Source organism: Hypomesus nipponensis, chromosome 22, assembly GCF_054491055.1.
Source record: "Hypomesus nipponensis isolate SF chromosome 22, ASM5449105v1, whole genome shotgun sequence".
Classification (NCBI taxonomy): domain Eukaryota; kingdom Metazoa; phylum Chordata; class Actinopteri; order Osmeriformes; family Osmeridae; genus Hypomesus; species Hypomesus nipponensis.
Genome location: NC_140382.1, coordinates 18729168 through 18799707, shown reverse-complemented (window position 1 = coordinate 18799707; position 70540 = coordinate 18729168). Strand labels below are relative to the sequence as shown.

General features: G+C 50.2%; 3 protein-coding genes and 2 long non-coding RNA genes across 8 annotated transcripts in view; all 5 read right to left on the bottom strand.

Annotated features, from left to right (window-relative positions):
• whrna (whirlin a) overlaps nt 1-530 on the bottom strand; it is a 66037-nt gene extending 65507 nt beyond the window's left edge. For all 3 annotated transcript variants that reach the window (XM_084686962.1, XM_084686963.1, XM_084686964.1), the window contains exon 1: nt 1-530. This exon is cut by the window's left edge and continues 1122 nt beyond it. The gene's annotated coding sequence lies outside the window, so the exon portion shown is untranslated.
• A 9555-nt stretch (nt 531-10085) lies between these two features.
• On the bottom strand, nt 10086-17224 carry man1b1a (mannosidase, alpha, class 1B, member 1a). Of its 2 annotated transcripts, none has more exons than XM_084687741.1 (14): nt 16798-17224; nt 16230-16382; nt 15270-15378; nt 14821-15098; nt 14373-14524; nt 14047-14162; nt 13776-13967; nt 13212-13360; nt 12455-12643; nt 11909-12099; nt 11697-11817; nt 11186-11380; nt 10619-10750; nt 10086-10305 (listed from the first exon to the last, which is right to left on the bottom strand). In XM_084687741.1, exons 2-14 carry the CDS (start codon nt 16329-16331, stop codon nt 10099-10101), a joined length of 2133 nt encoding a protein of 710 aa, XP_084543867.1. In that variant the 5' UTR covers nt 16332-16382; nt 16798-17224; the 3' UTR covers nt 10086-10098. The 2 variants fall into 2 exon arrangements, with proteins under 2 accessions (XP_084543867.1, XP_084543868.1); XM_084687742.1 differs by having other exon boundaries at nt 14373-14521.
• Nucleotides 17225-17475: 251 nt separating this feature from the next.
• On the bottom strand, nt 17476-28491 carry LOC146237047 (uncharacterized). The gene is made up of 23 exons (XM_084687295.1): nt 28449-28491; nt 28033-28086; nt 27624-27677; nt 27434-27487; nt 27034-27141; nt 26807-26860; nt 26499-26552; nt 25783-25836; nt 25553-25606; nt 25223-25276; nt 25065-25118; nt 24317-24370; nt 23867-23920; nt 23698-23751; nt 23402-23455; nt 22079-22096; nt 21733-21786; nt 21482-21544; nt 21153-21318; nt 20569-20678; nt 19951-20031; nt 19395-19577; nt 17476-19248 (listed from the first exon to the last, which is right to left on the bottom strand). The coding sequence occupies exons 1-23, from the start codon at nt 28485-28487 to the stop codon at nt 19099-19101; spliced, it is 1674 nt and encodes a 557-aa protein (XP_084543421.1). The 5' UTR covers nt 28488-28491; the 3' UTR covers nt 17476-19098.
• A 9288-nt stretch (nt 28492-37779) lies between these two features.
• On the bottom strand, nt 37780-38518 carry LOC146237046 (uncharacterized). The gene is made up of 4 exons (XR_014740868.1): nt 38470-38518; nt 38226-38333; nt 38068-38121; nt 37780-37833 (listed from the first exon to the last, which is right to left on the bottom strand). It is a non-coding gene; the product is annotated as an uncharacterized LOC146237046 (long non-coding RNA).
• Nucleotides 38519-42106: 3588 nt separating this feature from the next.
• Nucleotides 42107-43215, bottom strand: LOC146237045 (uncharacterized). Its single transcript, XR_014740901.1, has 3 exons — nt 43107-43215; nt 42775-42828; nt 42107-42152 (listed from the first exon to the last, which is right to left on the bottom strand). It is a non-coding gene; the product is annotated as an uncharacterized LOC146237045 (long non-coding RNA).
• Between the last annotated feature and the right edge of the window lie 27325 nt (nt 43216-70540).

The following is a 70540-nucleotide window of genomic DNA, read 5'->3' as shown; positions in this document are numbered from 1 at the left end:
GCATTAAAAAAAAAAAACTCACAACCCTGTTAATACTGCCAGATCAGCGATGGCGACAAAAGCGATGTCTGTGTCATTAGCTGCGGTCTTGTTTTCCTGTATAAAGAGGTCAGGTAGTCCCCGAGCTGTCTCCGGTGTCCGCCGCTATCACATCACAAACGGACGCAAGAAAAGAGCGCATGATGAAATAGTCCCACAAAATTCGTGAACTTCCATCACACAGAGCAGCGCACGGTAGAAGAGAACGCACGCTTCCTGATGTCCTTGAAATAAGTTCGTTTGGCTAGTGCTTCTATTTGTGACTGAAGTTCATAGCCTTCTGGAGTTGGCTTAAAATGCACCAAGCTCGAGGTTAAAGTGTCCCAAATAACTTGTAGACATCCAGGTCTGTCTTAAAATCGAGTATAAAATTAGCCTACACATAAATGTCTGTGACCTGGCGTCAAAGTTGCTTGTTGTCTCCTGCGTTGACCTAGACCTTTTCAGGTCTCTCTCTCTTCGAGGGCTTACCGTGCAGATAAAAGCGGCTGTGCCTCGCTCAAGACCGTTGCTTACCAGGAAATGACGCAGCCATGTGGAGCGAATACGTTGCCTGGTAACCAATAACACACAGCTCATGGAGGTCGAGCGAGTCTCGAGGGACTTAGCCTATAGCTGTATGATCGTGTTTTGTGTAATTAGGAGTCTATTATGTAAAGTTTGTAAACTATCCATGCACACGCAGACGAATATGTCATTGTTTTATTAGTAGTGAGAAGTGAAATTAATCTGCATGTTAAATACAATCATTAAAGCTTATGTAAAATACATCCTTGATAAAGTTAATAAATCCGTCCCTGAAATATATTTTATTATAACACTTTTAAATTGAGATTAATATTTCAAATACTGAGGGGGGATATATCTAGCCAGACTTGCTCACAGTTGGCTAGAGTTAATAGTGAGTGAGTAAAATAAAGTTAATCTGATTGTTTGTGTGTGCGTGTGTGTTTGATACAAGAATAACACGGGATTAACCAACTCCATGTTTGGCTTGACCAGTTTAACTGGAGGATGTAGCTTGAGCGTGAGCACTGACGGGGTGAGAGAACAAACACGGCACCGAAGCCTATTCTCTGTACACTACATTTTATCTAAAAAAAGAACCACCATTTGAGACAGCATAGAGTCAAATATAGTGCTCCCTGGACGGTTATTCTAGATGTTTCGATTATTTTCAAAGCTTCTGTGCAGGATAAAGGATATCAAGTCCCTGTCTCCGGAGGGCTGAGTTGGTAAAAGAGATAGATAGATAGATAGATAGATAGATAGATAGATAGATAGATAGATAGATAGATAGATAGATAGATATAGTGATTGATGGGTGTAATTAAAGGAGCGATAGGGGTGATAACTTCGGTAAAGCGTATAAACACTACAGCACGAAGCATCCGGAAGCTGACTGAAACTGAGCGAATACTCTACATTCCACGACAATAAGCACAGCGAAAAGCCAGGCAATAAATTCGGGCCCTTTTCCTCACAGCACCAGCAGAGCTAATGGCTCTGGCTATCAGCTGGATTTTCAATTTATACAGGAGACTGCGGCTCTTCGTTGTGATGTGGGGAACAGACGAATCCATACCCTTATAGTTCATCCTGACAATTACAGCTGTAATTTATGGTCGTGTGAGCACACACACAACTGTGAGGTGCAAAATACGACCCCACTGGTAGGTATGGTGTGCGCGTGCGTGAGAGAGTTGAACGACAGAAAGATAGAGAAAAATAGGCTATATCCAGTTGTTTGTCAATGAGAGAGAGAGAGAGAGAGAGAGAGAGAGAGAGAGAGAGACTTAAGGGAAATGAAGAGGAAGGGGCCGAGAGAAAGCGGAGCAGCCAGAAAGAGATCTCGCATCGACATTCTGACACCTTCAAACTGTCACTTGTAGCCTACCGGAGTAGACTGAGAATGAGGTGAGGCACCAAGGAGGGGCTTAAGTGGTTTATACAATAGGTTTAGCAGCACATGACTCAGGAGTAAATCACTGCCGGTGTGCACATGACCTGTTTGTCTCTACTCTTGCTGTATGATTGTGTCCAGCCTGGCTGCAACTCTCTGTGTGTCACTGTCTGTCTCTGAAGGAGGGGAGCCCTCACTGATCGGCTCATCCCAAGGTTTTGTTGTTGTTGTTCAAACCATTCTCTCTTTATTTTCGTGGAAATTTTCCTTGGGGGTTCAGGTTGGTTTATGTGCAGTTCTATAGGTGTAGGCCTATGTCAAACCCTCTGTGACCTTAAATCCAAAAATGCTTGTACAAATAAAATTGGATTTGAAACAATGTGCCTGTCCTGCCATTAGGGTTTCATTTCTGTAATGGGTACGAGATCAAGCCATAAATAACGAATTTTATTGTATAAAATGCCACAGGGTGGCTAGCTGTGCAAATTTAACGAGTAATTAAACTAAAATAATGAATCGACAAAAGCTTAAAGACCAAAATGAGTTCAAATAGCTGAACGGGCAGTTAAAATGGGAGATAGAGTTCTACAGTGATTTAAAACTAAGTCTATCCTCCATTTTTACTTTCCCAGGAGAGGTAATATCATTTGCATTCCATAGCATGCTAAATTAAAAGATAGGCATCTGCTGAGTTCTATAGCGAAAGTTCTACCCCCCCCCCCCCCCCCCCTCCACCCAACACTGTGGGGATTTGCAACCCTGTTAGGCTTTAGATAACAGGTGGTTTACTACAGGTGGTTTACTCCAGTTTGTGGATACCATTCCAGTGTGGAGTGGAGATAGAATACGGGGCTGTCACGCTATCTTCAGGTTGAAATTTATTGGCGTTCCCTGCCTGTCGGACGTTTAGATCCAGATAACTGTCTGTCAGACAGGCACAGCAGCACACAGCCGATCTCCTACATGGTCAGACTGTAGCTGGGTTGATTCCACTCCAATCAAGCGAGACATCTTTTTAACACTAACAGCTGCTTTGCGTTCTGTAATGTTGTTTCATCCAAGATGTGAAGGTAGGTTTCACCATCTTATCTTACAAGTCAATGTCTACAAGCAGAATGGAAGTAACCCCCACAGGAACTGGGATTAGCTCTGTGGTTATAGCATTTGACTTCAGATCAAGGTTCAAATCACCCACCCCTGCTTCCCCATACGTCTGCTTGGATAGGTGTCTGCTAAATGAACACATTATTATTGATCACGATGGAGCTTTGTGGAATGACTAGAATAACTCCAAGAACTAACGACAACCAGATGAGTTACTCTGCAGAATTCCTCTCCTTATACTGTCGCTGCTGTCTGTAAACATGTCTTTGTAATGAAAAGGGTTATTCTGCCTCATTCTCCAGACTAAGTATCTAATTTTCCAGGTGAGCAGCTCCCAAGTGGCGTAGTCTTCTCAGTTCACATCCAAGAGGAGACCAGAATGACGAACCGTTCGTAAATATCTACAAAAAAGGTATAACTCCACTGGGTTCTGTGGGTAGAGGCCGATAAATCATTGATTTACGCCCAGACGAATTGCAAGTGAGTGGACAGTACGAAGCAGGTAGACTGTTTTCACTCCAAGGCAGACACACACACACACACACACACACACACCCAACCTAACGAGAAGCGAGATCCTGTGCCATTTTCTCATTATGACTCGGCTGTTCCTCTCCACTGACAGGCTTCCTATTAATCCTACAGCTCCAGGAGGGAGTCGTGAAAACCCCTCCTGGAGCTCATCTCTCCACAGAGGACGTCTGACTGGCTCCCAGACCGCCTCCACAGGCCGTGTGTCTGGACCCAAACACGGCCGCAGGGATGCTGCTTTGGCCCCGTCGCCTCCAGGCTGCCCAAGCTGCTTTCGTCTCTGGTTTCCTGTCCAGTTTCCTGTCCTTTCTTCCCTCTCTGCTTGTCTTCTTTAATCTCCCATCTGAGGGACTCCAGCGGGCCCCCCGCGGGCCCCCCGCGGGCCTGCGCCTGTCAGTCCTCTGATGGATCACCCTGCTGGTCGCCCCGGTGGGAACCAAGGTCTCTGCTCAGAAGGGTTTAAGACCTCCGAGCCTGAGGAGCCCTCGCCCCGCATCATCCCACACCAGGGACGGGCTGAAGGGGAAGAGGAGGAGGAGGGGAAGAGGGGGGAGGGGAGACAGTTAGAGGAGGAGTAAGAAAAGAAGAAAGAGGAGGAGGAGGAGGGGAACAGGAGGAGGAGGAGAAGAGGGGATACAGTTAGAGGAGGAGTAAGAAGAGAAGAAAGAGGAGGAGGAGAAGGGGAAGAGGGAGGACAAGGCAAAAAGAGAAGAATGGAGGAAATCAAAGGTTGGCATCTGAACTTTGATGGTCAAAGTTATATAAAATAGTCAAATATATCTACACTGTAATATGCTGAGATAACTCAGAAAATCTTCCTGATCCATATTTTTCAGGCAAGGGCTGATGGTAGCTGGAGGGCTGTGTTTCAAACCTCCAGACTACTCCAAGTGAACCACAGAGCGAGAGAAATTGAGGAGAAAGAGGAGAACAAGACAGAGAGAGCATAAAAGAGAGAGAGACTAATACAGAAGTCGGACGCTGGCTTGTCCCATGAGCCCACCCCCAGTCCACCACTCAAAGATACAATCTCTCAAGTTATTACTCTTTGACAAGTCCCAATAATCTGAATCTCCAAGACCTCAGTTTAGCCATAAGGGTGGGGCTTTCCCTATGCTGTGACGCCGAAAGCCAGTCCAATACCTGTTAAGTGTTCCAATTGAGTCCACGGCGGTTCCCATGGCTGCTTCTCCCAGGGTGGTTCAGCCCCCTTCTTGGTCTCTGTGGTTGGTAGAGACTATAGACAGACAGACAGACGGACGGACGGATGGATAGGAAAAAAGAGGGATAGAGATATAGATGGATAGACAGACAGATCTACCCACTTAAACCTCTTTAAAACAGAATAAAGGATAAAATGAGCTGATTTCACAGCGTCCACATGCCACAAATAAAGGGTTAACTTGTCCAACTGCACCAGGAAATTGCACCAGACTGGAAATCACTTGAGTGGTTTCACATTGGCAGAGGAGCTGTGGGGCTGGGGCCTCGTAGCCATCCTAGCGAGGCAGCAAAGTGCTCCTGTGAGCGTGCTACTCTAAACAGACTCCCATGCTGCAAGCCGGGAGATAAAGGCAGACAGAGAGATGTTCAGGACGGCATTCTCTCCACAGACAGGTCGAACCACCCTGCTGTACGCCAGCAGAACTGCTCCCCTGGAACAGCTCTGCTCTGAAACAAAAGGGCTGAATACTTGGAAATGATGGGACACCAGCCCTTTGCTCTGTACTTTGTCGTCCCCAAACCCAACACCACCCCCTGTCCTCCCCTGACCCAGACACATCCCCCCTGTCCTCCCCTGACCCAGACACATCCCCCCTGTCCTCCCCTGACCCAGACACATCCCCCCTGTCCTCCCCTGACCCAGACACATCCCCCCTGTCCTCCCCTGACCCAGACACATCCCCCCTGTCCTCCCCTGACCCAGACACATCCCCCCTGTCCTCCCCTGACCCAGACACATCCCCCCTGTCCTCCCCTGACCCACACACATCCCCCCTGTCCTCCCCTGACCCAGACACATCCCCCCTGTCCTCCCCTGACCCAGACACATCCCCCCTGTCCTCCCCTGACCCAGACACATCCCCCCTGTCCTCCCCTGACCCAGACACATCCCCCCTGTCCTCCCCTGACCAAGACACATCCCCCCTGTCCTCCCCTGACCCAGACACATCCCCCCTGTCCTCCCCTGACCCAGACACATCCCCCCTGTCCTCCCCTGACCCAGACACATCCCCCCTGTCCTCCCCTGACCCAGACACATCCCCCCTGTCCTCCCCTGACCCAGACACATCCCCCCTGTCCTCCCCTGACCCAGACACATCCCCCCTGTCCTCCCCTGACCCAGACACATCCCCCCTGTCCTCCCCTGACCCAGACACATCCCCCCTGTCCTCCCCTGACCCAGACACATCCCCCCTGTCCTCCCCTGACCCAGACACATCCCCCCTGTCCTCCCCTGACCCAGACACATCCCCCCTGTCCTCCCCTGACCCAGACACATCCCCCCTGTCCTCCCCTGACCCAGACACATCCCCCCTGTCCTCCCCTGACCCACACACATCCCCCCTGTCCTCCCCTGACCCAGACACATCCCCCCTGTCCTCCCCTGACCCAGACACATCCCCCCTGTCCTCCCCTGACCCAGACACATCCCCCCTGTCCTCCCCTGACCCAGACACATCCCCCCTGTCCTCCCCTGACCCAGACACATCCCCCCTGTCCTCCCCTGACCCAGACACATCCCCCCTGTCCTCCCCTGACCCAGACACATCCCCCCTGTCCTCCCCTGACCCAGACACATCCCCCCTGTCCTCCCCTGAAGAACTGATAAAAATGAACCTGTGTGGCTAAATCTGGCACATAATGGACTCCTAAGTCCTTTCTTAAATAAACATTAACATAGTTCAAGGAACTTCTTTCTCTACTTCACAGAGGACTTTGAAGAGCATACCTTACTGCCCACAGCACTTGTGTGCAGTCGTATCACGTTGTCTGTCTGCGTCCGCTCTTCTGTTTGTTTCCCCCTCCCTCAGACTGGACGTCAGGCAGAACACAGACGTACAGCACTGTGTTGTGAAGGCAGACAGGTCGCAGAGGTTCCTGTCTGCAAGCCACAAGCTGTCCAATCTCCTTAGGCGTAAGAGTTGAACCGAATCCACGACCAATCCCAGACGGTAGCTGACAGCGAAGGCACCAATGACAGATGATGTTCTAAAGGTTGTTAGTTCCACAAGGCTCCTAATCCCAGGGGAACAAAGTCTGAACAGATCAGAAGATGTGTCGATCTTCTCGAAACTCATACGTCCATCAGACGAGAGAAACATATCTGACATAAATATAGGCCTACCGGTAGGCTACATTTAAATAAAAAAAACAGCTACCACCATTTTGTTTCTGCTGCCCCCTGGTGAGCAGAGAAAGTATGCAATTAATCATGCGCAAAATCTGAGCGATTATGTACAGATCAAGGTTCACTAATGATTACTAACATTCAAATTGAAGGAAGGATACACCACATTAATAGTAATTCAAATTGCATTAGCAGAGATTCCATGTGTGGGTTGGATAACTGCTGAGTAAATTAACACATTTCTACTTGAATGTTTGACCTGATTTACTGAGAAGTGATAGTCATGTTAGTCTGGACTAGGACCTACAGTAATTAGTCAATTTCCTGGAGCGCTAACCACACGAGTCAGTAAAATAATTCCCCGACCAGTGATTGGGACTGATTAACATGCAGCCTGACTTCCGATGGGCTAATCGATTTCCATTAACATGACAGAAAACACAGAATAATCTACATGGGGATTGGGGAAAAGCCAACAAGGTAGATCAATGACTACGTTTAAAATCTTTATTGTTGATTTACATGGCAGGATGATTGACATTATACTCGCACGGAGTTTCATAGAAGCGACATCTTACTTACAAAAAGCAGCATGAACATTATACAGGGCATGGTATTCCAAAGTCTTACAAAAGTCTTTGAAAGCTGCAAGGAATCAACAAAGTCCTCCATTTTCACCACAAGCCAAATCCGATAAACTAATCAATGCCTTCAGGTAATCTTGGTGCTTAATTGTCTGGGGAAAATGGATACGCGTTCTCTAAATTGTTCAACTCAGCGCAAGAAAACAAACGGTAGGATATTGATCGTTTCTGTGGCACTTTGTTGACAGGGTCACATTAGGACTTTCTACGAACCGAAGGCTTCACTGAAGAAAAAACCAAACATTGAAATGTAGGCTATATTGTGCAGTGGCTAATACCTTTTAAATGTGGCTAATTTAGTGTGAGCATTATCACCTCCAATAGTAATTAATTTCTGTCCAGCATGCGTCTTCATTAGTGCGAGGCCTATACTTCATTTCATTCTTACAAAGGAACCAAAGGATCGTATGCTCGTGGTTAAGCTTCCATAAAGGCAAGAAGTTGAATCCGACAAGTTACAGTAGCCTATATCCTGTTCTGTTAAACCGAAATACCCCTCAAGTGTATTTTGAACGACACGCATAATAACGACTCGTTTTCTACACGTCTAGCTTCTCATTTTTCTTCCGCCTGAAGAACTTGCAGAAAAACGCTGTCTTGAATAATGGATGGCGTTAAAAGCCTGAGCTGGGTGGAGGTGATTGAGACAGGAGAGGCAATTACAGAAGCCGTTTTCTTATCTGTGAGAGAACCTTTCAAAGAGAGGATCTTCTCATCACGGCTCGGAAGGCACCGGAAAGACATCTGACGGGCCAGAAAGGTACGCTCACACAGCCGTGGAGGTGAACAGATGTTCAGAGCCATGGTCTGGGGGCGTTTCATATTGAAATCCTGATTTTGACGTTTTTTTTGACGGTTTCTGTACAATTGATCCCAGACATTTAGGGGAGCGAGTCCCTCCGGTGCTTACGGCATCAAAGTAAAGCTTTGTTGATGTAGACTAGTCGAATTAGGTTTTACATCCTAATGGCTTTGAAACTAACAGCAGTTGATAGACTGTAGCCTACAGTAGAAATATTATCGTTAAAACAGCTTTCATAAGCAGTTATTGTGGCCGTGTCTTATGGCTATCAAATGTAGCTTGCACATCTCAAAGCATTGCCTAACCTCAGGTAAAACCACAAGTCATTTAGTTTCATCAATTTAAATAAGAATGTCCATTAAATATCTACACTTAATCGACAAAACCCCTCACAGGCCCAAACCCACTGCAGAAAAAAGCAAGACGCAGCCGAAAGTGCTTTTCAAAAAAGATTCACCAATTAATCAACCCATCTACTCATCAAGTGCCTTCTCGGTTCTGCCTGTCAGAAGATGAGTAAGTAGACCTGTTTTCCAGTCGAAGCGTTTCATTCAAGCACATTAAATATTTTCCCCGAAACCACAACCAGTTCATCAAGGCTTCTAACAAACAGAAAACCCCATAACCCGCGCATCCCTCACGCTGAGACAGTTATGTCGAACGTTTGGACAGAATTATACATGGCGCGAAGCTCGTTCGCTTGGCTGAATTATGCACGGGGACGCTGTCGGCAGAGTTTGCACTCCAACCACACCATTAAATATTAACTTGTTGTTTTTTAGTCTTTCAGTTTGTCTCTTCATTACTGAGGATACGTGGAAGCTTCAATTACATTTCACATTCACAGAAAAATGCATTACAAAACAACTTAAAGTGTCAACCCTTCCCCAAAGACCCTGAAAACAGGAGAACCCAATATTCATAGAAAAAGGACACACCCACCTTAAAAAATAAATAGCTGCTTAACAGTATAGTCCCGATTTCTAAACGGACAAAGGACATTAGGTTTGTAGCTCCATAATCGGAAGCCTTTACTGTAAGTCTACAGCAGGTATAATCAACTCTTATGATCAGTGAGTTCCCTTTCCCTATAGTCACACAAACTAGACAATAAATCCTCCCTCTCCCAGCCAAAGTGCAAAGCTTTCCTTCCGTAATGCTTGTTTCTCACATTGTGACACTGCTGTTGGACCTTCTCATGGATGGTAGAGCTTATTAGTGGCCTGAGGCCTGGGACCAGAGCAGGAGTCCCACCTTCAGGCCTCCTTCATGTTATGGCGCGTAGCGCGGGAACAGCAAAGGTCCAGAGAACTCCTTTTCCAAATGTACAAAAGGACTGGGCGACAGAGACCAGCTCTGTGTGGTTTTCCTTCGGCGTTTGGCTCCTTCCAGTAGACAAAGTCAAAGACAGTTAAAAATATACAGAGGGCTAAAGAAGGCTAGTGAACGGCTGACCTGACCTCCAACTCCTCAAGACATGGAGCGAGTGACTTGTAGACCTTGTGGAGCTGTCTGTCTGTCTGTCTGTCTGTCTGTCTTCTGTCCCAAAGCAGCAGATCTTATTTTTCTATTGCAGAAGTCTCCTGATTGGAATCAGGCCCCAGACGGAATAAAAATGTTTTTTTTTTTTTTTAAGCTGTTGATTGCTCGACAGGAAGAGCCCCCAGAATGCCGAGCGGCCCGACGGGGGGGGGGGGGGGGGGGGGGGGCTGACTCCTGCGTTTCAGGGAGCGGAGGGCCAGATGGGGAGGGGGTGGGCCTCAGTGTTGAACACGTACTTGTCCAGGCTAAGGAGGTCCGGTTCGTCTGAGAAGAGCAGGTAAAAGTATTTGAGGGTCTCCCCCAGGAAGAAGCTCTCCATCTTGTCCCTGGGCCCCGGGTTCACAGGGTCACGCACATTGTTGATGGAGGTGTAGCCCCCGCTAGGAACCTGGGGGGGGGGCAGACAACACACATGGGGGTTGGGGGTAGGTGTGTTAGGGTTTGGGGGGTAGGGTTAGGGTTAGGGGGGGTAGGTCGGTAAGACAGAAAACACACATTTGGAATCTTGGTTGGTCAAGAGTGGATGGGTACGAACACACTGCTACACAAGAGGACACCCACTCCTGCTCCTGGGATCTCAGCTACAATAAGAGACAGTGTGAGACGAGTCGATGGGTTTTAGCGCGGTACGAGAAGTGCAAAAAGTGTTAAAAGCCTTCTTCCCGTTTGCCTGGGGGAAGGGGGTTCTGTGTGGGACTGACCCGGGTGTACTTGTTGAAGCTCTGGAGGATGTCCCAGCCCCAGTCGCGGTACTTGCTGTCCTGGGTGAAGCGGTGCAGGTAGAACAGGCTCTCCACAGTCTCTGGACGCAGGAGGTTGTGTCTGTCAGCAGGCTGATGGGGACAGAGCCACATTAGCACTCAAACGCTGACCCTAATGCACCCTAATACACCCCAACACACAGACTTTACTTCCCCCTTTGTGTGTAATTAATTTGATGCGAATATGATACAGAAAGCGTCTCTGATATCAAAAAACAAGCTCGAGATCTGACAAGAAGTATTCAGCGAGATAGTTTAACATTGGGAATTACATTCCCGGGGGGGGGGGGGGGGCTCAGAGAGAGATACAACATCTGATGTTCTCAGCAAGACTTTGCTTTGAAACTCGCACCACATAAACAAAGATAAGAGCCAAATCTAGTTTAATTAGGGCGAGCAACGAAGCCAGCCGAGCAGAATCATCGACACCACGAGAGGCTGTCTTCCAGAATCCGCCACGTGAACACACACATCCGCCACGTGATTGCCCCGGCCGGCAGGCCTCACCTTGACGTCCAGCTCCCGCCCATCGTGGGGCTGCAGGTTGAAGTGGGCGATCTCAGGGCTCAGGCCCGTCTCCATCTGAACATACATCTGGTGACAGGTCTCCATCAGCTGCAGGGCCAGCTCCATGTGCTCTGCGGGCAGCCCGTTGTGGGCGCCCAGCGCCAGCGTGCCTGGCAGGAAGCACACCAGGTGGTCCTGGGGGGGGGGGGGGGGGGGGGGGTAAAACATTTTATATCTATATATATATGTATTTTTTTTTTTACTTTTATTTTTTCAGTTTCAAAAAAACTTTTGGGTGTCGTTAAATTCTTTTTTTTGAAAAGAAGTAAAAAATACATTAAAAAAGTTGCATCATTGATGAGATGAGGACTATCGTGTACTATTGTGCTTTGCTTTAATCTACTAAATTTTAGGCTTCTCTGTTCTGTCCTCAAGATGCAGGGTGTGTGTGTGTGTAGCGTGCGTGTGTGTGTATAGACCGTGTGTGTGTGCGCGTATGTTTGATTCTCACCATCTTGGGGTTGAATCGGTTTTGGGACATCTCCCCTACGAAGGTCATTCTGCTGGGTCCAGTCTGTTTAAGAAGGTGTTTCTTTACCCCTTCCACCGCCTGCAGGTAGTCTTCCAACAGGCTGCACGCACACACACACACATATTTTTCCCCCCCAACTGCTCCTCAACCTTGGACACTATTCAGGTGCAGTTCATGCTGCTTCTGCTTACTCATTCTCTGTCTTGCCTCCCTGGATCCACTGCTTGAGCAGGTACTCGTAGTAGCTGTCTGCCCGCGCGCCCAGCGTGAATGCCCCTTTATGGGTGAACTGGCCGCTGTTGGTGTTGATGAACATGGGCACCAGACCATCGCGTTTCCCTGGCAGCTTGTGGACAAGCCTCATCACTTCGTTCACCACCTCCTGGTGGAGGGAGAATGGGAAGCGGTTACTACCCTCCAGCCGGCTCACTGCACCAGCACAGTTGACATTTAATTGCCTTGAAACTCTTTGACATGAATTTGAAAGGGTCATTTCGGACGACTTGCTGTATACAGTTCTTAGCAAGAACTGCAACTGATGGTCTACCCTAATCCTCCAAAATGGTTATTTTATTTGCCAGGGGCATATGTTTGTTTTCAAAAGTGGGTGGGACAGCTTTTATTTAATTTTTTACTGAGGCTGTGGAGGTTAAATATAACTTTGATAATATATAAAGAATGTGGGGAGTCAACAAGAGCTGTGCTCCACAGCGCCCCCTCCCTCCCGCTGGCCAAACCTGGTACTGCGGGTCCTGGGTGAGGCGGCTGAGCTCTCTGAACTCCAGCTGGACGCTGGTCACCTCGGCGACCGTGCTGTCGGAGGTCCAGCGGGGCGGGTGGGCCGAGCCCTTCCCCAGGTTCACGTCAGAGAAGGGGATCTTGGAGGGGGTCTTGAAGGCCGGCATCAGTCTGGTGCCGATGTCTGTCTGGAGGCAGTGGAGACAAAAGGGATGGATTGAGTTTGTTTCATGGATATGTGACTGTTCCTTTGGGTTCTTCCTATCCTCGATTGTATTTTTTAAACAGTGCTTATTTAATTTTTTTATCAATTACATTTACAATACATTTATGCATTTAGCAGACGCTTTTATCCAAAGCAACTTCCAAGAGAGAGTTTTACATAAGTGCATAGGTCACTGATCATAATAACAAGATAGCCCCAAACATTGCGGGTAGCCAGACATGAAGCATACGTTGTGAAAGCAAATAAGTTCCAAAGGAAAGAACAATAAGAGCATGTAGTTAGACAAGTTACAATTAAACAGCAAGAACCTCAAAAGTGCAAGAGTGTCCCTGTGGAAAAAACACGACAGTCAATTATCATAAATGTTTTCATCACCTCACTTAGGGTAGCACTTAAGTGTTCTTATCCCCCCCACAGTCCCCCCCCCCCTTACTTTCTGTTTCAATGTCGTGTCCGTTGAATCAGTAGCCTAGACAACAGCAGGCTGTAGAGGCTGTGTGTGTGTGGCAGTCGGCAAGCCTCTGACTCACCGCCTTGTCGAGGAACAGCTGGTCTCCGGTCAGGTGATACGTGCTGAGCAGGCCTCCCAGGATGCGGATGGTGCTCTCAAACAGGTTCACGTCCACATCCTTGGAGAAGGACAGCTCTGTCTCCACCCACTTCCTGGCCTCCGCGAACTCTGTGTGACGACGCGAGAGGGCGAGGAAAGCAAGAAGAGAGGGAGGAACAGAAATGTGATCTGTAGAGATGCCGAGGGCGAAGACATGTGCTGCGATACTTGCTCTTTGTCTCTGAATAAATGCTAATCTGCTGAGAGGAGAGTGGAGGTCGTTATCGAACAACGAATGAACTGATGGTTAAGAACAGCTGAACAAAGTTTGTTTGTTATGTCAACAGCATGCGTCCTCTATTGTCTTACACAATCCCTCCCCTGTAAGACAGCAGGTCACTGTGAGGTGGAAGTCTCGCAGGGGGGGGAAGAGGGTTAGGGAGGTGGAAGTGTAGCTAGGGGGGAAGAGATAGGGAGGTGGAAGTGTAGCTAGGGGGGGAGAGGGTTAGGGAGGTGGAGGTGTGGCAGAGCAGCCTGGACCTACCCTCTTTCAGCCCCAGGATCCACATGGTGTCCAGGGCGTCGATCAGCGTCAGACCCAGGCCGAACCACTCCCCAAACGACTTGGACAGGGGCTTCAGCTCGTCGTGGCCCCAGGCAAACTCCTTGTAGCCCTTCCAGGCGTGCGTGAAGGCCTCTCGCACGACCTCCAGCCTGTCTACGGAACTCATGGAAACTACACACACACACACAGGCATGTGTGAAGTGTGTGTGAGGGGTGTGTGAGAGGGTGTGTGTGAGGTGTGAGAGCGGACCTGGCTCCAGGGGACTGGCGTCCTTGGCGTCCCCGGGGGAGGCTGGGACGTCTCTCTCATTAGGAGAGGGAGGGGCCTCCGTACCCTGGTCCGCCTCGATCATGGCCCCTCTCCAGCTACGCACACCAGACACACACAAGCGCTGAACAAAGACCCTCCACCTTGTCTTATTATAGGCTATACTGTAGCTACAATTAAACCACATCATCATATTTTCCACACATACCTGCATTGCTATTAACAGTCGCCCCCTCCCCCTCCCCTCCTTGTACACTGCCTTGGAAACAAACATCCACTAAATTAATCTGGTATTTTTAGAAGCCCACCTGACAAGTTGTTTATCTCCCTTGTCCTCTTCCACCTCCTCGGTGTTCCCTGGAGGCTCTGGCTGCTCCCTGGGCAGCAGCTCTGAGGCGTTCCCCGCCCTCTGCTGCCTCTGCTGGCTGGGAGGGCCTCTCTTGTTCGGGAACGGCCTCTTCTAGAAAACGACATGGTGGGTCACGATCGGCGATCAACAGTCGCTAAGGTTCGATTTGAGTATTAAAACCGTCGTAGTGAAGCGCATAATAGTCTAAAGCTGAGGTTTTTGGCCTCCTTTTCCTGATTCATGAATCCAGGTACCCTGTATACCTGTATTTACATTGTATAAATATGTATTTATACCTCCCCAAAGATATTTTCCACTTCCTCTCATGTGCCCCCTATAGTACCTCCACATACCCATAGGGGCGCACATACGCCCATTTGACAAACCCTGGTCTGAGTGATTCTCACCTTGACAAGGGGTTTGGGCAGAAGGAGGACCTTGGGTTTCTGCGGCTCAGGGATGATCTCTGGGATGATCTCGGGGACAGGGATGAGGCCTGGTCCTGCGGCTGGGCCCAGAGCTGGACCCACCTCTGGCCCTGCAGCCAGCCCCACGGCAGCTCCCCCTGCCCCCACGGCAGCCCCCCCTGCCCCCACTGCAGGGCCAGCCACAGGGTTGGCCCCTGGAGGAACTGGTCTCAGCTCTCTGTCATCCAGCTCAATCCAGTCCTCCCTGTCAGGCACGTCTGCACAAACACACACACACACACGTCAAAAACTAAAACAAGGCTGGGCGGAACACAAGCTTTCTCCTGCTTCCTCGAGTGTGTGTGTGTGTGCTCACCTCCCCACAGCCTGGAGACACCAGGGTAGGACAGCAGTCCACAGAGTGTGTGTGTGTGTGTGTGTGTGCTCACCTCCCCACAGCCTGGAGACACCAGGGTAGGACAGCAGTCCACAGACCAGCAGCAGGCCCAGGAGGAAGAGGACCAGGCTGCGCTGCAGGCGAGACAGCTGCTTCCATTTCTGTGGTGGGACAAACAGGAAGTCAAACGTGTGTTTCTTCTGCCTTGCTATAGCACTGAAGGGAAACTGTGTGTGTTGGGGGGGGGGGAGGGGGTTCCCAATGAGCTCAGTTCATTAATCATGTATTACTTGATAATACCTAGGGTTTGGCTGGGAAAGCAAGAGGGAGAGAGATACAGAGAGAGAGAGAGAGAGAGAGAGAGAGAGAGAGGGAGAGAGAGAGAGAGAGAGAGAGAGGGAGAGAGAGAGATACATAGAGAGAGAGAGATACAAAGAGAGAGAGAGAGAGAGAGGACCCCATGGGAAGCAACAGCATAGGTCAAACTAGAGGCCGGTATTTAGAGCACCTAATTAACACTTGTGCTGGGACACAAAGGCCTGGATGAGCAGCCATGTCAGGAAACAAACAACCCTGTCCCAGGAGACACCTTCCTCTTTGAGAAACCATTTGACGCTGAAGCTTCTATACAACGTTCAAACATTTTAAATGGGGAGAAATTCCACCCATCTACTGTGCCCATATTACTTTATCTAAAGATATATACATACAAAAATAAAAGTTTGTTTTGAACAAGACTGTCGGTACGACATGGTAACTCAATGCTGCAATGGATGAAGAAAAAACTCATTGTGACAGTCTTCCTTTAGATACCAACTGCTTCAGGCAGGAAACGGAATACGAAAAATCTGGTGCCACTTGCCACGTCAAACAAACAAGAGAAAGACGTTGTGGGGGCTGAGAGACCGGTTGAACAAGAGTTCAACTTGCGTGACCCACCGGCTGCTTTGAGATGGGACACGCACCTTTTCATTCACTCACAAGCTCATTCAGTATTAATTCACTCACTCACCCTCAAGCAGGATTGACGACGGTGCTTGCCATTGTTGTAGCTGCGGCTGTGCTGGTCACTGAGGGTGAGGGAGATGAAGTCCTTTCTGGGTGGGGGGTACATTTCTCCAGATGACAGCAACCGTCATAGAAGGGACATACAAGCTGTGCTGTACTGATAGCAGGAGAGAACAAGTTAAAAGCGATCCTGAAATCATGTCATGAACGTTGCCTAACCTACTACACTCGAGTCATTATTATAATCAAAGACTGTGTACAAGCACATATCTGGTAATACATTACTTAAGTATTTGTTCATCTCCTTAACCAGCGGCGATAGATTCATTGGATCATGAAAAGTAAGCTTTGATGCATCTGCGCGTCTGTCAAACATGGTAATGGAAATAGTTCATTGTTCAGCAAGAGCACCTGTTTACGACTTGGTAAATCAACAAATTTGATAATCACGCACCGTATCTTGCACGCAAAATACATTGATGTCCTCCTGATGTACTCCAACGAGCACTTGACAGCTAATTGCTAGATATCATCACATCCGTAAAATGGAACAGTACTTATTCTGAACTTACCTTGCAGATATCTTGGTTGTAGTGTCTTTGCGGCGTGTTGTTTTAGTTAGCAAGTGTTTTCTGGTTCTGAGGGAGAAGCTAGCTAGCTACCTACGTTGATTCTCCCAGTCGAATCATCTCCACACCCAACCCAGCTCCATAATCCTCCTTTTATGTGGGTAGCTAGCCAGCGCTAGCCAGATGTAGAGCTAGCTAGCTGCCTACCATTTGACAATAAGAAAAACATCAGCTAGCTATCTTGCTGGCTACCTTCGACTTGTTTCCGAGCGGTGGCCAGACCAAGTAGAGCTGTTAAATCTGGGTTACTTCCATCCATCCATACTACCATCCATATCTTATGGATGATAACGATATTATTTGGCTAGCGGGCTAACTGTGATTGGTTTTGCCTGCAAGTGACAAGACTCGGGAGACACGTCTCGTTGTGTTTTTGTCACATGATCAGTACGTCACTACGATTAGAGTTGTTACTTGGTACTGAAATAACATTTGTTATGTACTTTGAACAAATAAATAAAATGGAGTAAGGAAGGATAACTCAATTTAATTTTCCTTGTGAATTTAAAGAATATATATTTAAAACGTAGTCATGGAAAAGTACCTTGCTGTTATGATGTACCAACTTCATAAAACAAAGCCTACTAAATAATTAGAAACTGATGTGTTTGATATCTTTTATTGTTATTCGACCAATACATTTTTTCGACTGAGCAGGTGGGTCGCATAGATACAAGACAAATGTCCAGCATATAATTTCTAGTTAATATCAAAATGTAACAGTTATGGAGATTTGTACAAAACAGTTCGACAACAATAAAGCACCGATGATCAGTCTCAGCCAGCTAAGGCAATCACGTTAAATGTTTGTATAAATGTAGTCATAATAGCATGAGTAGAAAATGAAAGAATTCAAGGTATTAAAAGAATACATTAAACTCATTTTCTCAGTCTGTGCAGGTGAAATAAACAAATGTTTATTAGACTAAAACACAGGCATAATACATCATTTCCATGAGGGTCTTGAGGGGTGGGTCTTTACTACAGGAACGTTGTGAAGTGACAGGTTGCAGTGAACAGGTGGAGTATAATAGCCTAGGTCGAGGTTTTTACTGGACACAAACAAACAAAATAACGTTTCCTCGTGAATGTTTCCTGAGATCTCTCTCACATCCCAGCGGTTGGGTTGTCGGCTGCAGACAGTGAACACCACGCATCACCGGTCTCGAATTGCTTTGAGAAACATAAATGGGATTGTGTTTTCGCTGAGCACATGTAGACCATGGTAGTGTTCAGCACTTAGTGGATTGAAAAGAGTGAACACTTCACTGGACAGAAATTGCTCCGCGCTCAACTGCTGTGCTAGGAAAAGGAGATGGATTGACAGATCACCTCGGAGCTGCGACGCATCACAAGCATGCTAACGAGTCTCAACACACATAATTCAACCCATGTTACACTGCAGCTTCAGTGCGCGCATCGATTCAATATTTAAACCGTACCTGAGGCATGTAGAACACAAGTATTTTATACACGAATGAGGAAAATTGAAATCTACTGTATATACTGCGTTATATCGCATGAGCAAATTATAAAGTCTAGTTATTGAATTGTTTAAAGCAATGGAATATAATAATAATAAAAAAAATGTTTTCCGCCAAAGTGCCATTGATGAGTTTCAAGTATGGATTGAGGTCCTGTGTCTTCATTGTCAAATGAGGAATTCTTGAGACAACCGGGTGTCAGAATGAGTAGTTTCATCTATGAAAGTAGGTGACCTCACCTAACCCTTCAAGTATGGAACTTGTGGTTTGATAAAAAGCACTGAGAACAGGCAGGACAACATTAGCTGTGCTTCTGAACACGTTGTTGAGGGGCCCAATCCACCACACAACTCTAGTTCAGCCTGTTTTAGTTTCCATCTGTTCAGTTTAACACACCAAAGTGGAAGTTAGTGAACCCCCTTTACAACATAACGAACGCACTGTAAAAACGCAACGAGAACCGTTTATATAGAGATTAAAAACAAATATAAATTATTCATCAACAAGGAAAACGTCCCCGTAAACAAAGAACCGTCTTGTCCGAAAGATCATGGGCTTGTTAAGATGGATGCCCTCCCAAAGTATCATAACTGTCCATCGACCGACAGATGTCTCCCCCAAACATGGCAACTGACCGGTGACGAGGCTGGATTCCCTCTGCTCAGCGCGTCTCGGGGTGTGAATACAAGCTTTGATCCTGGCTCTAACAATGAGTCCTTAAGGATGGGCCAGAGGACTGTTGGCCCCCTACACCCACTCTCTAGCTGAAGCACACAGGCCCGATGGTGAAGCCAAACCGGTGTGTGAAGTTCCTGCTCTCCAGCACCGCCACATCCCTCACAGGAAGCAGGTTCAGGTCCTCAAACTCAAACACAGACTCCCTCGAGCCAGAGTCCATCTCTTCTGCAGACTAAAGCAAAACAAAAGATTGAAAACTTGCGTCAGTCGTGCGCATCTCACAACATAAACACACTCTGATGACGTGAAGCTGCCAGCAGTGAGAGCGGCGCGGAGCGCGGACCGCCGCGAGGCCTGCCGCGAGGCCGCATGACGTACCACGCAGTTTTGAAGCGCTCCCAGGTAGCTCTGCCGGCGCGTGTCTGCGAGGAACTTGACCTCTCGCTCCGTGTGCCCCAGTCTGTCCCCAGGGTGGCAGGAGTAGGTGATCTTCTGGACCGCCCTCACACTCTGCAACCTCAGGAAACGTGTCTGGACCACGCTGGCGCCCGGATAGGAGAACTGTAGTAGCAACAAGACAGTTATGTATTTTGTTTTTTTATGTCGTTTTTTTTTTTTTTTTGCATTCTTATGCTTTATAAGACAGTTTTAAGTGAAGTGTGACAGGAGATAGAAAGAGAGAGAGAGCGTTAGAGAGAGAGACAGTGCGAGAGACAGACAGAGAGACAAAGACAAAGAGAGAGAAATAGAGAGAGAGGGGGAGAGAGGGGGAGAGACAGAGAGAGAGGGGAAAGGGGGAGAGAGACAGAGACAGAAAGAGAGTAAATGAGGGATATAGAAATATGTAAAACAGAAGGCAGAGGCGAGTTAGAGATAAGGGGAGAGGAGAGAGGGGAAGAGAGCAGGGGAGATATAGTGAGTGACCCTGGCCCACCTGGAAGCCGTTCTCCAGTCTGCTGAGCCACTGGAAGGAGCCTTCGTTCACAGAGTCCTTCAGCCAGGCTTTAGTAGGAACCTGTGGAAACAAATAACACTGGATTAAAAATACATAAATAAAAACTACTTACTATGGGGATTATACTCCCAAAAACCCTGCTTGTCCAGGCTTGCGATTAGAATTCAGGTCAAAGCTGAAGTACAAATAAATTGGATACTTTTGGTTAAAAAAAAAAACTCAGGTAGAGGGATAAAAACATAATTATTATTTGGGGGATCTGCTCTGGGTTTAGTATGTCTGTAGCATATACAATATATGTATGTATGTATGTATGTATGTATGTGTGAGTGAGTGTACAAGTGTGTTTGTGCATTTAAGCGTGTGACTGTGTGTGTATGTGAGAGAGACAGACAGAGAGAGACTTGAGCTGAGTGCTAATGTTTTACCTGTGGGAACGTGGAGTGAAGGCAGGTTTATGTGTGTGTGTTTGTGTGTGAGAGAGAGAGACAAATGGAGAGAGAGAGAGAGAGAGAGAGAGAGGGAGAGGGAGGACAGAGAAAGAGAGATAGAGGGAGAAGGAGAGAGAGCGAGGTGAGCAGACTGCTGATGTCCTACCTGTGGGTCCTCGGGGTGAAGGCAGGTCTGGGTGTCTGGACCAGAGAAGTTGCAGAAGGCCAGGAGAGCGTCCGCAGGGCTGCCCTGGTTGGGGTCGATGTAATACATCCCTGAACACATGATGACCACAACCTTAAGCACTGCAGCATCCTGAACAGAAGCAACACTACACATTTACAATCAACCCAAGTTTTATAAGTAAAATTCATAGCCATTTTAGGTTTTCCTGTCACTAAAAACCTATATAATAGAGCATAAAAAATGCCCTGAAAATATATCTTAAAATCTTTATTTTTTTACAACAAAATATTTTTTTCGGTGAGGACATGGGTCAGGGGTGGTGTGGGGGTGGTATGGGGGTGGTGTGGGGGGTGGTGTGGGGGTGGTGTGGGGGGTGGTGTGGGGGTGGTGTGGGGGGTGGTGTGGGGGTGGTGTGGGGGTGGTGTGGGGGTGGTGTGGGGGGTGGTGTGGGGGTGGTGTGGGGGGTGGTGTGGGGGTGGTGTGGGGGTGGTGTGGGGGTGGTGTGGGGGGTGGTGTGGGGGTGGTGTGGGGGGTGGTATGGGGGTGGTGTGGGGGGTTCAGACCGCTGGCGTAGTGGGGGTGGCAGAGCCAGAGCTCCAGGCAGGTGGTGGCAGGGTGGTCCTGGCTGCCGTCTGGAGGGTCCAGCAGCATCCTGAGGTCCTGCTGCAGGGAGTCCAGCAGGCTCTGCAGCAGGGGGTAGTTTGGCTTGTCAGACACGTACATCAACTCCTGGGAGAAGGGAGGGGGGCACTCGTTTTAGGGACAGAAAATAACAATCCAACGATGGTAACTTTCCATTCCGGCATCGATGGTTTCGAAGGATTTTTCTATTTCGAAAACCTTCCCGTTTGGAAGCTCCAAAGGTCCTCCGAGGCCAGCGGGGATGACTTGCCTTGAGTTCAGTTAGAGTCACGTTCAGAGAGGGGCCTGGAAGGCCAGGGAGACCAGGCGGGCCCTTTAATACACAGAAAGATGTCATTGATGAAACGTTTCTGAACTAAACACACACACACACACACCATGTGATTAAACACAATGCTTGTGTGCAGAGCAGCTTCAACGTGTTTGCTGCCGATCCCACAGCACAACGTGACATTTACAACAGGACGGCTGGAAAAAAAATCCATTTCCAGAGTCACTTACCGGGAGTCCTCTTCTCCCCGGTTGCCCAGGAAACCCTGGATAGCCTTTCAAACCCTACAAATACACAGAGAATGTCATGAGAGTTAATACCGGCCTGCATCAGCCAAAGGCATAATCAGAAGAAGTGTGAAAAGAATAACATGGAAATGCTTGCTGAAGCATAAATCATATCAGTTTGCTTCCGGTATGAAGTGATTGTACGTGCGGTTGATATGAGGGTCGATATGTCCGTCAGCAGACGATACGAGCCAATGCCGGCACAAAAACTCGTCCTTAGTCACTTTGGATAAGCAGTAATGAATGTCTAAATGGGATTCATGAGATAAGACGTAGTTTTGTAACTTACCCTTTCGCCAAATAAACCCTGTAGGAAACGAGAAAATGAGAAAATAATGAGGTGAATGTGACAGCCGGTTTTGAATCTCAAGCCGCAACACTAACAGCAAATTTCAACCCACTCACTGCCCTCAGGGTCCCTCCATTAAGATCACATTTTCGACAGCGTCAGAGCTCTTAACAGCATACTGAATTACTTGTTTTCTACAGAAGCCGTCCAAGACAGCCGAGTCGGAAAAAGCATTAATCGACCGCTGAAGCTTTCAAGGCGGAACAGAACGACTGTCGGAGACACGGACAGGTGAACAGGTGGCCACGGGGAGAAGAACATGCAATTCAAATGAATCTAGCTCATTAGCCCAGTAATGTCTTCACAGAGTCTATGTTGAGATGATTTGGATCAGAGGAGGACAAAGCTGAGTGGATGAGATTAGGGGCCTTTTGAGAAGACGGTATTTTTCTTCCTCCTGCAAAAACCTGTAATTTCTGTTTCGCTTTTATTTTCTTTGGACTAGATAATGGAGCAGCGGTCTTGGAAGTATCTGCAGGAGGATGGGATGATGTTGGAGGAGTGATGAGGTGTGTTTCAGGGAGATTAGAGAGGAGGATGGGATGATGTTGGAGGAGTGATGAGGTGTGTTTCAGGGAGATTAGAGAGGAGGATGGGATGATGCTGGAGGAGTGATGAGGTGTGTTTCAGGGAGATTAGAGAGGAGGATGGGATGATGCTGGAGGAGTGATGAGGTGTGTTTCAGGGAGATTAGAGAGGAGGATGGGATGATGCTGGAGGAGTGATGAGGTGTGTTTCAGGGAGATTAGAGAGGAGGATGGGATGATGCTGGAGGAGTGATGAGGTGTGTTTCAGGGAGATTAGAGAGGAGGATGGGATGATGCTGGAGGAGTGATGAGGTGTGTTTTAGGGAGATTAGAGAGGAGGATGGGATGATGCTGGAGGAGTGATGAGGTGTGTTTCAGGGAGATTAGAGAGGAGGATGGGATGATGCTGGAGGAGTGATGAGGTGTGTTTCAGGGAGATTAGAGAGGAGGATGGGATGATGCTGGAGGAGTGATGAGGTGTGTTTCAGGGAGATTAGAGAGGAGGATGGGATGATGTTGGAGGAGTGATGAGGTGTGTTTCAGGGAGATTAGAGAGGAGGATGGGATGATGCTGGAGGAGTGATGAGGTGTGTTTCAGGGAGATTAGAGAGGAGGATGGGATGATGCTGGAGGAGTGATGAGGTGTGTTTCAGGGAGATTAGAGAGGAGGATGGGATGATGCTGGAGGAGTGATGAGGTGTGTTTCAGGGAGATTAGAGAGGAGAAGAACACTCACAGGAAGTCCAGGCATTCCCAATAGGCCTCGAGGTCCAAGCAGACCAACGTTCCCCTGGTGAGACACAGTGGTTAGACAAAAACAATAATAGCCAGACAAAACAATAAAACATAAACGACATTTATACTTTTTTTAAATATATATATATATATTTTAAATATATTTTCTATAGTTTGCTTCACCAAACACAAAAAGTGTTATATGTTATTGCGTGGAAAGTGACTGGTAAACAACCAAAACAACAGTTTAGGCTTTAGATGAATCTGAGGTTGAGGAAATACTAGAAGATACCCTACCTGCATCCCCTTTGGGCCATCAAGCCCTTTAACTCCCGGCTGTCCAAGACGACCCTGCAACACGTACAGCCATCATTTTACATTCGTAGACTGTGTGGGGAAACCTTGTCATTTTTGTTTATTGTTAATGTTTTGTTTATTGTTTATGTTTTGTTTATTGTTTGTTTACCTTGGGCCCGTCCACCCCCGGGGGTCCGGCAGGTCCCATGTCACCTTTCTCTCCCTGGAGGGACAAACACAGCTGGTCAGAGTCTGAGGCACATCTTCCAAGCCAGCCTTCCTCAACCCTGGTCCCCGGGACCCCCTGTCCTGCATGTTTGAGGTGTTTCCCTCTTCTTACACACCTGGGACCTGTCCCATAAAGCGCGTTTATCAAATAAGCCAGGCTTATGTCAGCTACTTTCCTTGACGTAAGCCTGGTTTATTTGCCAAACTCGCTTTATGGAACAGGCCCCTGGTTCAAATGAATGAGTAATTCTGAAGTTCAGCAGAAGCCTTGTAACCACCCATTTCTTCAGATCAGGTGTGTTGGAAGAGAGAATCCTCTGGAACATACATGGCAGGGGCCCCCTGAGGACCAGGATTGAGAAAGAGCATCCATCACCTGGAGTTTACTTACCTCTGGGCCTGTCTCTCCGGTGTCCCCCACCTCTCCTCTCAAGCCAAGCAGGCCCTGGAAGATAAGAGCTGCGTTGAATATCTAGCATCAGGTTATGGGTTTATATCATCACTGCATCAGGAGATGGGTCTATATCATCACTGCATCAGGTGATGGGTCTATATCATCACTGCATCAGGTGATGGGTCTATATCATCACTGCATCAGGTGATGGGTCTATATCATCACTGCATCAGGTGATGGGTCTATATCATCACTGCATCAGGTGATGGGTCTATATCATCACTGCATCAGGTGATGGGTCTATATCATCACTGCATCAGGTGATGGGTCTATATCATCACTGCATCAGGTGATGGGTCTATATCATCACTGCATCAGGTGATGGGTCTATATCATCACTGCATCAGGTGATGGGTCTATATCATCACTGCATCAGGTGATGGGTCTATATCATCACTGCATCAGGTGATGGGTCTATATCATCACTGCATCAGGTGATGGGTCTATATCATCACTGCATCAGGTGATGGGTCTATATCAACACTGCATCAGGTGATGGGTCTATCATCAATGCAGCGTTTCTCCCCCAGTACTGGTTCATCAACCCGTCGTTTATTTAAGAAGACGAAGGAGGTGCAGTAAAGAATGCTACTTCTTTTTAAGGGGTATTTTCATGCTTTATTGGACAGAGATAGATGGAGGTAGACAGAAAGGCGCCGCGCTGGGAAGGATCAGCTGGACTCACGATCGACCCCGCCCATCCTGGAGGACCCATCCATCCCAGGTCCCCTTTCTCTCCCTGTGAAGGAGACGAGAACCAGGGTTGGACAAAAGTTGAGTTTGTCCAAACCTCAGAGTTGCACGCGTGTCAGTGTTTGTGAATGTGAGTTTGTGACCTCTGACCTTCGGGCCTCTCTCCCCTCTGGACCCTCGGAGACCAGCCTTCCCTCGCTTCCCCTGTGGATGTTTACACTCTTAACGCAACAAGCAATAATACATAGAACACACACACACACACACACAAATGCACGCACAAACACACACACACCTTTCCCAACCTAATCTTACACTCTTAGCACACCAGGCAAAAATAAATGAAAATTCTCACTCACTCACCCTCACATACACCTTTCCCAACAGAATTGTTTATTTATGAAGGGATTCACATCTAGTATGTGCATGCCTGCAGTTTGCCTCGTGAAATTAACAAGATTGAATCCAACTGCTCCTCACCTTCCTCCCGGCGTGACCTGCCCTCCCTGGCGATCCGTCTCTGCCGCCATCTCCCTGCAGGAAGAACACAAATCAACAACAACAAGGACATCCTCTCACCTGTCCGTGTGCTAAAGTGGCTTTGGGAAGGCCAAAAGGTATCTAGGCCAGCGAGTGAGCTGTGATTGGATGGCAAGAATAGTTTAAAAAGAAAAATACAATAAAAATGAGAAGAGACAGGGAGATCTGACCTTCTCTCCTTTGAAGCCCTGCTTTCCCTCCGGCCCCGGGTTTCCCCTCCGCCCCTGGAACAGCAACAGCGTCATTTAGTCATTTAGCAGACGCTCTTATCCACAGCGACTTACAGTAAGTACAGGGACATTCCCCCCGAGGCAAGTAGGGTGAAGTGCCTTGCCCAAGGACACAACGTCATTTGGCTTAGCCGGGAATCGAACTGGCGACCTTCTGATTAATAGCCCGATTCCCCACCACTCAGCCACCTAACTCCCTAGCGACGGAAGACATGTTCAAGAAGGGGAGATTGGAAGAGATTGGGACATTGGTGCTGTTAAGCCTTCTGTAACGACCACTATGTATTTTCTTCTCTATAGTTTTCCTGGGTGTTTTTCCTTGTCTTCCTTGAGGGTTGAGGTTGGCTGAGGGGCAGTTCCATGGGCATATGTGAAGCCCTCTGTGACATTGCTTGTAAAAAAGGGCTTTAGTAATAACATTGGATTTAATTTGATTTTCATTCAATTCTGGATCCACCCATACGACCCCCGCAGTACAATTAAAACAGAAATCTTACTGGAAGGAATTCAATCAATCCTGTCCACAAATGTGGAAACTGTCCTTTGGCTTCAGAGAATGCTTAAAGCATATCACAGTAAATCACAATGCATACAATCCTAAATCATGCACAGTACAGACCGTCCCCGTTTCCGTCCCCGTCCCCCCCCTGTCTCACCTGGGCCCCGGGGGGGCCAGCTGGTCCCTGAGGTCCCACCTCACCCGGAGGCCCCTAAGGAGGGGGGGGAAACACAGAGAACAGCAGCAATGATACCTGGTTATGTAGAGTCTCATTACAGTGAGACGCTGAGAAGGTGCAGTAGGTCATACATATTTCAGCAGTTTAATTTTCTCTAGACCAGAGTGAGACGCTAAGAAGGTGCATTAGGTCATACTTATTCAAGCAGTTTAATTTTCTCTAGACCAGAGAGTGAGAGAGTTTGAGACAGTACAGTAGATAATAATATGTATGTAAATCTGAATCACCTCCAGACCAGGTAGTTCTGCTGGCCCTCTGATGCCTGGTACACCATCTGGACCCTGGGGGAAACAAGCAGAAAGACCAGGATCAGGACATCAATATCACGTGTCTGTGATGAGATAAAGGACTGACATGGGCCAGATGTATCAAGAAAATCTAGACGTATCAGGAATGTCAAGAGGTGATGATATTCTGCGCAGGGTTTTGGGATCCCGTCTGTGGCTGACAGCACCTGTTCTCCTGGTTCTCCTGGTTCCCCTGGTTCTCCTTTGAGGCCCTCGACCCCCGGCACCCCCTGGAGGCCCAGGTAGCCCTCAGGGCCAGCCTTCCCCACGGCCCCCTGAAACGGAGAACGCGCTCAGCCGATCAGAGCTGCTGCACCAGGCACTGGAAACCCCCACCACTCAAGCTCTGACCGCTCTCAAGTACATAATACTAAAAACATCTCATTACTGAACCAATTATAAGGTTGTTAATTATGTACTGAAAAGTAAATTGCTTGGGTAACTTTAGTTTGACGTTTGATTAAGTGGTTTCCTGGCAGGTCATGGGTGTTCTGGATGCTTCTGGGTTTCCAGTGTGGCTGGGTGTGTAGGATGTCCTCCAGGTGGAGCACAGACAATCATACTCACTGGAGGTCCTGGCTTCCCTGAGTCACCTCGCACCCCTACGGGTCCAGCCACACCCTGTAAACAACAACAACAACCACATCAACAGAGCAAACATCAGAGACGAGGAATTGTGGCAGACGACCCCTTTAAGCTCTTTATATCAGGGGGCGGTGATAGCCTGTCAGGGACTAAATCATGTCTGGATCATTACCAGAGGGCCAGACTGCCCCAGGGGACCAAGCGATCCACTCTCCCCAGCCTTCCCCTGGAGGGAGGGAGAGAGAGAGAGAGAGAGAGAGAGGGAAAACACAGAGAGAGAAAACACAGAGAGAGAGAGAGAGAGAGAGAGAGAGAGAGAGAGAGAGAGAGAGAGAAAGAAAGAGAGAGAGAGAGAAAGAGAGAGAGAGAGAAAGAGAGAGAGAGAGAGAGAGAAAACACAGAGAGAGAAAACACAGAGAGAGAAAGAGAGAGAGAGAGAGAGAGAGAGAGAGAGAGAGGGTAAGTCAGAGACACAGATTGGAGTAGCTCATGTGGACTTTGTCTGGTCTGAAATGAGACTGAGTTCTGTCTAGACATCCATCACCTCCCCTGCCTGAGGAGGAGTGTGGAGGCAGCCTTACCTTCTCCCCCTGGGGGCCCTCTGGCCCCGGCGGGCCCCTGGGCCCCAGGACGCCCTGAGGGGGACAAAGACACACAGGTCTTATTTCTTCAGGCGTGTCTGGACACTGGCAATGGCTGAACCAGAGGCCTTACTGACAGCCAATAGTACCAGTAGTCGTTACAGTAGGTAGGTACTGGATGGATGGATGGATGGATCAATATTTATATGTATTAGTATGTGTAAGTACTTCCAATTGTGTGACCACAGTTGAAGGGTTAATATGTGTCAACATTAGAGGCAGTAGGTGATCCAGGAGATCCTAGCTCCCTAGCTCCTGTGAGGTGTAAACAGATCGATACTGTCCTGTTTGTTTGTAAACAGATCGATACTGTCCTGTTTGTTTGTAAACACACGCCATTTCCTGGGATTGTTTACCTGTAGTCCTGTCAGTCCTACAGGCCCCTCCCTCCCCATCAGTCCTGGCTGACCCTGGAGAACACACACACACACACACACACACACACACACACACACACACACACACACACACACAGGGTTACCATCGAACACACTGTACAGTCTGTACAGTCAGGTCCAGTTGTCAGATATTCCGTCGTGAGCCTCTGATCTCACGGTGAAGTATCATGATGGGGGGAACAGAAACAGGTGTGTGAGTGAGAGGGTGGAATGCAGCGAAGGGCCCAGGCCCAATCGGAATCCAGACCAGTGAGGAACATTCTTATCAACAATAACAACCTGTCAAACAGGCTCCTGTGTGATTCACTGAACAGTCCAGTTCTGATGGGAGTTTCACACCTACCATCAGACCCATGTGACCTTTCTCTCCCTTGGTCCCCCTCTCTCCTTTGTCCCCGACGGCCCCCCAGGGCCCCTCCAGGCCGGTGAACCCCAGCGGTCCCACTTCCCCCTGCACACACACACACACACACACACACATCACAGGCCTATCTATATTATCCCAGTGCGTGAATACATGGAGGAAGCCTCTACCATGATAGTGCAGTATGATACTGCAGTAGAGTCAGTAGAGGCAGTGCAGTATGGTATGGGACTGCAGCAGAGGCAGGACAGAGGGATAGTTTACCTTCTCCCCTTTGGGTCCTGAGTTTCCAGCGTCTCCAGGGTGACCAACGTTACCCTGGCAACGAGAGTGGACATGAGAATGTTTCGCGTCTACAGAGTTATGGAAGTGTGAATCGTTCGCTACCAGGCCACAACATAATATTTGTATGTTCACTTGTTTGTTGTGATCATATTATTATTATACTATACATGACATGTCTTTTATTTATGTGTTCATAGTCGTTGCTTCGTTTCATTCCTTATTTTCCTATCTCTGTTCCTGCTCCTGTGACACCCACAGTTTCCTTCCTGGGGGATCAAAAGAGTGCTGTCTTGTCTCCTACCTCCTTGCCTAGGGGTCCGGGGGGCCCCAGAGGCCCCGGGGGGCCCTGCAGCCCCCTCTCTCCTGCCACCCCCGGGGGGCCGAGTTTCCCACACGACCCAAGGTCCCCCTGTCACAAGGCAGAAGGACAGGGAGTTCTGAGACACCGGTAGCAGCAACCGTAAAGCCACCATTAAATCATTATAAATCATTTATTCATTAAGGAGGTGCTTTAAATCCAAAGTGACAGAACAAATGGTGCGTTTAGAAAGTGGAGCAGGAGATAAGAGGATCAGAAGTGACGTAGTTACAGCCGCATTTCCAGTCAAGGAACGGCAGTCTGATCCTCATGGAGGACAGCATCACCGACCAAGGTGATCTTTGTTTACGTTTCATCAAAACTCCCGACGACAGCAGGGTTCCCTGCTCTTGCTTCTTCCCAGATCGTTTTCATAAGTAAGGACTTGTCCCTGAACATGCCCAGTGACATACAGGTTAAACAAACAAACCTACCTGATCTCCCTTTCCTCCTGCCGGGCCCTCCACACCTGTCAGTCCCGGGACTCCCTGAAGCCACAAGAGAACCGTCAACACCACCCTGACATGACCTTTAAAAGATGACAGGTTCCTGTGAGGAACCCGACTGTGTGGATGGAGGGCGTTCTACTGGACCCACCTGCTGTCCATCCAGCCCAGGGGGCCCCATGTCCCCTGCAGAGCCTAGCATCCCCTGGGAGACGAACCAAGACAGCGACCGGGAATCAGGGATTAGTTAGTATGTCTCCTTCATGATAATGTAGATCATCTTTCACCATGTCTCCTTCATGATAATGTAGATCATCTATCACCATGTCTCCTTCATGATAATGTAGTTCATCTATCACCATGTCTCCTTCATGATAATGTAGATCATCTATCACCATGTCTCCTACAGTATCGTATGGATCGTATGTACTAACCAGGTCTCCTCTCTCCCCCGCTGGTCCATGTAATCCATCGGCTCCTTGCATGCCCTGGAAAACAGCGTCTCACAGCTCAAGGCACAGATCAAATAAAGATAGACTAGTCGGTATTGGAACGATTACGACAGAATCTTTTCCTAAACGTTGGTGGTATGCAGGTGCCGCACAATGTTGAAAAACAGCTCCCACTCACCAGAGTTCCAGAGGGGCCGTCTGCGCCTGGTGCCCCCAGGGGGCCTCTCCCTCCCCTGGGCCCCGGCTTCCCCAAGCTCCCATCTGGTCCCGCAAGGCCTGGAGGGCCCTGGAAAAACACACACATATTATCCATCCACATACAGGTCATCTATCACCTCATGGCGCTGCTGAGAGGACAGTGTTCAGACTGACAAGTGTTATCACTCACAGGAGGGCCGTCGATCCCTTTGGATCCCAGATCTCCATGCCGACCCTGGGAGGAAAACAAGCCAGGGTCAGCAACAGATGCACATGCTGTGCACGCTACCACAGACAATGGAATCTGTTCCTGTGTTTGTTCCCTGTGGAGGGAGTGTTTCTGGGAAATGTAGTTCTTTTGAGTTGATTTCTCACCTGAGGTCCCGAGGGCCCTCTCTCTCCAGGTGAACCTGGCACACCCTGAAAAACACAGACAGGTCACCCACAGACGAGCCACTAGTACACACACACACACACACACACACACACACACGGCCAGCTGGTGTGCTGAGGAAGCGGTCCATTACAGCATGATCACACCCAGTCCAACAATAACATCTCAGTTTAACAATTAACACATTCAAATACAGAGCAATGAAATCGACATGGTAAGGCAATGTGCTATATAAATAAAGTCATCTTCTTCTTCTTATAATGATCTCAAGGTCAACATCCTCAACAGTCTGGTGAAGCTCCATGAGCACTGCGGCTACTTACTGGAGGCCCTGGCTTCCCTGCTGGGCCTGGGAGGCCTCTGAGCCCCGTCTCACCCTGCAACACACACCAGACGGGATGTCACGTGATGTCATCAGACGTGATGTCACGTGATGTCATCAACCATGTGGTGATGTGATGTCATCAAGCATGTGATGTCACGTGATGTCATCAGACGGGATGTCACGTGATGTCATCAACCATGTGGTGATGTGATGTCATCAAGCATGTGATGTCACGTGATGTCATCAGACGGGATGTCACGTGATGTCATCAACCATGTGGTGATGTGATGTCATCAAGCATGTGATGTCACGTGATGTCATCAGACGGGATGTCACGTGATGTCATCAACCATGTGGTGATGTGATGTCATCAAGCATGTGATGTCATGTGATGTCATCAAGCATGTGGTGTCAGCAAACATGTGGTGATGTGATGTCATCAAGCATGTGATGTCATGTGATGTCATCAAGCATGTGGTGTCAGCAAACATGTGGTGATGTGATGTCATCAAGCATGTGATGTCATCAAACAACCGTAAAACACACAAGACTCAAACACCACCACGTTTAGACCATTTGAACGTCTTACGACACAGTTGCCTCTGTGTGTATTTGGGTCATCACAGAGCACGAGTGTAGAGTAGGTCCTAAAGAAGGAGGGGCCTCACCCTTTCACCCATGTGACCTGATGTCCCGCGCATTCCCACGTTTCCTGGGAGACCCTGAAGGAGAGAGCAGCAGCACGTGAGACAGGGGCAACACGCCACGCTTTCATATGCGTGTGACGTGTGTGTTGACGGACCTCGAGTGTCCTCACATTGCAGCGATTACAAGACAAACAGGAACACACACTCTGCTGCGTGAGCAGAGGTGGAGGGACATGTACGGCCGTCACGAGCTTCACTTACATACATGCCTACTGGCCCCTGGGAGCCCTCCAAGCCTGGCTTTCCAGTGAAGCCCTGGAGGAAGAAGACGCAGCAAAGCACACACACACCCACGTATGCACATACAAACACACAGACACGCACGTACACACATAAGCATAGACACAAACACACGTATACATATATAATGATACACTATTATCAACATGTACTGTACAAAAAGCGCAGTGTGGGACTCACCCTGTCTCCAGGTGGGCCAGGGGGGCCCTGTGGCCCCAGTTGCCCAGGTAGACCCTGCCAGAGAGACAGCATTCACTCTCACTGTGATGAGGGGCCCTGGCCCTGTTTACACTGTGATGAGGGGCCCTAGGCCTGTTTACTCTGTGATGAGGGGCCCTAGCCCTGTTTACACTGTGATGAGGGGCCCTAGCCCTGCTTACACTGTGATGAGGGGCCCTAGCCTTGCTTACACTGTGATGAGGGGCCCTAGGCCTGTTTACACTGTGATGAGGGGCCCTAGGCCTGTTTACTCTGTGATGAGGGGCCCTAGCCCTGCTTACACTGTGATGAGGGGCCCTAGGCCTGTTTACACTGTGATGAGGGGCCCCTAGGCCTGTTTACACTGTGTTGAGGGGCCCTAGGCCTGTTAACACTGTGATGAGGGGCCCTAGGCCTGTTTACACTGTGATGAGGGGCCCTAGCCCTGTTTACACTGTGATGAGGGGCCCTAGCCCTGCTTACACTGTGATTAACTGCTTTAAATACCCTTCAGTGACAGATGGATGACATGTCTTACCGGCTGTCCTGGGGGTCCGTCCGGACCTGGTGCTCCAGCAATGCCCTGGAACCCCTGGAGGAGCAGAGGAGAGGAGGAGCAGAGGAGAGGAGGAGAGGAGGAGACGAGGTGCGGAGGAGAGGAGGAGCAGAGGAGAGGGGATAGGAGGAGGAGCAGAGGAGAGGAGGAGCGGAGGAGCAGAGGAGAGGAGGAGCGGAGGAGCAGAGGAGCGGAGGAGAGGAGGAGCAGAGGAGAAGAGGAGCAGAGGAGAGGAGGAGCGGAGGAGCGGAGGAGAGGAGGAGTGGAGGAGCAGAGGAGCAGAGGAGAAGAGGAGAGGAGGAGCGGAGGAGAGGAGAGGAGGAGGAGAGGAGGAGCAGAGGAGAGGAGGAGCGGAGGAGAGGAAGAGCGGAGGAGCGGAGGAGAGGAGGAGCGGAGGAAAGGAGGAGAGGAGGAGAGGAGGAGCGGAGGAGAGGAGGAGAGGAGGAGCGGAGGAGAGGAGGAGCGGAGGAGCGGAGGAGCGGAGGAGCGGAGGAACGGAGGAACGGAGGAGAGGAGGAGAGGAGGAGCGGAGGAGAGGAGAGGAGGAGGAGAGGAGGAGCAGAGGAGAGGAGGAGCGGAGGAGAGGAAGAGCGGAGGAGCGGAGGAGAGGAGGAGCGGAGGAGAGGAGGAGAGGAGGAGAGGAGGAGCGGAGGAGAGGAGGAGAGGAGGAGCGGAGGAGAGGAGGAGCGGAGGAGCGGAGGAGCGGAGGAGCGGAGGAACGGAGGAACGGAGGAGAGGAGGAGAGGAGGAGCGGAGGAGAGGAGGAGAGGAGGAGAGGAGGAGCAGATCACCAGAGGTAAACATGGCTGCAGTGAAGGAAGACAAGAACTGACAAACCTGAGAGAGTTGTAGCTAGTCCTACTGCCTGTGACAAACCTGAGAGAGTTGTAGCTAGTCCTACTGCCTGTGACAAACCTGAGAGAGTTGTAGCTAGTCCTACTGCCTGTGACAAACCTGAGACAGTTGTAGCTAGTCCTACTGCCTGTGACAAACCTGAGACAGTTGTAGCTAGTCCTACTGCCTGTGACAAACCTGAGAGTTGTAGCTAGGCCTACTGCCTGTGACAAACCTGAGAGAGTTGTAGCTAGTCTACTGCCTGTGAGAAACCTGAGAGAGTTGTAGCTAGTCCTACTGCCTGTGACAAACCTGAGAGAGTTGTAGCTAGTCCTACTGTCTGTGACAAACCTGAGAGAGTTGTAGCTAGTCTACTGCCTGTGACAAACCTGAGAGAGTTGTAGCTAGTCTACTGCCTGTGACAAACCTGAGAGAGTTGTAGCTAGTCTACTGCCTGTGAGAGCAGAGTCGCTGGGAACTTTACAATGCAAATACATCACTAATGGGAATTGATGACGCAACACAATAATGCATCACTGGTGGTTGATTCCATAAACAACTGAGTGGATTAATTTAGGGTAAATTGTTGCTCAATCGTCTGATTAATTTGTTAGCAATTATGAGTAAATTGGATCAAATGTACCGTGCGCAGTAATAGGACTACTGGATTATGACGTTTAAAGAGTTCTTTAGCTTGAGTAATATGTTCGTTTTTGTTAATGAAACCTCTTAGTGGTGTAACCATGGTAACACAGTTGGATCATGAACCATGGATTGACTTTAATACACAACAGCTCATCCCTGTCTGTGTAACAGACCTGCAGATGTGAAGATAACCCTGAGGTAAACACTGGACACAATTCCACTAAACATGATTATAATCAACCTATCCTCATGTCCTTTATCTCCCTGTGGTGTTATTAGATCATAACACAGAACACTGTCCAGGTCACCAGGTCAGTCATCCTTTTTCATCATCATTAATCCACATCATAAAATATATAATTCACATCCCTCATATTCAGCGGTTGACAAGCCTGTGAGGGGACTGCATGTGTGTGTGCTGATGCAATAGCTTCACTGACCAACCACACACACTTCTAACTCTCCCACACACTCATAAACACCCACAAACACACACTCCTAACCCATACACACACTCCTAACCCATACACACACTCCTAACCCATACACACACTCCTTACCCACACACACACACACTCCTAACTCCCCCCCACACACTCCTAACCCCCCCCCACACACACACACACACACACACGTGTTCACAGCACACCCGTTAACGAGCCTAGGGACACACCTGATCCCGTTAACTAGACGGTAGCAGGTACTTTCCTGCCCTGTTAAAATTTGGCCTTCAGCTGAGTTTGTTGTGATTGGCTGCTCGTGAACACCGTAAAACGGCATCATATAATCCGAGGGGGTTACTTGTAAAAATGTGATAAGGTGTTTTCATTAGCTGGGGGGGCTGTCGTCCTGGCCTCAGGGCTTAGGGGAAGGAGCCCGTGATGTCATTGAGGGTGCACTACAAGTCACTGGAAGACTGACCAGCGTGCTAGTCTGGTCCAACACTGGAAGACTGACCAGCGTGCTAGTCTGGTCCAACACTGGAAGACTGACCAGCGTGCTAGTCTGGTCCAACACTGGAAGACTGACCAGCGTGCTAGTCTGGTCCAACACTGGAAGACTGACCAGCGTGCTAGTCTGGTCCAACACTGGAAGACTGACCAGCGTGCTAGTCTGATCCAACACTGGAAGACTGACCAGCGTGCTAGTCTGGTCCAACATTGGAAGACTGAACAGCGTGCTAGTCTGGTCCAACACTGGAAGACTGACCAGCGTGCTAGTCTGGTCCAACACTGGAAGACTGACCAGCATGCTAGTCTGGTCCAACACTGGAAGACTGACCAGCGTGCTAGTCTGGTCCAACACTGGAAGACTGACCAGCGTGCTAGTCTGGTCCAACACTGGAAGACTGACCAGCGTGCTAGTCTGGTCCAACACTGGAAGACTGACCAGCGTGCTAGTCTGGTCCAACACTGGAAGACTGACCAGCGTGCTAGTCTGGTCCAACACTGGAAGACTGACCAGCGTGCTAGTCTGGTCCAACACTGGAAGACTGACCAGCGTGCTAGTCTGGTCCAACACTGGAAGACTGAACAGCGTGCTAGTCTGATCCAACACTGGAAGACTGACCAGCGTGCTAGTCTGGTCCAACATTGGAAGACTGAACAGCGTGCTAGTCTGGTCCAACACTGGAAGACTGACCAGCGTGCTAGTCTGGTCCAACACTGGAAGACTGACCAGCGTGCTAGTCTGGTCCAACACTGGAAGACTGACCAGCGTGCTAGTCTGGTCCAACACTGGAAGACTGACCAGCGTGCTAGTCTGGTCCAAAACTGGAAGACTGACCAGCGTGCTAGTCTGGTCCAACACTGGAAGACTGACCAGCGTGCTAGTCTGATCCAACACTGGAAGACTGACCAGCGTGCTAGTCTGGTCCAACATTGGAAGACTGAACAGCGTGCTAGTCTGGTCCAACACTGGAAGACTGACCAGCGTGCTAGTCTGGTCCAACACTGGAAGACTGACGACAGGGCTGCGGTATGTATGTTGCTTAGAAGTGTCTCACCACTGGCCCTTCACTGCCGGCGATGCCCACCGCTCCAGAGAAGCCCTAGAAACACAAGAAAAAACTATCAGTGGAGCCACACACAGTGACGACACGTCTGGGGGTCACCTGTGGGCTGAGGAGCCGCACGTCCAACCACACTACCTTTAACATCGTGCAGGAAGCTTGAAATAAATCAACGCTACCGTCATGTAACAACGTTTATTGTCTGGCAAAGTGGACGAGAGTCGAATGGAGGTTGATGAGTGTGGAGGCGAAACAGGAAATCTGCAGTGTGTGATAGAGATCGTGCTTGAATGCAGCGCGCCCTCTCAGCGACAGCGCTCGCAACACTGCCCTCTGCTGTCCAGAACCGGAACTGCAACAACACAGGTCCGAACAACGAGCAGGTTGAATACGTTTAGAACCAAACTCAGATCCAGTTCGACCCAATCGAACTGCAACTGTTTGAAACATGTTTCACGAGCTGTGAGGTCAGTCTACGCAGGAGGGCCCAGGCGCGACAGCAGGCGAGGAGGTGCTACGAGGTGTCGACGACAGCAGGCGAGGAGGTGCTACGAGGTGTCGACGACAGCAGGCGAGGAGGTGCTACGAGGTGTCGACGACAGCGCGCTGACATTCAAGACTGGAAGGGTGTGTTCATGGTTTGGAAATATGATATAGAATGGGAACCTGTGTACCAGGCTTTCCTTCTGCTCCCTCTGTCCCAGCAGGCCCTGGTAAACCCTGTCAGAGACAAGAGCACACACACACACAAACATTGCTACAACTCTTTTCAGAATGTAATATTTATACTGTGGCATTGGATCAATGATGGAGAAACAGCATCTGTTGCTGTAAAAGCTTAGTTCAGGTAAATCTGTCTAAAACAGCGATGTAGCGATGCGCTCCCTGATCACCAGGACGACAGAGTACTCACTGGAGGACCAGGTTGACCAGCGGGACCTCTCTGTCCAGAGCGGCCCTGAGGAGAGGAGAAGCTGCCGTTACTACAGAGCCACACCCACAGGAACACAGCCACACCCACAGCAAGAAGTATAGTTCACTGTCACAGTGCACAGCATAGTCCAGTAGAGTCCAGTAGAGTCCGGTAGAGTCCGGTAGAGTCCGGTAGAGTCCAGTAGAGTCCAGTAGAGTCCAGTAGAGTTCAGTAGAGTTCAGTAGAGTCCAGTAGAGTCCAGTAGAGTTCAGTAGAGTCCAGTAGAGTCCAGTAGAGTCCAGTAGAGTTCAGTAGAGTCCAGTAGAGTCCAGTAGAGTTCAGTAGAGTCCAGTAGAGTCTTACCTTGGTTCCTCTGGGTCCTAGTTTTCCACTCCGTCCGTCCAGTCCTCTGTGTCCCTTCAAAATGAGATATTTATTAGAATGACTTATTCTTATTATATTTGTACATGTTATTAGTTATTCATGAGAATATTTAATCGGGTTTGGAATCTACAGCTCTCTCTCCATCTCTCTGAGCTGGGTGAGATTGATTTGAGATCAAGGTACTGTAGCATGCATGCTGATAGCTCAAGTGAGCTTCATCGAACTTGAAAATACGTTTGACGTTTTAAAAACAGAATGGCAGCTGACCTTTAACCCCTCTCTGCCCAGTCTCCCTTGAGGGCCGGTGTCTCCGATCTCCCCCTGTGCCAGGAAAGGAATCACACACACAGGAGACGATGAGCAGGGTGGGCTGACCATCCAGCGACTGAGGAAGCGCTGTGTCACTGCAGGTAGAGTCAGCACACCTCCAAGCCTTTGATGCCGGGTTGACCTTTGAACCCTGGGAACCCAGGGAAGCCGGCAGAACCACTCTCTCCTTGACGACCCCGAATACCAGACGCCCCATCAAACCCCTGGAAGGGGCGGGTGTGGGGGGTGGTAAGCAGTAAGGACAGGACAGTTTGTTAGGTAACATTCGTGTCTTGTAAATCAACAGGGAAAGGGGCAAAGATGGATTTCAGGACTACGGCGCACGCATGGGACTCTTACCCTGTCTCCCTTTGGTCCAGGGTCACCTTGGTCTCCGTGAGGACCTCTGTTGCCCTGGGGAAAGGTCAGGGGTCAACAGGTCAAGGTTTTACAGGTCAAGGTCAAGTGAGAGAGAGAGAGAGAGAGAGAGAGAGAGAGAGAGAGAGAGAGAGAGAGAGAGAGAGAGAGAGGGGGGGGGGGGGGGGGGTTCAGACCAGGGATTACATTGGTCAGACTTGGGAAGCCTGTTACTTACAGGGATGCCGAGAAACCCCATTGGTCCTCTTGTTCCCGGAACACCCTGGAACCAATCAGGAACAGAGAAGGGATTTGTGAGGTTGTTGTACTTAGTGTCTGGTTGGTCTGTAGACTGTACAGTACAACATAAAGTACTATATGTTTCATTTTAGAGCTTGTATTCTTTGACTTTGTCTGCGCTGTTGGAGTAGCCTAAAAATCACAATTTAATTTCCAAAACTATGAATATATGACATATATGAAAACAACCTAAATACAGCTTTGTTAAACTGACCATCGCCTGCGACAATCAGGGACAGAGGAAGGATTCCTGAGTGTCCTGTTGTTCTGAAGGCTGAACAGCGCTGCACTAAACATTATACATGTAGTATATCTATAGTTACGCTGATCGTGGACTGGAGCCGTCACTAAAAGCCATGCTGAAGCACACATGCACACCAGCTGCTGGTTTACAGTTCCTCCAACAGTCAGATTTAGTAGATACTGTCGTCATTCCTACTTCAAAGTGACCCAGGGCCACTTTCCCCCTCATGACCCTCTTCCCAGGGTCTCTCATCAGCTGTGAGGAGGAGCAGAGACGGATCAGGTGACACCCAGGGCTGGGGGCTAGGACCCAGGCAGAGGGCCACCACCACAGTCTGATGTAGACCACCACAGTCTGATGAACACCACCACAGTCTGATGTAGACCACCACAGTCTGATGAACACCACCACAGTCTGACGTAGACCACCACAGTCTGATGAACACCACCACAGTCTAATGAACACCACCACAGTCTGATGAACACCACCACAGTCTGATGTAGACCACCACAGTCTGATGAACACCACCACAGTCTGATATAGACCACCACAGTCTGATGAACACCACCACAGTCTGATGTAGACCACCACAGTCTGATGTAGACCACCACAGTCTGATATAGACCACCACAGTCTGATGTAGACCACCACAGTCTGATATAGACCACCACAGTCTGATGTAGACCACCACAGTCTGATGAACACCACCACAGTCTGATGTACATCACTACTGTGTAATGGACTTATCCATCGCCACTCCTACACTTTATATTTAAAACTATTCCTGATCTTTACTGGCTCCCGAACCGCTGCTCGTGTTTTACAATTAACATGATTTATTTTTACAATTCTTGTCTGCTAACTGTGACCCTTTTGAACAGTTTGGTTACTCACCATTGGGCCCTCAAACCCCGGCTCCCCTCGGACTCCCTTAGGCCCTGAGGACCCCTGGGGTGCACGGTCAGAAGAGGTGGTCACCACAGGAGTGGTGAGAGAGGATGAGAGAGGATGAGAGAGGAGTGAGAGAGGATGAGAGAGGGGTGAGAGAGGATGAGAGAGGATGAGAGAGGATGAGAGAGGATGAGAGAGGATGAGAGAGGATGAGAGAGGGGTGAGAGAGGATGAGAGAGGATGAGAGAGAGGGGTGAGAGAGGGGTGAGACAGGAGTGAGACAGGGGAAACATCTTTGAATGTCTTCAGCATCAAGCATACCGACACTGGTTTAACTCAACCCGAAAAATACATTAGGAGTAACTTATCTGCATGCACTTGATGAAAGAATTAGGAGAGAGAGATACTAGATATACAGCACCTACATGTCTTCAGTAACCAGAGACCAACAAGTCACCCCATATGTTCTTTAAAAGCCAGGGTTTACAAGAGACGAGTTCATGAACTTTATGAGAGAGTGAGGAGGGGGGGAGGGGGGACACTTACAGGGTCACCTTTAGGACCAGGAAGTCCGCCCAGCCCAGTCAGTCCCTGTCAACACACAAACACACTACACGTCACCTTTGTCCTCAGCCACTTCCTGGTTCAAAATGACTTTTGAAAATTGCGATGGCGACGGTTTCCCAGAGATTCAAGTACAGCACGAGTCTGACTGACCTGGGTCCCTCTGGGTCCTGGAGGTCCAGTGCATCCCTCCAGCCCAAGGGGCCCCTGGGGAATCAAACACAAGACGTCACTCTGCTCTGGTCGCACTATGGTCCAAATAACTGCTTCATCTCATCAAAGGCTTTCCCCTTCAGACATCAACAAACTTATTAACGAAATGAGAGGAGAGAGGTGTACCTTGGGCCCTCTGGGGCCAACGCCTCCAGCCCCTCCCAGCTCCCCCTGGTGGACAGAACCAGGTTAGACACGCAGACTTAGGAAGAGGACAGTGATGGCTGACACTACTTTACAGGAATACATGGACACTAAAGTGGAAGTAATGGGTGATGAAGGGGGACTATCAACATGTTCATATTATCAACAACACAAATGAGGCTTCACCCAGTTCTATACTGCTCTATGTGAGATGTATGATTAGTGGGATCAGATGGCTGAGCGGTTAGGGAGTCGGACTATCAATCAGAAGGTTGTTGGTTCAATTCCCGGCCATGCCAAGTGACGTTGTGTCCTTGGGCAAGGCACTTCACCCTACTTGCCTCAGGGGGAATGTCCCTGTACTTACTGTAAGTCTCTCAGGATAAGAGCGTCTGCTAAATGTATGATATGTGCATCCCATGAATATACTATGTCTATATCTACATGAAATACATACAGTACCAGTCAAAAGTTTGGACACATTTTCCATTTTGACTGGCACTGTACATTGTATATAATGACATACGAATGATCACCATCTCACCTGAGACCCGTTCGCTCCCTGAGCGCCGACAGGACCAGTGAAACCAGACACTCCCTGAAGACAAACCAAACACACACTCAAACACACTGACAGAAGGCAGGGCTTGTCCCTCCTTCACATGGAGCTGGACGATGAAGCGGCTGCTGTAACTCACCACTGCCCCCGGTGGCCCTGGAGGACCGTCCAACCCGTTCTCCCCCTGCGGAAACAAATCAAACCTGGTTTGTTTAGCTCTCACAAGCAATGTCACAGAGGGCTTCACACACGCAAACACACAGGGAGGTCAACATCTACGTGGGTGAAGGTTTCTCCAGAGTGAGGCAGTGTTCCTCACCTCTGGCCCCTGGGTGCCCTCTGGGCCCAGCCTGCCTCGGACGCCCTGAGGACCCTGGACACAAACAGCACAGCAGAGAAGTGAGTCCATCAAGACTGCCTGGGCTGAGCTCAGCTTGAGGCGACACGTGTCGAGGAAACACACTTAACGGTCTAAACAGACACTTACCGGAGGGCCGACAAGGCCAGGGTGTCCATGTAAACCCTTGGAGCCCTACAGATGGAAACATAATTCAAGTTTTTTAAGAGTGAGCCCTAAGTTGTTGTAGTACCGTCTTTAGCCACTAAACGGCAGTGCACTCACACGACTTTGCAGAAAATGAGCAAACGGAAATGCTAATGTTTTTTTCAGGAAATACATATAAATAAATACAAATCAAAGTTTCTTTTTTCCAGTACTTTCTCGCCGGGCTCTCCTGCGTGTCCTCGCGGGCCCTTGGCTCCAGTGTGACCCTGAGACGAAGCAGAGAAACAGACGCAGAGGAACAGACGCAGAGGAACAGAAGCAGAGAAACAGTCCTCATCAGTAAGGATACGGCTGGGCATGGTCCTGACTGCACTCTGCACTCTGCAGCCAGTCCTCCAGACAGCACATATCCAGGAGCCAGGGTTAGGACCTGTCTACACTCTACTAGGGATGCACCCAATCCAGAGTTTTGGGGTTCGGCCAAAAATCCCCAAAACCAAATACCGAATCCTTCTCCCATCCTCAGTCCATTAACACAGTAAACACATTAATGAAGTAAACAACGTCCGCAGCAGAGCGTTTTTTTTGTTCTTTTTTTTTTTTTACTGTAAAAAAGACAAGAAGACAAGAGACACTTTTTCTGCTCACAAGTTCCATCGGTACTTTCTCTCAGCCTACTGCATTGAACGGTCCACCTACAGGTAAACACCTTCCCGTAATCAACGGCGGCATCATTATGTCGACCAGCGTAGCGCAAGCGTAGGGTTCGGTTTCGTTGGAAAATTTCTAAGGTTTGGCCAAATCCGAACCCCGTCAAAAATCTCTTGCTGAATGGCTCGCGTGACCATGTTTGAATGAGTGTGAGGGATGCTTGGGTCCAGAGCTCACCTCTTCCCCCTTCTGGCCCTGGGATCCAGGATCTCCTCGGTATCCCAGCGGGCCCTGGGCCAAACAAGACAACAACAACAGCGTCATCCACTCAGCCAGACATGAACCAAGCTCAGTGGTGAGAGCATTTGACTGAAGATTAAGAGGATGCCGGTTCAAATCTCCCCCTTGTCATCGCTTCGGATATGTCAAATCATTGGTTAAATGAATCCGTTCCAGGCCGGCATTACGATTCCCAACAGCTGATATGAGACATGGCAATGACGAGGTCATGGTGTACTGACTATTATAATATAATCAGTCTCCGGTGACCTATGACCTCTGACCCCTACCTGCGGTCCAGGAACGCCAGTTGAGCCAGAATGGCCGTCCTCTCCGTTCTGTCCATCTCTCCCAGGGAATCCCGCCTTGCCAGCTATTCCCCTGTCTCCACGGTCACCCTGCAACACAACACCACCATCACCACCATCACCACGGTCACCCTGCAACACAACACCACCATCACCACCATCACCACGGTCACCCTGCAACACAACACCACCATCATCACCATGGTCACCCTGCAACACAACACCACCTAACACTAACCCTCCTGCTGGCTGTCTCTCGGCTGAGTGGAGTGTTAAACTGTAGGCTCTGGGCGTGATGGGTTGTATACGTTCTAAAGGTGGCCAGGAGGATGAACGAGGTGTGGGCTTCTTGTGCTGCGTGCTGTGGGGGGAGAGGGGACCAGGGCGTGGGGGAGAGGGGACCAGGGGGTGGGGAGAGGGGACCAGGGGGTGGAGGAGAGGGGACCAGGGGGTGGGGGAGAGGGGACCAGGGCGTGGGGGAGAGGGGACCAGGGGGTGGAGGAGAGGGGACCAGGGGGTGGGGGAGAGGGGACCAGGGGGTGGGGGGTGGGGGAGAGGGGACCAGGGAGTGGAGGAGAGGGGACCAGGGAGTGGGGGAGACGGGCTTGGTTCCTGGGTCAGGTTTGCGAGTGTTTACCCACGGTCCAATGACCCGAAGGCTCTAGGTGTAGATGCTAGCGTGTGATTGGCTGGAAGAGACATGATATCTCCCTCTATGAAGACTGGGCATGGTATGAAAACGTAGCAAGATTGATGCGTACTGCATGTTTCACACACACACACACACACACACTCAAGCACACATGCACGCACTTGCGTACACAGAAACACACACACAAACATGCACACACACATTTCACCGGCCACGTGCATGCCCCAGTCCAGACACTGGAGGGTAGAGAGTTGGGAGGGAGAGGGGGGTGTTTACAGCTGTCCCAGACCTCACGCCTCTCTGATGTGGGTCTGTGTGGGTCGTGCCTCAGAGTCACAGCACGTTAGCAGTCAGTTCAGCTGAGGACGCTGACTCTCCAGGACAAACCCAGCGAAGGGGCTGACCCCAGAGGCTCTGTCCCCAGCCACACTGCCACCGTGGGCAGGGGAAGCTCCAGCGTTTGATTTGCGTTTTTGTTTGTGTGGTTGAGTGGGACGAGGGAGAGACTGAAAGGCTTAATACTTTTCGTTTTACGATCTGTTAAAACCAAAAGATTCAATCCAAAGTTGAATAAATGACATGTTTCATATTTCACTGGGGTACCCACAGAGAAGAAAATACAAAGTTTTCTTGGGATAAACACTTTTTAAATGGGGACAAAAAAGTAATCTTTGAAAAAAGGGCATTCAAATTCTCTCACAAATATGGAACCTCTTAATAAAAGCAATAAAACTTTTCATTTGTTGTTTTCCAGTAAAACTATAGTTACATCATTGGGAGTTGTGCAGTTATGCACAAACACACACACACAGTCACACACACATACAGTCACACACACAGACAGGCAGGTAGACAGGCAGACAGGTAGACAGGCAGACAGACAGACAGACAGACAGACAGACAGACAGGACAGGCAGGCAGACAGGCAGACAGGCAGACAGGCAGACAGACAGGCAGACAGGCAGACAGACAGACAGACAGACAGACAGGCAGACAGGCAGACAGGCAGACAGGCAGACAGACAGACAGACAGACAGACAGACAGACAGACAGGCAGACAGGCAGGCAGGCAGGCAGGCAGGCAGGCAGGCAGGCAGGCAGGCAGGCAGGCAGGCAGGCAGGCAGGCAGGCAGGCAGGCAGGCAGGCAGACAGGGTACTGACCATGTCTCCAGGTCGTCCTGGTGTCCCTGGATCCCCAGGTTCCCCCTGAGGCCCCTGGGTAAACAAGCCAGCCGTCACTCACCCCACAGTCTCCCGTAGCAACACACAGCACCTCCCCCTATCGGGCCCAGAACTCCCCAAACACAGAGCATCGATGACATCATGTGGTTATAGTAGCACAGCTGGTCAGGTGCTGCATGGGTCTCACCTGCGGTCCGGTCCTCCCCCCCTCTCCAGCTGGACCTGGTGGGCCCTGACTCGTCTGCAGCCCACAGAGAAGACACCAGGGTCAGGCTGAGGGAGCCATCACACACCCCACACACACACACTATACACACACCATACACACACACACACACACCACGGCACACTACCCAGGCTGAGGGAGCCATCACACACCCCACACACACACACTATACACACACCATACACACACACACACACACCACGGCACACTACCCAGGCTGAGGGAGCCATCACACACACCACACACACACACTATACATACTCATACACACCCCACACACACACACCATACACACACCATACACACACACACACACCACGGCACACTACCCAGGCTGAGGGAGCCATCACACACACACACACAGCCCAGACTGAGCAGGTTACCTCAGCTGGTCACGACATACTTACAGGCCAGCCAGCCTGGAGCAGCTGGAAGAAGGACGTTTGCTGAAAGAAGAGCGAGGAGGGAGTGTTTGAAATCACACGAAGCTTAAAAGACATGAGTCACATGACTAACAAACAGATTACTAATATTCCAGAACAGCTGTTCACAGATAACGTCTTACATAACAGCTATGAAAGGGCTCAGTGAGTTGGATGTGCTGATCCCTTCATCAGATCCAGACAGCAGTCTCCTTCGCTATGGAAACCAGCTGAGGACACTGCAAACCACCTTCTGCTTTCATGGGGGACGCGATACACTGTGACACAGACAGGACCCTCCGACCGGACGCCGCACGCAGCTCAGTAACCAATCACACAGCCTCTTTACACGCCCTCAGCATCTTTATCCAATAAGGTGGGTGCACTTTTCCATCCTGCTGATGTGGTGTTTTATACAGCCTGCAGCTGTGGCCTGGCTGGGGGGTGGGGGGGGGGGGGTCAACCCACGAGAGGACCAGAGCAGAGATCACACGAACCACACCTGCAAGGTGTCCAGACGCAACTGCCTCACAGCTGAAGAACACCTGGCATGGACCCTGGGCTGTGTACTAAAGGAGCTGTGTACCAAAGGAGCTGTGTACCAAAGGAGCTGTGTACCAAAGGAGCTGTGTACTAAAGGAGCTGTGTACTAAAGGAGCTGTGTACTATAGAAGCTGTGTACTAAAGGAGCTGTGTACCAAAGGAGCTGTGTACCAAAGGAGCTGTGTACTATAGGAGCTGTGTACTATAGGAGCTGTGTACTATAGGAGCTGTGTTCTAAAAGAGGCCCTGGATACCAAAGGAGCCCCAGGCTGCTCAGGTGACTCACCCTGAAAGCGGCCCAGTCCTCAGGGGCGTTTCTCCACAGGTAGAAGGAGGGTGTTCCAGGAGGGCCTGGGGGGCCTGGCTCCCCCCTCCGCCCAGGACGCCCCCCCACCCCCAGCTGACCCTGGGATGGACAGACAGACAGAGACAGAGTGAGAGAGTGTGTGTGTGTGTGAGAGAGAGAGAGAGAGAGAGAGAGAGAGAGAGAGAGAGAGAGAGACAGACAGACAGACAGACAGACAGACACAGAGAGACAGAGAGAGACAGAGAGAGACAAACAGAGACAGAGACGGAGACGGAGACGGAGAGACAGAGACAGAGACAGAGACAGAGACAGAGACAGAGACAGAGACAGAGACAGAGACAGAGACAGAGACAGAGACAGAGACAGAGACAGAGACAGAGACAGAGACAGACAGACAGACAGACAGACAGACAGACAGACAGACAGACAGACAGAGAGAGAGAGAGAGAGAGAGAGAGACAGACAGACAGACAGACAGAGACAGACAGAGACAGACAGAGACAGACAGAGACAGACAGAGGACACCCTCATTTAAGAACAACCGCTCATGCATATGACTGGAAACAGAGTAAGATATTCAGGATAGGCTCCCTGATCAAATCTGAATGATTTTCTTTAGCGGTATACTTCTCTACGCCCCTACCCCCCTGCCATCACTTGGCACTAGGCAGTTAGTGAACCCCTGAGCAAAAGATGTCCGACTTCTACATAAGCCCACAGTGTTGATATTAATGACCGGGCTGGAAGAGGAGGGAAGAGGAGGGGTTTAGGGTTATGAACACAATGTGGTTTGAAGCAAACTTGAGTCATTGAAATCTGTCTGCACCACAGAATAAATGCTCTGAGAATGCCGCAGGGTCGACAAGCCAACAGGACATTGAATCATAGATCGTTAGGTTGTGAACACACTCCACCTGAAGCTATAGTGAAGCCGGGCTCCTCTTACCTTGTCACCTTTGAACCCTGGAAAGCCATTGGGACCAGGGTGACCCTGCAGAAGGGGTGAAGTTCAGAGATTCAGAGTTGCTTGAGGAAAAGGCCCCTCATTGAAAACAGCTAAACCAATGTAAAATAGGTTGCCCGAAGCCAAATCGAACCGCAAACATAATGAACAAGAAAAAAACCTGATCTACAAAAAAAACTACAAAAACTACAAAAACTTCAGTGTGAATCAGTTGTATCTTGTGGAGTGAAACCGACTCCAACTGAATCGGTTAGAGCTTCCGCCAGGCCGGAGCGACAGGGTAAATCAGCGGGCGGATCCGCCGACCCCTGTTAACCTCTGGGTCACAGAGGTCTCTCCTGCTGCTGTCTGTGGAAGCCAAGAGCCATGAAGCCACTCCGTTTTAGTGCTCCTCCTCCAGAGTAGTTTAAGCTAAGAGGAGAGGGCCAGGCGTCCTGGTAGCTCGCAGTGTAAAAGCACCGCTAAGGCCAAGGCCAAACACAGGGACAGGGGTTTAAATCCAGCTCAGGCCCCTTCCTGCATGTCCCCCCCTTCCCTCCCTTCCTCTACAACTCTCCTATCAATAAATAGCCCCCCCCCCCCCTCCTCCCCAAAAAGCTAGTTAAGGAGCCAGAATTCTAGGTTGTTAGGGCCGGCGTGATACGGCAGTGCGTTGCCAGGGAAACCAGCTGCATGTCCAGCACATCCATCAGAAGACCATGTTCACCCCAGGTAAGGTCTAGTAACCGCCGCAGGATTGAAACGTAGTGCGGTGCAGGATTTGGACAGCTGGTTTCCGTTAGCACCGCCCCACCCCCCCCTCTCCCCACCCCCCCACCCCCCCTAAGCCTATAAAACCTAGTGATAGAAAGCAAAGGGGGATCGCATTACTCAGAAACAGCGCAACATCACACAAGTCCAATCAACACGTACGGTGGTGAAGGTTCCAGCAGCAGGAGTCCTGCTGTGCTGCATCTCCTCACACTCTATCACCTCTGAGGCTACGTGTGACGCGCAGCAGCGGGGAACTAAAACCCACATCAGAGCATCACCTGCCTTGGTTAGGCTCCACCCCCCTCCCCCCCCCCCCCTTCTGATGAAGTTTTTGGTTCTTGAGGAGGTCCAGAAGACCGTCTCTTCCTCTAGCCTCAGGGCCTGGAGGAGGTCCAGAAGACCGTCTCTTCCTCTAGCCTCAGGGCCTGGAGGAGGTCCAGAAGACCGTCTCTTCCTCTAGCCTCAGGTTCTGGAGGAGGTCCAGAAGACCGTCTCTTCCTCTAGCCTCAGGGCCTGGAGGAGGTCCAGAAGACCGTCTCTTCCTCTAGCCTCAGGGCCTGGAGGAGGTCCAGAAGACCGTCTCCAGGCTGACGTCCAGCCAGGCCAGAGCCTGCTCTACAGTGCAGAGGGAAGGCCAGTGCCTGGGGGAACCCCATCTCCCCCCCTCCTCCTCCTCCTCCCTCTCCTCTTCCCCCTCCTCCCCCTCCTCCACTACAGTCTGTATTCCTGGCCAGCAGGACATATTCCTTCATGTTCCCTCCTGCAGGGATGAATCCCAGCCGGGATGCAGAGCGATCCCAGGGTCTTTACGGACGCCCTGGCTCCAGGCCTCTCTCCAGACACGGCCAGATGTGCCATCTGGGCCTGGTTCTTGTAAAAACCGTCTCAAACCCAGACCTCTAATTGGGCCACGCCGAGGGGCTCTCTCTCAGTCTCCACCAATCGGACGGGACGCGGATGAACGTTTGCGGCGGTCGCGACTTGTGATTGATGCGTGGTCGGCGCTCGCGGTGAGAGGGAGAGCTCTGAGGTCGCCAACGTGAGGACAGCGACATCAAAGATGTGGGAAACGACTAACGATTGAACTGGATCGCTTGACTTTGATTACTCGCGGGTCCTGATTGATGGAGCGCAACTCTTGTGATCTCACAAGCCCAAACAGAATCCAGGTTTTCCTCCTTCAGAATTCCTCGCCCACTGTACTAAATGTGACGTCTTTCTATTGCAAACAGCAAAGCAAGACAAACATCTCCACACTAACTTCAAGCAGGGCACTGCAAATATCATGCTCTTCTCTATAAACCACACTTGACAAGAAGGAGGAGTAACACAAACCTCTAAGCCTGGAGGCCCCATCCTCCCTGGAGGTCCTCTCTTGAGGAGGTACTTCCTGCCGTCTGAGCCCAGGACCAGATCTCCCTCCCTGGATACGATGGTCACCGTGCCTGGGTGCTCCTGGCCTGGTGGAGCCAGCCCACCCTTCACGGTGGAGTCAGGCTGGCGGGGGCTATGCCCAGAGGGTGCCCCCACCTCGCTCTTCACGGGGGGCTCGGAGCTGGGGGAAGGGGGGCTCTGGGACGGCTTGTGCTCCACCCCCACCTCCACCTCCTCCCTCAATCTGTTGGAATCTAGATCATCTGGATCAACAGTGGTCTTCTCCAAGGGAAAGCCAGGCGAAGGCTTCTTGGCGCCCGAACCGGCATCCAGATCGATGATGACGTCTTCCGACGGTTTCCCGGGGAACCGTGTGGCCCCTCCCCTCCCCCCGGGATCCGAGTCCTTCTTGTCGGTAGTGATGTTCTCCTCAGAGAGTTTGGACGAGGACTCTGGCTTGCCTGCCTGCCCGCCCACGGCACCTGGGGAGGGGGGCTTCCACAGGGGGGTGAGGGGCCCCCCCTGGAAGAAGGGGTCGGCCAAGTCTGTGTCCTCGTCCACCACGAAGACGTCCCCACGTCCCACGGAACCTTTGTCGCGGCGCCCAGAGGGAACCGTCCCGTCTCCACGGTGACCTCCGCTGCGTGGCAACACTTCCTGTGGAGAGACAGGGATCTCGGGGTTGGCACTGTGCAGAGACTGCCATGATGCAACACAGGAGGAATGCCAATCCCTTACAGCCAACATGTTGTAGCTGTTCCCTCGCTGCGTACTCATGCGAATGGTAATCTGGGGGAATGTGTGTCTTTGAGAAGTCCAATAAACATCCGGCATGTTGTTTTGTTTTGTTGCTAAGACAGAAACATTGTCTTTTTAAGGTGAACCAGGCAGTCGGACACCAGCAAAACAAACAGACCGTATCCAAACTGTCTCCTTTATCTTCCTATACACATGCTCGCTCTCGCTCTCTCTCTCTCTGGACATTTACATTTACGTTACATTTAGTCATTTAGCAGACGCTCTTATCCAGAGCGACTTACTATAAGTACAGGGACATTTCCCCGAGGCAAGTAGGGTGAAGTGCCTTGCCCAAGGACACAACGTCATTTGGCTCAGCCGGGAATCTAACTAGCGACCTTCAGATTACTAGCCCGATTCCCTATCCACTCAGCCACCTGACTCCTGGTAGGAGAGGGATGAGGGCTGGTAGGACAGGGATGAGGGCTGGTAGGACAGAGATGAGGGCTGGAAGGGATGAGGGCTGGTAGGACAGGGATGAGGGCTGGTAGGACAGGGATGAGGGCTGGTAGGACAGAGATGAGGGCTGGAAGGGATGAGGGCTGGTAGGACAGGGAGGAGGGCTGGAAGGGATGAGGGCTGGTAGGACAGAGATGAGGGCTGGAAGGGATGAGGGCTGGTAGGACAGAGATGAGGGCTGGAAGGGATGAGGGCTGGTAGGACAGGGAGGAGGGCTGTATGCAGGCACACAAACATTTGCACAAACACACGCACACACAGCAGCAGTCCTCTTGCCGTTACCTCGGTGATGTGCACACTCTGCTGGTCACGCTGTATGCACATACCTTCACAGACAGATTTCACATGAAGGTAGAATCCTGTTCCTGCTGCCAGGGCTCTGTGTGCCCTCTGTCTAATCACAGGGCTCAGCAAAAGCAAGATTCAGCCTGCTCTGTGTGTGTGTGTGTGTGTGTGTGTGTGTGAGTGTGTCATCTACAGTAGTGGTTTGAGCGGCATGCTGGAGTCAGCAGAAACAGAGGCCTCTGGGAGGTTCTGATGGTGTTGGTGTTGAGAGGGGGGGCCAGAGGGGGGGGCCAGGGGCCAGTTGTTCGTACAGCTGACTGGCAGGTCTTTGTTGAATAAACTATCCGGCTGTGTGATTGTTTGGCTGCAGATCAAGAGGTCCCAGGTTCAAATCCCCCCACCCCTCCTCTCTACACTGCTTTGGGTCGAAGAGTCAGCTAAATAAAAGGGATAAGGACTGTAGTTCTACAAATCTGTGTGCTTTTAATTGACGTATATTGGAACACCTGGGAGAGGTTGCTGGTTATTATTATTCATCTGGGGGTTTCCTGTGTCTGCATGGAACAGACATGTTGTCCTAGGGCCATGGTTACACACTAAGAGCTGTCCCCATGGCTACACACTAAGAGCTGTCCCCATGACTACACACTGAGAACTGTCCCCATGGCTACACACTGAGAACTGTCCCCATGACTACACACTGAGAGCTGTCCCCATGACTACACACTGAGAACTGTCCCCATGGCTACACACTAAGAGCTGTCCCCATGGCTACACACTAAGAGCTGTCCCCATGGTTACACACTGAGAGCTGTCCCCATGGCTACACACTAAGAGCTGTCCCCATGGTTACACACTGAGAGCTGTCCCCATGACTACACACTGAGAGCTGTCCCCATGACTACACACTGAGAACTGTCCCCATGGCTACACACTAAGAGCTGTCCCCATGGCTACACACTAAGAGCTGTCCCCATGGTTACACACTGAGAGCTGTCCCCATGACTACACACTGAGAGCTGTCCCCATGGCTACACACTGAGCTGTTTGGAGTCCAGATACACTGACTGAACTGCTTCGGGCACACACACACACACGTGCACACACACACACAGGTGCACACATTCACACACACAAAAGTGAACGAACACATACACACCAACACAAAGGTCCAATTAGATGGCAAGGTCCATAAATCTAGCTGAGACACAGGTATGCATGTAGGCAATCTTAAACTGGCTGGGTCTTGCAAGTAGAGAAAGTCAAATCACACCAACAAAAAAAAGAAAAACACAAAAAGCTTGTGTGATGGTTTTTCAGACGTTAAAAACATGTTTGTTCTAAAATGCTGACAGTGGAACAGTCAGGGAAGCACACAGAAGGAAGGAGAGACGGTGAGGGGAGAGTTGACCTTTGACCTGGAGCGTAGACCAGCCACAAGTCTCACATCCATCCAGCTTAAATCCACCTCGTACCAACCTCCTTTCATACCTCCTCTGCTAACTATGTGAGAGACTAGGTTGAGAGGACAAAGAAAGGTTGTGTCTGTTTGAGTTTCCTCCGCTGATTGTAGGTGAATTAATAGAGAATCAGAATCTCTCCGCTAGTAATTATGTGTATTTTAGACTTGTGATATCTGCACTGGTGTCTGTAATACAGATGCATAACATTTCCTGATAACACGATAACAAGCACCAAGCACGCAAGTCCGAGCACATCGTATAATAAATCGTGAGCTGCCAAGGCCCCCAGATCACTATTCTCCACAGAGATGTCACTCTGAACTGGAACTGAACCACAGTTTAAAGCTGACGGCTGGAAATGCTGATGTGAATAAAAAATACAAATAAATAATAAACACAGTGCACTCCTGTGATCTTAAAAAGCTCAGAAAACCACAAGCCGCAATTCAAAGAAAATGACTAACTGGTGCTAATCCCACACAAACACAAAACACATAATGAGACATGAAACCGAACCCGATGAAAGCGTATGGCTGCGCTCTGCGTAATGGCCTTGATTCAAACAGCGTGCGGAAGATTTGGAACAATAATGACTCATGTCATCACACTCCTAACAAACCAAACCTGGACGGAGAGAGGAACCAAACTCAACTCAACACAGACTCATCAAACGAGCATCGCACCAACCTCGCCAGGACCCACCATTGGTCTCGCTATCTTCTGTGCCTCCAGGAACGACCCAAATCCCTCCAGCATCAAACAGGCCAGGAGCAGACAGCCTCCTGCACTGAGCCACATCCCTGCAGGTCACCTGCGACTGCAGAGCGGATCCTCAACGCCTGCCTTCGACTGGAGCTCCCAGGTAGCAGCAGGTCCAGATGCACCACAGACCCACCCCCTCACACGCACACACACACACCCCGCGCTGGGTCACACCCACCGAGGCTTGTCGCTCGCCCTCGTACGTGCAGATCTGAAGAACAGTCTCACGTAGGCTACATGCTGACACACACACGCTCAGTGCTGTACACATCAGACTACCCCACTACCCCTTAGGGCAGTCCATTCAAACAGGTGTCTCTCTCCTGCGTGTGTGTTTGTCTTCAAATGTAAGGAGAGAGAGAGAGAGAGAGAGAGAGAGAGAGGGAGAGGGAGAGGGAGAGAATGAGAGCAGGGGAATTTGAAAGAGAGAGGGGAGGGATTGAGGTGTGTGTGAAATAAGACAGGGCATGTCTGAGGGGTGCTGGGGAGGAGAGACAGGCATCGGAGCAGAAAGAGAGAGAGAGAACAGGCCTGAAGAACACAAGGGGTTCAACTTGAGGAATCGGAACATGTGATGTCACGCGTGACACTAAAGAAACAACTGGAACTGCCTTCACATAAATCCCGAAGTGGAGTTCAAGTTCATTCAGGCAACAATCATCTCATCCATGGCAACCTGATTACCTCCACTATCATCTCATCCATAGCAACCTGAGGAAGGGGAAGAGGAAGGAGAGGAGGAGGAAGGGGAAGAGGAGGAGTCAAGGGAATCCCCAAGGTCTCCAGATGGAGCAGCACCAGTTCCTGCTGAGAGGCCGCAACCCCAGGAACAACCCCAGGAACGAGGATGAGAACCAGAGGGGAATGGTGGAACCACAGAACCACAGAACCCACAGGGATTCCACCCTCTGGAAGTGACAGTGGAAGCAGCCGTAAAACCACAGCTGAAAGCAATGGAGGGAAACAGCAAGCCCACCGATGAGGCTGGAGTGATTTCAACGTCCTGGAGAGGGGGGTTCAGGGGGTCGTGGGGTTGAGGGCCCTTTGAAGGCCTATTTTCCATTTCTGACCAAACTTCCAGCACGCCCAGCCTCCCCACCGGGGGTTCAACAGGATGAGTCAGGGAGCCATGATGACCCACATTGAGGCCTGGAGAGTCAGACCCTGAGTCAGAGAGGCATGATGACCCACACTGAGGCCTGGGGAGTCAGACCCTGAGTCATGGAGCCATGATGACCCACACTGAGGCCTGGGGAGTCAGACCCTGAGTCATGGAGCCATGATGACCCGCACTGAGGCCTGGGGAGTCAGACCCTGAGTCATGGAGCCATGATGACCCGCACTGAGGCCTGGGGAGTCAGACCCTGAGTCAGGGAGCCATGATGACCCACACTGAGGCCTGAGGAGTCAGACCCTGAGTCAGGGAGCCATGATGACCCGTCACATGTGGCTCACCCCCTCTGGATCTCGGCCTCGACAATAAATCATCTAAATCAAGCCAATGGGGATTTGTTATGGAAAACAAATGGAACCCCCGACGCCCCCCCCCCCCCCGGGAAGCGCAGGCCGGGGGTGACAGGGAGAGAGATTGTGGATGAAGATGGGATACATGTGGTATACTCCATAACAAATCCCCATCGGCTTGATTTAGGTGATTTATCGTCGAGGCCGAGATCCAGAAAGGACAGTCTGGGACACGATAATTACACGTTTCAAAAGCTCTGAGGCTGAGGGCGGTTGTGGCAGGAGTACAGAGAGGCAGACATACTAGTAGACAGACAGGCAGGCAGACAGTCTAGTAGGCAGGCAGGCAGGCAGGCAGGCAGGCAGGCAGGCAGGCAGGCAGGCAGACAGGCAGGCAGGCAGGCAGGCAGGCAGGCAGGCAGGCAGGCAGGCAGGCAGGCAGGCAGGCAGGCAGGCAGACAGGCAAACAGACAGACAGGCAGGCAGGCAGACAGGCAGATCAGCAGTGAGGCAGACAGAGGGACAAAAACACGGTCTCCTCCTGTCTTTCTTCATCTCACATCCTCTTCTCCTTCCTCCCTTCTCCCTCATCCATCTACCCTCCTCTGGGGCTTCATCATTGCAGAATGGAGTCAGACCATGTGGGCCACCCAGCGGTTTGACACGGTGGTAAAGAGCTCTCAGCCCTGCGCTCTCAGTCTCAGCGTTAAGTAAAAGCCTGACAGGGACCAGAGCCATCCTGCTCCTGAGAACAACCAGTCCACACGACTCAGATGCAGGGCACACGATGGGATTTTACAGCTGCCATAAAGCATGTTTCTCGTCTCTGAGCGTTTTAATTTGTTAACCTGTTTACTCTTGGGGACTGGTACATGGCCTTGGTTCTTCTGTTTTCCATGCGGCCCCAAAGACAGAGCTACAGACCCCTAGAACTGTACAAATACCTCTAGAACCACACAGAGAGCCCTAGAATCACCAGCCCAGGCTGCAGGACACCCAGAGTCCAGGCTGCAGGACTCCCAGAGTCCAGGCTGCAGGACTCCCAGAGTCCAGGCTGCAGGACTCCCAGAGTCCAGGCTGCAGGACTCCCAGAGTCCAGGCTGCAGGACTCCCAGAGTCCAGGCTGCAGGACTCCCAGAGTCCAGGCTGCAGGACTCCCAGAGTCCAGGCTGCAGGACTCCCAGAGTCCAGGCTGCAGGACTCCCAGAGTCCAGGCTGCAGGACACCCAGAGTCCAGGCTGCAGGACTCCCAGAGTCCAGGCTGCTGGACTCCCAGCGTCCAGGCTGCAGGACTCCCAGAGTCCAGGCTGCAGGACTCCCAGAGTCCAGGCTGCAGGACTCCCAGAGTCCAGGCTGCAGGACTCCCAGAGTCCAGGCTGCAGGACTCCCAGAGTCCAGGCTGCAGGACTCCCAGAGTCTGGTGCCACTCCGCTCCTCTTCCAGCAGCAGCCAGGTGAGATTACCCAAGATGCCTTGGGTCCGACTGGCTGGCAGGGTGCGCCGTCTGGGCTCGTACTTGCTATGATCAGTCCCATCGCTAGGCAACACCTCAAACCCTTTACACTTGTTTAAGACCGCTGGAAACACACTGCGATCTGTGTTCACACACACACACACACAGCTCACATTACTATATAAATTAAACTGTGAACCTGACAAGCAGCTGGCTTGGTTGGACTGGGTCTATTTGATGTGAGTTGACTGGCTCAATGCATGGTCGTTGATACTGTCGGTGACAATCTGACAATCTGTGCAGTTTGAGGGTGTCTAATTTCTACCCAAACTGGATGAATGACACATTTGGAGCAAATGTATCATCAAAATAGAGAGGGGTAAAACAGAACAAGCTCGGATTAGTTTCAAAAATCCTGCCAGTTTTAGTCTAAACCGTCTCCACCACCATTGCAACTCAAAAGGTTTTCAACTTCACAAGCCGTCATTAGCAAAAGGTTACACCGGCTGGGAAGAAAAAGTGCTAAAAAAAAAGGAGAAAGACAGTCTGCTCAAAAGTCTGTCTTATCTTGACACAGGATGGTTTGTGAACCCCAGAGCTTAACGGAGTCATGGAATCTGTCAGAATGATGGATGTCTTTTCCACTGTTTTCTTTGTGGACTGAACTTGACTGTTGAACAGAAATCATTTAGGATGCTCTATTACTAAATGAAAAAACAGGATAATGGATTGCGTGGAGCGCAGGTGCGTCTCTCTGTATGACAGACGTCCCCAGGGGCAGACTGCTGCTGGGGTGGTACATGTTGAGTCCCCCGCATCTCTCTCAACACGCTGAAGTGGAGCACGTCTCCTAAAAAGGAGGGGTAGGCTGAAGCTAAATATTATATACACTCTTTTTATTGTTACAACTTTTTATTGCAAAATAGGGGTTTGGACCTTAGTTCTTCTGCTGGGTGAAGCAGTGAAGTTGGTGAAGGATAACAGCCAATGTTCCAATGGGAGAGACAGCACAGGCGAGAGGCTTCTAACCCAAATAGCGGGCATTAAAAGGAGCCTTCAAACGACTTCAGGCTACAGGTTTGGATGGGTTGAAAGGCCTCAGCGAATGTTGAAGCTCATTGCTTTGGCTTTGTTATTCTGCATTTACCTCTGCTCCCTGGCCCCCGGGACCGGCTAATATCTCGAGGGTGCATTCTGGGAGTTCATGATTAACTACTGGAGTGCCACGGCCCAACAGGGAGCACCTGTCAAGGGAGCCACAGGTCCCAGAGTGAACATGCATCAAAGTCAGGAACCGTAACAACAGGCCCCAACAATCAGGGAGTTCTGCTTCAAAGGGCAGGGAAGTAGACCTCGGCGAAAGAAAAACAGATTTCAGTCATGTGGGGTTATTTCTAACACTGCAGCTCTCCCGGTCAGGTCTTACAAGAAACAGAGAGAGAGAGATAGAGACAGACATGAGGGGGATAGAGGAAGAGATAGAGGAAAAGAGAGAGATAGAGGAAGAGAGAGAAAGAGAGAGAGAGAGAGAGAGAGAGAGAGAGAGAGAGAGAGGGAGAAAGAGAGAGAGAGGGAGGGAGAGAGAGAGAGGGAGAAGAGAGAGAGAGGGAGAGAGAGAGAGAGAGAGAGAGAGAGAGAGAGAGGGAGGAGAGAGAGAGAGAGAGAGAGAGAGAGAGAGAGAGAGAGAGAGAGAGAGAGAGAGAGAGAGAGAGAGAGAGAGAGAGGGAGAGAGAGAGAGAGAGAGGGGGGGGGGGTTAAAGAGGAAGAGAAAAAAAGAACAGGTGTGGACAGAGAGAGATGGTTCTGAATATGAAAGAAAGAGAGAGAGACAGAGAAAGAACGAAAGAAAGAAAGAAAGAAAGAAAGAGAAAGAGAGAAAGAGAGAGACAGAGAAAGACCTCTGTAGTAAAAGAGGCATGGCATGGGTCTGGAAGATCCCAATCTCTCATTTAGACATAAAGAGCAGCAGATGAGGGCTTATTGAAGAATGCTGATGTTTACATAAAGAGGAAAATGTACAGTGGTCAAATGTATAAGTAAAACAATGCATGTTGTTGCTTGAATGAAAGGGATTCTTTAGATTTGCTTCCAGACCAAGCTCAAGCTGCAAAAACAAGATTTATCAAAGAGGTGCCAAATCAAACGATGACCTAGTAATAGGAAATAGGAACTGTGGTTTTGTCAAACTAATTAAACACCACAGACGATTGGATGCTTCTATCAACACTTGATGCAGAGGTGCTATGAACACACACACACACACACACACACACACACACACACGGTGGTCAGTCGAGGAAAAACGGGGTTGTATCGGGCCTCTGAGGTGAATTCCCACACTGCTAATTAATCCCAGGCCCAGACCTCCAGGTGATGGAGCACTGTTGTGGTGAGTTTGGTCCAGAGGGGTGATGAGACAGGGGGGCTGGCGGTCTGTTCTGGCTGCAGCTAGGGCCTGGAGGGGGGAGCATCCTACTGCTCCAACGAGACCCGAACCAGGTCACACACACCGATGCCCCTCCCCCCACACACACACACACACACACACTCACGCACATACACACACACGCACACATACACACGGCATGTGAGATATGGCAGCCCCAGAGGACCAGGTGGGAGTCTGGCTCACATCTCCAGCCCAGATGCAAGTATGGTGGACCTGGGGGTGGAGGGGGGTGAGGGGGGTGAGGGGGGTGAGGGGGGTGAGGGGGGTGGAGGGGGGTGGAGGGGGGTGAGGGGGGTGAGGGGGGTGGAGGGGGGTGGAGGGGGGTGAGGGGGGTGAGGGGGGTGGAGGGGGGTGGAGGGGGGTGAGGGGGGTGGAGGGGGGTGGAGGGGGGTGAGGGGGGTGAGGGGGGTGGAGGGGGGTGGAGGGGGGTGAGGGGGGTGAGGGGGGTGGAGGGGGATGGGGGGGTGATGGGGGTGAGGTGGGGGGAGGTGGGTGAGGGGGGTGGAGGGGGGTGGAGGGGGGTGGAGGGGGATGGGGGGGATGGGGGGGTGATGGGGGTGAGGTGGGGGGAGGTGGGTGAGGGGGGTGGATAGGGGTGAATGGGGTCTAGAAGGGAGGGTGAATGGGGGGTGGATGGGTTGTGTGAATGGGAGGAGGTGTGGGCTACGTGGGTGAGGGTAGATGGAGGGTAGATGGAGGGTGGATGGAGGGTGGATGGAGGGTGGATGGAGGGTGGATGGAGGGTGGATGGAGGCTGAGGTACTCACAGCCCTGTCAGCGCTCAGCAGGGGGGGCTGTTTCTGCAGCAGGTCCTCCAGGTCGTTAGAGGAGAGGAGGAGGTCCTGGTGGAAACATTAAGAAGAGAACATTACGGACACCAACTAACGAGCACACAGTCAGTCAGTTGGTCTTATTAAATTCACCAGACTGCATCAAACCACAGGACACATGTTGATCCTATGTGTGTGTGTGTGTGTGCAAGAGAGAGTACTGTGTGTGTGTGTGTGCAAGACAGAGTACTGTGTGTGTGTGTGTGTGTGTGTGTGTGTGTGTGTGTGTGTGTGTGTGTGTGTGTGTGTGTGTGTGTGTGTGTGAAAGTACTGCATCTGCGTGTGTATTTGTATGTGTCTATGTCTCCTCTCCCCACCCAATATTTAAAGCTAGGTGGCGTGTGAGGTGTTGGGTGGTGTGTGTGAGGTGCTGGGTGGTGTGTGAGGTGCTGGGTGGTGGTGTGTGTGTGTGGTGCTGGGCTGTACCTCCAGGGCGGGGTCAGTCCGGGGGGAGCGGTGGGGTTTGGAGGCCCCCCCACACCGGGGCTGGTGCAGACTGCAGTGGTGTCTGGCCGCCCCGGGGTCGCCCATCAGGAACAGCAGCTGTCTGAGGTGGCCCTGAGAAGACAGCGCAGGAGGGGCTGAACACAAACGTGTCGTCGTTGCATGTTTATGACACACACGGCGGGGTACATGTCTGACTCAATGTCTCCTGTCTCAGCAGGCTGAGGTGTATATCCCTGGGGGTGAGAGGGCTGTCGTCCATCACGGTAAGATCCAGATATCTAGCCCTCTGCTGGTGAGAAATATGACTGCTAATGAACAGTGCCAACTCAAACAAAGACCGTTATTTTGTTTAATATATTTTAAACAAATGGGAAAAGAGAGTGGAGAGAGAGGGGCAAAAAGAGAGGGGAGAGAGAGTGGGAGAGAGAAAGGCAAGAGACAGAGTGAGACGGAGAGAAACTCGTCACATCTATACCATCTGAGCCTCTTTCTTTACACTTCTAAACGTTCCATGACTAACGTAATATGTGTCCAAATGTACCGAATCTGAATGAATAAATGTCAAAAGAACCCTCATCTGTGTGTGTGTGTGTGTGTGTGTGTAGGAGGGCGTGTGTGTGTGTGTAGGAGGGCGTGCAGTGAGGAGTTTGCTTCACGAAGAGCTCATGGTGCATTTGCTCTCCTCTCAACCCCAGCAGCCAGTCCTCACACTGTTCATCTGTATTTCTACGATCTGTACAAAGGGAACGCAGTCATAAGGATCGCGTTGAAGAGTTCCACAACTCCCTCACCAAACACTGGATGAATGATTGAAGTTCGTCTTTTTTCCGTTAAAAAGTCTGTAAATCTCCAGAAGATGTGTTTAGACATGACAGTGATGTTGAGCATTCCAGCCGGTCTACGTGGTCAGCGACCTCTGAGGCAGGGAAGCCCAGAGGACAGGAGGTCAGAGGTCATTTTATCTTTCGAAGAAACGTTCTGCGCTGAGCCCTCTGTGCAGCATCACCAGTTTCATGTGATTGACTGTTCCACGGGGGTGAGCAGAGAACACTGAGGGGGGCATGTTACCGTGGCCGCAACACATTCGGCAGGAATATTTTTTCAAGCTTTCATAATTTTTTTTCAAGCTTTCAAAACTTTTTTCAAAACTTCTTTGGGAAAATATTTTTTCAAGCTTTTAAAAGATTTTTTTTAAATAACTTTCAAAACGTTTTCTTAAACATTTCACACACACACAATGAGAGGAGAGGAGGAGAGAGGAGAGGAGGAGAGAGGAGAGGAGGAGAGAGGAGGAGAGAGGAGAACGAGCCTGTTGCCATGGAGCAGACAGACAGAAAAAACTAGATGCTACAGTCGAGTACAGTTGAGCTGGTGGGATGATAAGGGTGTGTGAGTGTGTGTGGGGGGGGGGGGTCGAGAGCTGTCACCACCTCACAACACAGGAAGTTCACAGTCCCGGGGTTGTCATAGACAAACATCGCCGAGGGAGACGAGGGTGAAGGAGAATCCATCTTGGTGTCCGCTGAGCGCTAAGCCAGATGCTGCGTCCAGCTGCTCCTCTCCCAGCGTTGTCCGCTCCAACACTCAGCCTTCAGGAACAAGGGCCCCGCCCTGGCCGAGGATGATGCGGCGGGGGGAGATGGAGGGGGTGCTAAGATGATCTACAGGAGAACCATACTCCCCCCACCCTCCCAGACCCCCTACAGGAGGGCAGGAAGACCGGGCTTTTGGGCCGGTTCCGTTTTTGTGCCCACGCTGCGTGTTGATGCATGTCAGTGCTTTGGGTTAACAAGGACGTTTCCTGCCAGCTTCCTGGACTGACCTCCCCTGATAGCTTGGCTGAGAGATCCATGAACATTCCTTAAAGCGAGGGAGCGGAGAAGCAGGCAGAGAAGAGAGGCCTAGAGATGACATGCTCTCTGCTGGGGGCTCATGCTCCTGTGCTTGTACAAAGGCATGAGACTCGAACTTGAACTCTTGTGAGTGGCTAGAGGCAGAGGCAGTCAGGAGAGCTGAGGCAGAGAAAAGAAAGAGGCTGGGAAAAAAAGAGACAGAGGAAAAGTTAGAGAGTCAGAGAGAGAGAGAGAGAGACAAAGACTGGGAGAGACAGAGTCAGAGAGACAGAGAGGCAGAGAGACAGAGAGATAGAGAGACAGAGAGAAAGAGTCAGAGAGTTAGAGTGTCAAAGAGACAGAGACTCAGAGAGACAGAGACTCAGAGAGACAGAGACTCAGAGAGACAGAGACTCTGAGAGACAGAGACTCAGAGAGACAGAGACTCTGAGAGACAGAGACTCTGAGAGACAGAGACTCTGAGAGACAGAGACTCTGAGAGACAGAGACTCTGAGAGACAGAGTCCGAGTTTAGTGAGGGTGAGTGAAGAGCTCCGTACCTGGAAAGGTGTCTCGAAGCCCTCCAGGATTCCCCCCAGCAGCAGCAGCCCGTCGGGGGTGAGGTCCATGCCTCCGTACCCCCAGCCCACCTCCTCCACCAGGGAGCAGTCCACGTACAGAGCCAGGCCCCGGGCCGCCACGCTCAGCCCCACGCTGTGCCACGCCCCGTCAGACAGCCCGCCCACCGGGAACCTGGGAGATGCCGATACGTGGTCACAGAGTCATCGCGACGACGTCATCGCAAAGTCATCGACAAATCAGGACATCGTCACAATGTCATCACATACCCTCACACACACCCTCCCTCCCACACAAACACACACACACCCTCCCTCCCTCCCACACACCCTCCCACACACCCTCCCTCCCTCCCTCCCTCTCTCCCTCCCACACACACACACCCTCCCTCCCTCCCACACACACACACACCCTCCCTCCCTCCCTCCCTCCCTCCCTCCCTCCCTCCCTCCCTCCCTCCCTCCCTCCCTCCCTCCCTCCCTCCCTCCCTCCCTCCCTCCCTCCCTCCCTCCCTCCCTCCCTCCCTCCCACACACACACACACACCCTCCCTCCCTCCCTCCCTCCCTCTCTCCCTCCCACACACACACACCCTCCCTCCCTCCCACACACACACACACCCTCCCTCCCACACACACACACACCCTCCCTCCCTCCCACACACACACACAGGCAGGCAGGCAGGCAGACTGACTCGTAGTGGCGCTGCTGGGTGCCTATGAAGGTGAGGGTGTAGGGACTGATGCGGATCTGCAGCAGGATGTGGCTCTCTGGGCTGACCAGCGTCATCACGCTGCGCTCCTCTGTCTGGGAGCTCCGCAGCTGCAGCAGCAGGCTGAACTCATCTGCAAACCTGCACACACAAACAGATACACACACACACACAGATACACACACACACACATACACAGAGTGGGGCACAGTTTGATAAACAGGATAAGTTTAGTTATTCTCATGAAAACCACCAAACGTGGACTGTACATTGTGATATATGACAATTCAGTGTAAAATACTGTGTGCGTACTGAAAACTGTGTGCGTACTGAGTTCAGGAAAAGGGAACATAAATATACAGTAAAGAAGTTGAAAAACTTTGGTTAAGTTAATGTGGATTAGATCTGTCAAACATGACATGCCATGTGAGTCAAAGCAGATTGAGACGTAAGCTCGGGTGTAACTGTGTGTGTGTCAGAGAGTGTGTGTGCTCATGTTACCCATCGGTGAAGAGCTGGCGTAGGGGCAGTGCCAGGGTGGAGTATTGCCCCACCTGCAGAACCACACACCTGCGTCCCTCCACAGTCATGGACGCGTTGCTGCTGTTGCTCACCTGCAGCGACAGCTGCTGCAGAATGTTCACCTCCTCTGTGGAGAGACAGGTGGACGTTTACCAACCGTGGCTGCACCCCGACCGCCAAACAAACATCCCCAACAGCGATGCATGCTCTGCTGGCGTACAGACGTGAGGGATGTCCTGTCGTTCACTGGTACATCAAGTGGAATGCAGAAACAGCTGGAGAAATGCAGCGCTGGCACTAATTACTGCGCTGTTCTGTATTCGAATGTTACACGGTCAGTAAACGGAACATTTGATGGCTGGTGCATGGCGACGATCAGAAAACTGCTTTGCGGACCGTTTCATTTTATGGCGCTAGAGGACTTAAAATAAACACAAGCCATTGAAAACCGTGCACTCGCGTCCAATAGTGCCCTCCATTGTTTTTGCTTTCGTTCCTGAGCTCATTTCCTGTCTGCAGATGCGGGGGCACAGGAGGTCCTTTATATTTACGTAGCGCCGAGGGTAAGTGAAATTCGTCATGCCATGCTGTGAACAAGGGCACTGTTGATAACAAACCACTCCTAGGGATCATGAATACAACGATTGATCAATGAGCGGGAAAAAGGCAGCAGTGAGAGAAGGTCATTGGTGCGTATTGATCGGGCTCTCGCACGTTTATGACCTGAGGTCATTTTTAGGCCTTGTGGGAATTTCACTCTTCAAGAGGTGGGGTCAAAACCTGTCAGCTAAAAGGCCTGTGTTCTGAAATGTCAGACAATCAGACAATAAAAGCTTCCAGAAACCTCAGCCCTCAGCACGACAGGATATTCACTGCTAAACACAGCCAGACGAAGGCTAGGATTGTAATAGCAGCACTTAAACATGGACTTCAATGATTTAACCCAAGTGAACATGTTTCAGACTGCCTTGGGGATATTTCCATGGAAGCTGTAATGCTCCTAAAGATTAAATGCCCTCCTTCCAACCCTCCTACCCAGAGTAGGACCTGATGCTAATCTGTTCTTACGTTCTGAGGCACATTCTAGAAGCGTGGTGTGCACTCTACTAAAAATATATAGTTCTAACGGAACAGACCAACATTCTAGAAGCGTGGTGTGCACTCTACTAAAAATATATAGTTCTAACGGAACAGACCAACTCATTGTTCCATATCTTATATGACAGGATGTTTCAACGTTATAGTTACTGTATAGGGGTTTGGCACTATACTGTAGGTTGATATCATGCACCATCTCCACCATCCACCTTCCACTTCTCCCTTCAGTGTGTCCATGTCTGTCAGCCCCGTTAGAGACCCTCACAGCAGGCTCTCTGCTCTCCCTCACAGCCTGGGAAGGATCCATCATGATCGGCTACTGTAGCGCACGATGGTCACACGCTGCTGCCCTCTAAAACAGCACCCAGAGACCATGTCCGGTGTCCCATTCGGCATTCCAACATTCCCTGCTTTCCAGGGTTCCACAAAGAGAGAGAGATTTACGCTCTGGTCGCCAAATCAAATAATAAAAGAATCAGCAAAGCCGTTGGTTTGAGCAGTGACTTAGTTTGCGACTCCCTATCTTTTCAGGCAAGTCAAGTGTCAGATCGGTCTGAAATAAATGATACGCCTTCTCTGCTTGAATCTGTTCCTTTGAAACGTGGGTAGTGTAGGCAAGAGATGGAGAACACTTGTGTGACAGTAAGTCAGTCTGCATGTGGTCATGCCATCATCTTAGATTACAGTAAGGTTACGAGTTCACGTGTGATGGAAACGACTTCAACCCGACCAATCTTTCCGATGCTAATCTCACAATCGTTATCCGTTCCGGATTTACGATTAGCCATCTCTCGCTTGATGGTGTAACATGATCATGATGGAAAATAGGTACTTAGTTGGCCTAACCTCAGGCATGTTTTAATAAGTGTGAACAATCAAATATATATGTCAAACACCCCTGTTGTTCTGCCCGTATCACTGATCACACAGGGAGCGAAGAGGCATACGTGAGCATAACCTTCTGCCTTAGGTGCACAACGAGGTCAATATGTGCCATGTTCATAAACAAACACTCTTTCAGTCTCTACCACTGATTCTCAGATACCACACTTTGCTCAACTGCGGTGAATTGGCTATTTGCACAGTGATGTCTAGAACCGGGGAAGTGACTTTTAATAACCAGAACAGGTTGTTAACCCTTAGCTTTTGCTCTCTTAACCCTACAATCAGATTGTGAGAGCAAGCTGACAATCAGATAATTGAGTACATTATAATGAAGCTAAGGTTATGCAATATGGGGAAGTAATGCGTACATATACTCGTTTACATGTTTGCAACAAAATTGCTTAGAAATACATGTTACATTACCCATAGGTAAGAAATATGACAGACCAATTATTTATCTATTAACATTAACAGCTGCAAGCAAGTTGAGAATCAGATAATTGAGTACATTATAATGTAGCTAAAAACTAGCTAGCTCTAGCTACTTTTACAGTTTTAGTTGAAAAGCTCTAAACGTAACCGTGGTAATTGTCGATGTAGCCCGAAAACAAATAGATTAAACCCCTTTTCCCTTTTGCTTGAAAGGCAGCACCATAGAATCCTATGTACATCGTTATTTGTCATTTTGGGAAGATCATGGACAATCTCCTCGTAAAACGTCATTGTGTGCGAGATTTAACAGTTACCGGATGTTGTCGTACTAGCTTACGCAACATGCGGAAGTGATGCGTGTATCAGTTTACAGTACACGCTATGGTCAACAGATGGTCGCTCCACGACTCAAACACAATTTTATTTCAATGGCACTTTTTTCAAGCACTGTCTGTTTACAAGCATGGAGTTCACAAACACCCACAGCTCAACAATTATAACCAACCTACAACCCTCAAAAAATACAAGAAAAAACAAAACAAAAAATTTGACGAAATTCTAGAGGGAGCAATTCAATGAGATCGACAGCCGCTAAATTAATCCTGGCCGCCGGCAGTGACATGCCCAGCGCCAGACATATCCACTATGTGGATGAGAAAACCCGTACCAGACGAGAGAATTCCTCAAAGACAACTCATGTCTGAGTCCATCTGCTCTCCACTCACACCACCCCTCACACTGCCTGGTGTGTTTTTGACGTTTTCTGTGTTCAGAAAAACAGAAATAAAGTCATTGTGTAATTTAGGAGGTGTGTCATCAGCTCGGTGACATTAACCATATCAGGTAACAGAGAAATGTAACTCCCATCTCATCAGTGACTAACATAATTAAAACCAGACTTTCATTACAAATTATTCGAATTCTCAAAACGACAGTTAGTGTATCGTTTCCGCAGCGAAAGTAGCAGGAGAACGTTCTCACACACTTAAACTTCCTAAAGACCAACAGCATTTATGATTTAAAATAAAAAACTTTCCGTGCCCTGAAGGGAAAAACACAGTGTTTCATGTGTTCCTGCCACACCAATCTCAAACGACTGGACCCTCGCTGGGACGCTGAGGGGCCGGCTAGCCACGCGTGCGCTGCTCGCTGCTAATGAAGGTGAACCACATAGACACAGCTGTTACTGGCTTCCTGCTAATGAAGGTGATCCTGACAGCGCTGTTACGGACAGGCGAGTCAGCGAAAATTAAAAGGTGTTGGATGGAAGAAGGCGGGGTGTGAGATTGAAAGAGTGAAAGAGAGGTGCATGTGTACTACATTGTACAAACATGCTGTACATATACTATGCATTCATAGAGTACATGAATACATACCTACTGTAGTGTACATACATTCACAGCTTATATAAAACATACATACTGTAGCATATATATATATATACACTGTTTATACTGACAGTGCATCCATACATATACACACACACATGTACATCCATTCATATAGAAAGTGGCAGAGCAGGGATGGATGGATGGATGTATGGATGGACAGACAGAGGAAGATAGAGGCAGGTGTGTGTGTGAGGCAGCACAGGGCAGAGGGATGGAGAGGCGAGGCAGAGAGAGACAGGCAGCAGCTGATGAACATCATCTGAGCTCCAATCGCCCCCAAACATCCCCTCAACCACTTTCTGCTGGGATGCACTCCGCTAGTCTCCCTCCGTAAACCTGTCGGATGCCCTTCTGACGTAGGGGTGATTCACCGTAACTCACCTTGACGATGACCTTTACTCCGCTGGTCACGCAAGGAACATGCAGTTCTCTAGTTCTCTAGCAGAAGCACTTGTTGTTGTCAGTACCCTTCACGTCTCTCTTTATCATGTGAAATATATGTTTTCATTTAAGGGATGCTTTTATCTAATGCGATGTACTGGGGGGATTTGAACCATTTCTTGATCTGAAGTCGTATGCTCTGACCTGTTGAGCTCTAGCTATACCCGTCGCTTCGTGGTTCAGTGTTTCTTCATTACATTCTTCTACTCGACCGTACGTCAATGACGGAAGATTCTAGTTGACAGAACTGCTTAACGCCTACAGGCTCAGAATAATGTGTGGACCTACTGTATTTTCCTTTCTTGCGTCGTGTCAAGGGTTATATATATATAAATTCCATGCGTTGATGGCTGTAAGTCTTATCACTAAGTTGAAGTGACAAGGCATGCTAGTGTTCAAAGAAACCTTCTTTTTTTTTACGGGGGGGGGGGGGGTCCGCTTTTTCTATTGATTCTCAGAAACATGGAGGACCATGCAGAATCATCGCCTCCACCCCACGAACCCGTTCCCGGGGTCGTCGAAGGGCCGTTCGTCCAGGCTAACACCTCCTCTGTGGAGGACCTGGAGTCTAAGCTGCGTGCCTGGGAAGGACCAGTCTGTCCTGGCCTGGATTGATGTGCTGTGATAGCAGCAAGGCAGGCTGTCTGAACAGCTCAGTATGGGATCAGAGGAGAGGATTCAGAGAGGCAGGGGTCAGGAGAGCTGCAGACAGCTCACCGTTGTCAGGGAGACTTGGAGAGATGGACTGGGTCTCTGGGAGGGGTGTGTGTGTGTGGGGGGGGGCAGGGGGAAGAGGGGGATTAGGGGTACGTCCATCTTGAGACCATGTGCTGACTGTTCATCACCGCAGGCCGACTCGGAAAGCTGAATGTAACCAAACACAGTCCCCCACCGTAAATTGCTGGAGAAAATCTGTTTTCATCCGCCTGGGTTATGCGTGTTATTCTTTTGGATTAGAGCCATTGTGCCAGACACGAGTCAGCGCTTTGAGCACGTACTGTACCACACGCTGACTGTGCTGTACCCACCAGATCACTGCTCTCACAACCAGGACATCCAGCATTAACCTGACCAGCCTTTAAAGACTGGCGCTAATCGTGTTTTAAGGTTAGAATCATTTGAAACAATTCTCCGTGTTGGGAGCAGCCATGGAGTCGACACAAACGTGGTAAAAACATTCCACGACAAGATTTTGGATTATTTATGAAAATTGTGTAGAGTCATAGAAAGTGATTTAGAGTTGTGTAGAGAGTTGTGTAGAGTCGTGTAGAGTTGTGGAGAGAGTTGTGGAGTACTGTGTTGAGCTGTGTAGAGTTGTGTGCAAAGTTTTGTAGAGAGTTGTGTAGAGAGCTGTGTAAGCAGTTGAATTGATGCCGTTGCGTCATGTCATCACCAGTGTGAAACCTCAAACACGTAGACTCATTCCAGAAGCGTGATGCTGAGCAGCGTGAACATAGACCCGGGCTCTCGGGAACGTCTTTGTTTTAGACATGCGGTTCTGGCCCAGAGACCGGACGACAATGGAGGAGACCCAGGGAAAAGCCACACAAACCACTGTGGTCCTGAGCTATAAATCCCAGCTCGTCAGCCTGACTTCAACCTCTCCTCCCCCTCAGCCTGGCTCACACATCACAGGAGCGTTCGCAGTAAGAAGCTTAGCAATGCTAATTAGGCTGTTCCTCAAGGTACCGGCCCCAGCTGGACCATGAGCCCTCACTCAGAGACTGGAATGTGCCAGAATGTAGAGGCAGCGTACCTCCACTCTTACCCCAGCCTCACCCCCATCTTACCCCACTCTTACCCCAGTCTTACCCTCAGTCTGTGATCTGGGCAAAGGTCATGGGGAGTGGTTCCCTGAACACTCTGCTGACTACAGCCCCGTCCTTGTCCTTCTAATGAGAAAACACAATTTTCCAACACAACCTCTCTGATTGTCCTCGATGACACCGGCTTCAGATGACCTGTAACTGCCGACACACAAGGAAAACTTTGTCTCTTCTAGGGCGATTCAAAACACAGTTGCTCATCACCCGAAGCACAAAGCAGTTTGGCGTAGACGAAGGTATTCCCCAGTGGGCCCGCGGTTGGCGGTGGTGGTTACCACATAGGAAGCTATTAGCCATCAGCCCCAGGTCTTAAGCTAACTCTGCAGCCCCCCTCCATCCCCTGTCCAGCCCCCTGGGCTGGCGCTGTGGTCTGGGCCACCTCCAAGCTCCCTCATCAGGAACTCTGATCAGTCCGCCGTGCCGGACGGCTTGGGGATCACATTACCGTAATGGGCCTGGATGGGCCAGCGGATACCACAATTACTCTGGTCCAATTACGGGACAGCCAGGGCAGGGGAGGGAGCACTAATAGGGAGATGATTAAAGACTTCCCCCTGCCTCAGTGGAACAGAGAATGTCTGGAGAGATAAATGGAGAGTTGGAGGAAGATAGAGAGGAGGAAAAGAGAGGAAGAGGGAGGAATAGACGAGGGAGACGGGAGTGAGAGAGGGGGAAGAGAGAGGAGGGAGGAGGAAAAGAGAGGAAGAGGGAGGATGAGTGGTCATGTTTCTACAGCTCATTCTCCTGACCATGACCCACAGAGACTGGAATTTTTTAAAGAGCTACAACTGCAGTTGAGGCACGACTCTGGCCAAACGTCCAAATGTACAGTATGATACAGGCTGCAGCAGCCAGGACCCATGCT

Coding starts and splice junctions, on each gene's coding strand:
- man1b1a (XM_084687741.1), bottom strand. CDS start 16,331: ATGTACCCCCCACCCAGAAAGGACTTCATCTCCCTCACCCTCAGTGAC. Junction 15,099..15,269: donor TGTCTCCAGGCTGTGGGGAG/GTGAGCACACAC, acceptor GTGTTTGTGCAG/ACGTGCCTGACAGGGAGGAC. Junction 11,818..11,908: donor GGAGGCAAGACAGAGAATGA/GTAAGCAGAAGC, acceptor GTGTGCGTGCAG/CCTGTTGGAAGACTACCTGC.
- LOC146237047 (XM_084687295.1), bottom strand. CDS start 28,487: ATGGGGAGGGAGGGGCCTGTAGGACTGACAGGACTACAG. Junction 26,861..27,033: donor CAGGAGAACCAGGAGAACAG/GTGCTGTCAGCC, acceptor TGTTTCCCCCAG/GGTCCAGATGGTGTACCAGG. Junction 24,371..25,064: donor CAGGATGGGCGGGGTCGATC/GTGAGTCCAGCT, acceptor CTTATCTTCCAG/GGCCTGCTTGGCTTGAGAGG.